Raw genomic sequence first — 72,089 nt, forward strand, 5'->3', positions numbered from 1 at the left:
ACCGGTTAACGCTCTGGGTTAATCGGTTAACGCAAAACAGAATGCGCTTCTTGGCAATTTTTAACAGTGTTAACCGGTTAACGCCCTGGGTTAACCGGTTAACGCAAGACATAATGCAATTTTTCATAAATCGCAACAGTGTTAACCGGTTAACGCCCTGGGTTAACCGGTTAACGCAAAATAGAAAGTTGTTCCTGCGCTAACAACGAAACAGAATGCAGATTTCTCCGAATTTTTCATCGTTGGAGGACTTCCGGACCTCCGATTTCGATTCTGTAAAAAGCTACACGTTTAGAAAATTATGACTCATCCAAATATATATTCATTCATAGTTTTAGCATAATTTAATCATCACAATTCAAGAGTATTTATCAAGACCTAATAATTCCAAAACCATGCCAATTAAGGATTTCAACCTAAAACATGTTCCTACCCATTGACCCAATCACACTAACCCATAATAATAAGGATTCCCCCCTTACCTTGTTAATTTGATGGAAACCCTGACTCCTCCTTACTTTTCCTCTCCTCTTTCTCTATTGCCTTCAATGCTCAAGTGAATTCTAATTCTCACTCCCTTCACCTCTTACTATTTATAATAGTATTCTAGTTGGGCTTAATCATGATATCCATCTAATTTAATCACTAGGTCTAATAATACCTAATATTTAAATACCTCTATTTAAATTCAAATAATTAACCACTCACTATGCACACTAGGTAATTAATAATTATTTAATTATATCTCATATCACTAAATAATTAATTATCACACTAATTAAGTTAATTAATTCATTATTATACTACCTCACAACCGCTTAATTACTTAACACTCCTAAAAATTGGGTTGTTACATTGAGGACAATGCTTAGTCCCCGCGTGGGGAGGAACTTATTTCACCGCTGTCATAAAGTCTACTTTAAATTTACTTTACTTTTATTCTGCAACTATTTTACTCATGCACTTTTGGGATTTTGCTCATTTTTCTAATCTTTAATGCATATCTTAATTATTATATTTCCCCTGTTTTCTAGATAAATTTATTATTTTAGTCATTGCATGTGTTCTGCTGTCAAGTCTTTATGCATGTTTTTTTTGCTAGTTATTAATTCTTCCATTTCATGAGTCATACAATTTTATTTTATTTAAGAAAACAAGTGTTATTTGAAATTTCAGGGCTATTAGACTAGTTACAAATAGGTTATAAAGACTTGGGAAGACCCCTAAAAGATCAGTATCGTCTTAACATTGTAAGTCTCCTAATTATGGAGATCAATTTGGATACTTGTTGTGTCACGACCTTGAAATCTCGCCCCTAAATAAATCTTTGAGTAGTTTATCCTAGCAGTCAACACCATCTAGATCACCATCGAGTAGGCGAACTGATGCAAACAGATGAATAATCCCACGGTAAAAAGAAATAAAAGAGAAGTAAAAATCTGGAAAAGTAAGAAAAAGAAAGAAAGGAATATGTCTTCTAAGTTAGGCGACCCTCACCCGATCATTTAGCCTAATGACTATGAAACCTTTAAGAATATTGCATATTCATCTGAATTTTTAACATAATATGGATCATGGTCACTAATAGGTTCGGCTGCCGCATGTGAACAGATAACAGGCTTAATGTGATTGCACCTGAATGAAAAAGGATGAACCATGGGACGAGTAAGTTAGGCCTGAGCATAATAATGTAATGCGAATTGGTTTGTATATAAAGGAAATTTACGACCACAAAACACGGAATTTGTCACTATGATACCCTTGGTTTGTGAGTTAGTACCTATCAATATGACCTTGAGTAATTAGAGTCTTTATCCTTGAACAACTACAAAGGCGCCAATGTTTTCTTCTTCATAAGTGTTTACTTGAGGGCAAACAAAGGTTCAAGTATGAGGGAGTTTGATAACACCAAATTACACCGTTATTTCGACTCGTTTTGTACATCTTTTGCTATCATTTTATCCCTATTTCCAGTGTTATGTGAGTATTTTGTCTATATTTCAGGTATTTAACCATATTGGGACCATATGCGAAGAAAGGAAACAATTCAGATGCAAAACAATTAAAAAAAGGAAATTGCACACAAGGCGACCTAAATGGCGTTCACCATAGGGAAATCCACATTAGAAATGACGTGTCCCACTCACCAACGGGTGGATTGACCCACTCTTCTACACATTAGGAAGATGGCGTTCGCCACCTTGACATGGCGTTTTCCATCCTTTGTGAAAGGCAGACAGTTAGAAAATGGACTCACTTGGTCTTCCACTCTTCCCATGTTCCCCTATTTTTCCTCCCATGAAATGAGAAAGCTTCACATGCCATTTTAGGTTTTTGGAACATTATAAATAGGCTTTAAACTTCATTTTCCAAACCATCCAAGCTTAGCATAATCTTAAGCATGAAAATCACCAATCAAAGTTATAGCTCGTCACATCAATGGGTTATAACACCAGAGAGTATTGAGTTTGTACAAAGTTTATAGCATTTTACTTTACCGCATTTTCATCTTGCCATTATTTACATTCCTTTATAAGTCTTCAACACATTTACTTTATATCAGATTCAAGCCTCCGTTTGGAGCAGGTTTTTATCGCATTTCGCATTTTATTACCGCTTTATTTATTTACTCGCTCTTTATTTATCCTGCCTCACACTACTTTTATTTACAAGTCTTATTTACCGCATTGTATTACTTTAAACTATTTTTCCATAATGTCTACTTCTAAGCTTCAAACTTATACTATCATGTTTGTCATAAGCATGTCCAGCTAATTCATTAATGTTGGGATGTGAGGACCGTCACTTGACGGTACTCTAACTGTTTCTTCGTTAGGATTTCGATTGTGGGTTGTTTTGAGTTTAATACAATCTTTCTGAACTTAATTTAATCGATCACTGCGAAAGTAAAGCCGTGAAAACATCGGGTAAGATCGAAAGTCGTCTGATATTAGAGAATAAGATTGGTTTGTTTTTTATTAATGAATACCGCGAAAGCACTTTGTTAATTAACTAGGAAAGTCTAATATTTCTAGAATGAGGTTTTAAAACTATTTGCAAACGCGTTTGTAAGTTTAGAATCCGGTTATCAGAGCGAAAGCTTGGAACCCTTTTAAGTTAAATTTTCCAATCAAAATTACTTTTCAACCGAGTAAAGAGTCTGGTTTCTTAAAATAGGATTTACTACTTTAATGCATTAAGCGTCAGTCACATCTGATAGTGGACGGTATAGATTAGAGAGTCAAATCTGGTTCTGAATACATGGAAGCAACAGTTCCTGTTCAATCACAATCTTTTCAAAGTATAAAATATTTCCCCGTACAGTGACCCTACTTAGAAGCAATCAAAAGTATTGTTGTTTGATGAGAACCACATCCCGGTATTATTTGCCTAAATTTATTAAAGTTATTTAATTTCATCTCACCTTTGTTTAATTAATTTGCCTTAGATAAACATTGTAACAATTAGAAACGATATATTGATAGTTATGTCTTTGTGGGATCAATATCTTTTAAAACTACGCGATAGACTGTACACTTGCAGTTAGTTATTTCGATAGACTTAAAATCTCGCGAACAATGACATCTTTACAACAGGTGAGAAAATATCATTAAAATCAACACCCTTTCTTTGACGAAAACCTTTCACTACTAATATGGCTTTATATCTTGGAGACTTAAAGTTGCTATCATTTTAACTCTATAAATCCATTTGTTTTCCAAATCACTTTTTCCTTTAAGAAGCTTCACTAAATCATAAGTGTGATTATCATGCAATGACTTCATCTCATCATGCATTGCATCCATCCACTTTTGATTTTCATCACTTTCCATGGCCTCTTGAAAACACTCGGGTTCACCCTCATCAGTCAAGGTCACATACTCATCATAATTATACCTTGTAGAAGGTTGTCTCTGCCTACTAGACCTCCTAAGTTAAACTTGAAATGATTATGTAGCTTCAACAAGATTCTCATCCCGTGACATATCTCTCTCCCCTTTACCATCATTATTTGGAATATTTACCTTATCTCCAAGTTGTTGATCATCAACGTTATCATATGGCTCACCATTGTGATCATCACCATCAATAGCATCCAGATTATGACTAGGTAACCAAACTGGAACAACAATAGATAAACTGATGTCTTTCTTGGGTGTAGACTTATCTACCTTATCAATGTCTTCAATAGTTTGGTCTTCTATAAACATCACATTACGACTTCGAATAAGCTTATTCCCTACAAGATCATACAACCTGTAACCAAACTCATCTTGCCCATAATCGATGAAAATACATTGTTTTGACTTTGCATCCAATTTGGATCTTTCATCATCTGGAATATACACAAAAGCCTTACTGAAAAAGACTCTCAAATGATCATACTTGACATTCTTTCTAAACCAAATTTTGTCTGGAACTTCACTGTTCAAAACAAGAGTAAAAGTGAGATTAAGAACATGCACTGTCGTGTAAAACTCCTCGCCCCAATAAAGATTAGGTAACTTAGCTTTAGAGAGCATACACCTTACTCTCTCAATTAGTGTTCAATTCATCCTCTCTGCCAAACCATTCAATTAAGGAGTTTTAGGATGGGTCTTTTCATGTGCAATACCAGGCTGCTTGCAATAGGAATCAAATGGTCCACAATGCTCTCCACCATTGTCTAAACGAACACATTTCAACTTCTCGCTTGTCTGCCTCTCAAACAAAGCATGGAATTCTTTAAACTTTCCCAACACTTGATCTTTTGTCTTCAAGGCATAAACCCATAATTTCCTAGATCAATCATCAATAAAGGTAACACAATAAAGTGCACCACTAAGGGATTTTACCTTTAATGGACCACAAACATCAGAATGCACCAATTTAAGCAACTTTGACTTTCTTGAGAGAGTATGTCTCTTGAAAGATAGCCTAGTATGTTTATCAGCCATGCAATGAGAACACTTCTCCAAATCTACATTCTTTAATCCAGGAAGAACATCCTTTTCGACCAAAACATCAAGCCCCTTTTCACTAATATGACTAAATCTTTGGTGCAACAAAGATGCTTCCATGTTGATAGCATTCACATTGTCCCTAACAACCAAAGCTTTTGTCCAATACATTTTAGAAATCTTTCCCCCTCTAGCCACAACCAAGTTACCTTTGTTAAGTTTCCACTTTCCAGAACCAAAGTGATTATCATAACTATAATCATCTAACATATGCACAGAGATCAAATTGAAGTGGACATCTGAAGCATGTTTGACACCTCTAAGCAACAACTGCATTCCCATGTTAGTTTGCAAGCAAACATCACCAACACCAATTACCTTAAATACACAATAATTACCCATCTTCAACACTCCAAAATCACTAAAAGTATAAGATATGAAGAAATCTTTTCTTGGTGTAACATGCAATGTAATACCACTGTCAACTATCCACATGCTCTTGTCTGATACAAGATTAACAAACTCAAGATTACAGAGAATAACAAGATCATCACTAGTAGTAGTAGTAACATGATCATCATTGTGATCTTTATGATCTCTTTGTTTAGACTTACCTTTCTTGCCTTTGTTATCTCTTTTCCACTGATAATAATACTTCTGTGCGTGTTCTGTTTTGTGACAATAATGACACTCCATATTCTTGTATTGCGGCTTGAACTTGGTTCTTCTATTCCCTCTACCACCCTTCGGTTTCCTTTTATGGCTTCTCCTTATTTTCAATGACAAGTACCTCGGGTTAAGATGAAGAACCATGTGACTTCCTTCTCATATTCTCATTAAGAATATCACTCTTAGCCATTTCCAAAGAAACAACACCTCTGGAAGCAAAACTTGTGATAAAAACCTGAAACGTCTCCCAAGACTCTAGTAAAGATAACAATAAAAATAGTCCCAATAGTTCATCATCAAATTCGATACTCATTCCTGACATCTGATCAAGGAGCCCTTGAAACTCACTTAAGTGATCTGAAATAGAAGTCCTTTCCTTATACTTCACACTTATGAAGCTATTCAACAATAACAATTTACTATTCCCTGATTTAGAGGCATACAAGGACTCTATCTTCTCCCACGAAATTTTTGCATGTGTCTCATTAGCAATAAGATTATAAACATTATATTCTATATATTGTCGAATAAAATCACATACCTGTTGGTGTTCAAACTCCCATTCTTCATCAGACACAAAATTCGACTTTGCGGAACTAAAAACTGGTAAATGCAATTTCTTCACAGATAATAAGTCTTTCATCTTACCCTTCCATATACGATAATTAGAAACAGTTAACAATACCATATTCATCTTTGTATTTGACTCTATCATTCAAACAAGTAAAATAGTCCTTAACAAAGAGATCTAATGCCACTCTCATAGGAAATTAATACATAATGACATACTAATATGCAACAGATATAAAATTTTCCAGACTTGTAGGAACCTTTAGGATAAAAAACAAAGATAAGACGATAAATCGAACAAATAAAGACACAAAAAGAACACCAATATTTTTAACGTGGAAAATCCCTTAATATGAGAGTAAAAACCACGACTCATCCATACCAAATAAATAAATTCACTATAATCAATTAAGGGTACAATAGAGTCTTAAATTGATTCACAAACTAGTGCTAACAACCGCAAATCACAAAGCAAACTAGTTTACAAATAAGAATAAAAAAAGCTGAAAAATTCCCCAAATCTACAACTTCAGTGCAAAGCATATAACTCTCACCTTAGACATTTTTTTTGAAATTATGAATAGTAAAAAGTTAGATACATATGTTACAAACCTACTCTCTAAATTTGAGCATGATCCGGCGGTTAACGAACTGGGGATCGTAGATTCAGTTAGTCTGGTTACAGAAAAACAGGAATGAGTTTCTCTCATCTTTTCTCTCTTTTGAATCCTTATTTTATCTCTATCTCTCTCAACTCCCTAAATTTATCCTCTCCACTTAAATAAGTGATACAAATGGGCTAATCATATTTGAGTCTTTCTCCACATAGTAATGGAGCCCGAGCCCAACAGAAGTGTGCATGCATGATTATGAAAACACGTTGATTTGCAAAGAAATAACATAAATATATCATGATAAGAAATTAGTGGGGAGAAATTTTCAGAAAGACAACAAGTTCTTCTAATTAATTCCATGCTGAGGCTTTTTCCTATAAAGTTGAAATAAAAGTGGCCAGGACCTTTTGTTGTTACTCAATTATGTCCGAGTGGTGCTATAAAAATTCAAGACCTAGGAGACTTACACAAGTTTAAGGTAAATTGGCAGTGTTTAAAACAATATTATGAAGCTAAGATGCCCAATACAAAGGTATCCATGGTGCTTCCAAAGCCTTAGGATGCATCAGTCAAGCTAATGACGATAAAAAACGCTTAATGGAAGACAACCCATTAGTAAATTTCAATTTTCAGCAATTTCTTATTTCAATAAATTTCCCGCTTTCTTATTTTATAATACAACAAAGAATGCAAGTTATAAATGAATACTCTTTCCACCATTTTATTTTGTTTTCCTTATTGAATGTGTTGGGTACTATTTGTTTCTTTCTTGTTTATAATTTGCTACTATACTAATGAATACACGAACAAAAAGAATCACCAAACAAAAGATTATCAACATGGAAGTTCCCTTGTGGATTGAAAGTTAAGGAAGAAAAATGAAACTAATTAACTTGTACTCAACTTCCAGATAGCTCGGCTAGTAAGGTTTGAGTCAAATTATTTTATTATTGACTTTTTCTTCTATTGAGTGTATCCATGCAATTGTGTTTTTATAGAATTTACGACTTTTCATAATTAGTTTATTGGTTGAATAAATATACAATGAGACAATTTTTTGTTATAAACTTTGAGTCTTTTTAAGCCAAACCAAATTTAGTGTTATATCCTTTGTAAACCACCGAGCCTTAGCCGTTCTTTTGGTGACATAGCCAAATTAATTAGCCCATAACTTAAAAGATTAAATCTTTCCACACACTCTTTGAAGTTAGGTAGAATTTTTAGTTCCTTTTTGCAGGCAAAAGAATAGTTTGGAATTGCCCTTGGAAGTGAGTAAAGTTTAAATTTGGGGTTGGAGTACTAGAAAAACTGGTCAAAAATAAAAAAATTGTGAAAAAGAAAGCGAAGAAGTTAAATAACTTCTTAAAAAAAGGAGAAAAAGAGAAAAAAAAATGATTGGAAAAGACCATCTATAGTACCAATAGACAAAGCAAAGAATTGTTTGAAGAGAAATTTGATAAAATAAGGAAAGTTAGGTACCTAACTCCAAATGTTTAAGCCTACTCTTTCAAATTATCCTACCTTGACATAAGCCATGTTACAACCTGAAAAGCCCTGTTTAAACGAATTTGATATTCTTTAGAAACTTTTAAAATTTAATGTAAAATGCTCTTGTATGTTGACTGAGAGATTACCTCGTCATTACGAGAGAAATCATAGTGAGATGAGAGACAAGTTAAGTACTGCTATATTGTATGTACTTTTTTTAATTTTCTTGATTGAAGCTAGGAGCAGAAGTGATGACCAGGTAATAAAAATTTAAAAAAGTGATGTTCATTGATAATAGTTAGTATGTTGTTTTTCTGTTGAAATATTCAGTTGCAGACAAGTTACTTGAGGACAAGTAACATATTAAGTTTGAGGTTGTGATGACACTCCGTTGTTACATGTTTTCGACAAGAATTTGGAGTAACTTCAGTCAAATATGGAGCTAATATGAAGCAAAAGTGCTAAAGAAGTACTTAGAGTGACCAAGTGTGGAGAAAATATGGACTTAGTTAAAATTGGTGAAAAAAGGCATAAAAGGATGAAAAAAGCTATTGGATTTCTCGCGCCCCATCGCACATCATCATGGGCATGATAGAAGCCATCGTGGATGCGATACTTCTCATCATGGGTGCGATGTGCCTTTATTTTTTACTTTTTCCCTGACGCGTTTTAGTGGCTATAAAAGGAAAACTTTGACACTTTTACAAGGGTTCTGCATTTTTTACGCTAAAGTGACGACAAGGAGTCCTATGAAGGTAATTCTTAAGATCATTGGAAGCCATTGAAGGCCAAAATATTCAAGGCTTTCACATGCAAACATATTCCCAACTCTTGGTATTTTATTGTATTATGATGAGTAACTAAAGTACTATAGATTAGGTTTTTCCTAATGAAGTTGTTTTGAACCTGTTAGATTATATGTTTAGTTTGATGTTTTATGAATAATTGAAGTTATATTTTCTATTTAATCATATTTGTTCCTAATGCCTATTATTTGTGGACGCGCTGATAATATGAACTCAGACGAGTAGGGATTAGTGACCCAAAGCCTATGGGTCTGAACAAGGACAATTAATCTACTTTCGTCTATTGAATATGGAAAGAGAGCAATAGTAGTGGTTTTTGAATTAATGCACATCAATAACGCCTAATTTCATGTTCGTCGGCCTAATATGGATAAGAGGTCAGTAATAGAAATTAATGAGCTATACACTAAGGGATTCAGTATAGTATAATGACTTTGTTAATTTGCTGTAAAAATATAACGACTTTACCATTCATCTAATGCACTAAACATCAATAAGGGATAAATAAGAGATTCACAATATACAAAATTATGCAAAAGTACATAAGGATTAAACTTATAAGTCATACCATGAAGTTATGAGAAAAAATGATTAATTGGAGACCAAGAAAAGAGACTCAAGTTACTGATAATCATTTTAATTTTATGCATGAGATATTGACTATAAAAGTGATCTATTTACTATGACATGTGATGGAGCAATATTGAATTAATCAACAATACTCGCACTTAATTTTATTGACATGGAGACGACGTATGATAAAGTTTATAAGGAGATTTTTTGGAAATACCTATAGAATAAATGGGTTATGATTGCCTATATTCGACAAATTCAAGATATGTATGAGGGACTATCTATTAGTGTGCAGAAACATGGTGAAGACAATTTTTTTCTCCTTAATATGATTGCACCAAGGTGTAGAATCATACTTTGCAGGTTTAATGATCAATGAAGCTCTCTTGAAGATGAACATGCTTTTGATGATGACACCTAATATTTGATGATAACAACTAAAGTCAAGTATAAAACACTTTTAGATGCAAGCAGGTCAATATGGTTTGATAAGCGTTGATCCTCAGATGATGGAATTTAAATGGAATATAACTCAAGTCTCATCTCAAAGTAAAGCTCAAGCAAGTGTCTACAAGATTAAAGTATCTGACAAGTCTTGAAGTGTGTGAAATCTCGCCCATGACGTGTCAGAGCGAATAATATTGTAAAAGCATAAAGACTTTCTCGTAAAGTTATACGGATAATCACACACACAAAAAAAAAAATATTTTTAAAAATACTTTTGAGAGATGTCGGGAAAATTGAGATTTTAATACATCGGATGATGGAAGTTAAATTTATTTTTCTCACGAAAAATATTTCTAAAAATATCTTGAAGTCGTGCCAGATGATTTGTGAGTTGTCGTAAAAGTTATGGGCAACTTTTCTATTTTTGCCAATCGATTGGAACTTTACCCAATCAATTGGATTAATGCAAAAAGGTGTCCTAAACGTTTAGAACAAGTTCTTAATGAATGGAAGCAACTATATATCTTTGATTTCCTTTTAAAAATTTCTAATCAATTAATTTTAGGCCAATCAATCGATTGATGCATGGCAATCGATTGGCTAATCAATTCTGCCCCAAAATTTTCTCCTTTATTAGTGTCAACCTCTTGATTATAAATAGAGGACCATTCCCACATATTTTTACATCCATAAACGTGATATCTCATACCTCACTCCTCACACTCTATCTGTAAGTATATTTTTCTTTACTTTCTCTCACTCAATTTTAGCCGTTGCGCTTTTGAGAAAGTTGTTTTGCAAGTGAGGTAGTTGTAATTCTGGAAAGATCGTATTGTAAATTCACTAATGAACATTTGTTTATACTTTGGCGGAATAATTTATCAATTTAGGGATTATTTATTTGGATTTGAAGCTAAACCCATTAAAAACTTTGATTCGGGGATTTAGTTACTAAGTCACCGATTCGGTTTGAAGGCTCGACCTTTTCAAAAGTCTTCATCGGTTCAAGATCATCCCGATATTAAAATCTCAATTTTGTAGGTGGTTATCCTGTGTAAAACCTCTTTTTGATTCGTAAGCTCTTCCCGATGTTAAAAGCTTAATAAGTTTGAAGATAAGCTCGATATAAAATCTTATAGGTTCATGAGTTAAGCTCGAATTAAAAGGACTCAGGTTCGAGATTAGCCCGTGCAAAATCTTGGTTTTGCTTGAAGACTAATCACTCCATGTTGGTGTTTGGAAATAAGACTAACCACTTGAGTCCATCGTTTGGAAGGATGACCTACTTCTTCTCTCCTTGTCTGCTGTTTGGTTGAAAGTTAGCAACAAACTTTATTTTTCTTGTATAAGGGGGTTCAAGAGTTCAACCTACTAAATGCTCTTAAGCTTATTGAATACTCTTGAAAACAGAAAAGATAAATTTAAGAAGAAACAAAGTCGAGAGAGAGAAGAGTGAATTCAAAATACAAAATTCTGGAGTGAGTTGCACGTGATGAGAATGTCACTATTTATAGTCGAGGATCTAACTTGAATTCTGGAGTGAGTTGCAAGTGATGGAAATGTCACTATTTATAGTCGAGGATTTGACTTGAATGTAGAAAAAACCGTGGGAGAGAATGGAACCAATTCGGTTAAGACTAACTATTTTTCACTTGGTCAGCAAGGTAACTGCTCCGTTTTGTCTTGGTCAGCAAGGTAACCGCGGTCAAAATTAGGTTTAGGGTTTTTGATCGTAATTAATTAATTAATTTCCACCAAATTAATTAAATTTTTATTATTTATTTTTCCACCAATTCGAGTTCCAAAAAATATTAATCAAAATTTTAAATTCACATCCTCCAATTTGTCTGTCTAACCCCTCTCCATTTTCTTTGGGGGTTTTGCAAACTCGAATATTAACATAATTTTCTTTTTTTTTTTGTATTTTTATATTTAAAAGGTGCAGTATTCGCGAGCCTATCCTCATTTTTTTAGGATAAAACAATCTTTTAAATTTGCACCTTCACCTTCAAAGATACTCACAAACTCCATTTTTTTTTTGAGTTTTTGAATTGCAGGTATAAATAGGAAGAATATACGAGTTTGTCCCCATAAATATAACTGTTTTAAATATTAGTTTAATATTTAAATTTATAATACATCGTAAATATATCTTTAAAATATCTATTTTTTATTAATTGTATAGATAAAATAAATAAAAAATATTTAATAACAAAATTGATTAGAATATCAATCAAACCGTCCATTCGTTAGACTTAGAATCCTTATATAATTGGAGCAAAGCAGGAAAGCCTATTTAACATCAGAGCAAAGCAGGAAAGCCTATTTAACATCAGAGCAAAGCAGGAAAGCCTATTTAACATCAGAGCAAAGCTGACCTAACACGTTATTTTTCACATGCGATATTTCTGTCTTCATACTAGCATATTCACCAAATTGGCAACACCACCCCTGGTTTACTAAATTGACTAGACTATTAAACGTATATTAAAGGAATTTATCAATAAAAGACAAGAAATATATATGCGCTTCTTTTAGACATTGAAGACAAAACCCCGCAATTCCATTCCCTTCCCAGAATTTGAGTTCATCACTAACAAGTACAGAAAAGAGTAAGCGCGTTACAACTTGCATGAACTACGCTACGAGTCTTCAAATTGAAGTTTCTTTTCAATCTTTTTCTTCTTCTTCTGTATATTGCAGGTGAAATTCTATAGAAAGATGGTTGTATCACAAGTGTGTTCTTCTGTGGATGCAATTAGGGCATTTCTTCAACATCTAGTTGATCCAATGCTGCCACAAGAACCTTCTATTCACGACGATCCTCCACTATCTCAACAACAGAAAATTGCAAACCAGGTTTTCTTTTCTTTTTTTTCCATTAATTTTATAACTTTTGTTAAGACAATTCAAAGATTATTTGAAACTGATAAAATTGAAGTTCCTGTTTCATTACATGATTATGGTGTAGGTTCATTCTGTTGTGTTACTGTACAACTATTACCATAGAAAACAGAATCCAGAGGCAGCATTTGTGGCATTTAGGGAGTTTTGTAAGTTGATTGTTGATATGAGGCCGGCTTTGTTGCCATATATGAAATTCACGGCAAAACCTAATGAAACTGACCTCGTTGATGTGGAGGAGCAGTTGTCGTTAACTGAAAAAGCGATCACGAGTTCTTATGATATATGTACGATTTTAGACCCGTCGAAAAGTGTTCCTAACGTAGAGGGATGGCCAATTTCAAAAGTTGCTGTACTTTTAGTTGATGGTAAGAAGGAGAATTGTTACTTGCGTTTTTGTTCTGCCACTGGTGGAGTATGGTCGTTGATTGAAAAAGATGTGGATACCTCCGGTCAAATTTCTGAGGTTACAAGAGATGTCAAATGTACATACCAAAAGAGAAGAGTCATTAAGAAGCCCTCAAAAGATGGATTAAATGAAGGTAGGATTTTGGAAGTTGGATATTCTGCTGTTAAGGAAGCTGCGGGTAATTCTCATTCTTCTACAGAAAGATTGCAATAGCTATTGTATTTGTTAGCAACTATAATACTTTAGTTTTGATTTATTTGTAATTAGAATCATGTCTCTGGGACATTCTTCCATGTAAGTTTTTATTTCATTTGTCCAATTTATTTAACCTAGTGAAGATGTCAACACGACTAGATGAAATATCATGATGTATACTTTTCTTTTGTTTTCTATACATTTTGAGGTTAATATCAGAACATACTTTGTTCTTACATATTTTCTGTAGGGTAAATAGTTTTTTCTCTATCAAATTGTCTCTATAGCATATTGCATTTTCAGTTAATGTGTCATTATTTCTTAATTTATGTTTTAACAGGCATTTTTTGATTCATAAAAGTCGAATATTTCTTATTTCCCTTACGAACAGGTGTCAATAGTATTGATATAACGCTTTTGAAAAGTTACACTGTGTATTCCCAGAGCAAAGAGAAGACAGCTTCACGCTTTTATATAATGAAGTGCTCAAAGTTGATAAGCGAGGGGTTTGTTCAAGTTCCTATCAAAGATTTAGTTAAAAGGTTCGTTATGATTAGTATGGTTTTGCTATGGGCTGATGAGTCAGGTCTCAAGGGTGAATTGCATAGCTGCGCCTAGTTTTTCCATTGATAGGAGAAAAGTTTCTTTTTTGTTTCATCCGTTCAGTTGGATTACTTCTCCCTTGTTCACCGAAAAGTCAAATATACTTTGTTTACATACCAAGATTTGTCTTCACGTCTAAATATAGCTATGAACTTTTTCATGAATATGTACATGTTGACTTATAAATTCCATTTTGATAGTCATTTTATATCTGATTGTTAATAACATTTATGTGTGATTCTCTATAACATTTTATATCTCATCTTTGGACAGCTTCCGGGGTCCTTTGGTCAAAAGAAGTTCTAGCAGTTGGAAGGTCACCCCAGTCGTCAAGCACTTCCACGTGCTCCCTTATTCCAAAATAATCTCAGAATGGATTTCTAGGTTGGTATAACTTACCTTTTCCCTTTTTCTGATGCCCAATTTAAATTGCTGTACAGTAATGAATTCTGACCTCATAACTATAAGTCTCAAAACATTACATAGATTTTCCTCAAATTATTTCGAATAGAACCCGTAAAATCAAAGTACAGAAATTGTATATTATTAAATGGAAAAGATGAACTCAAGAGCTCTAAAATGGGGGAAATGGAAAATGAAATGATAAACAACAGTTCTAAGCTCCTAACAAGAGATAGCTCTCCTAACCAACTCTAACAATATTTCTGAATGCCTCCTCTTATTCCCTTCCCTACCTTTATAACAGAAGTTCCGTAAAATTAGGGAGTATCCTAACTAACTCTTATTTCACTTCTTCTACACCCTACTAGAATATGCCTAGGTGTTCTATCTATTTCTCATTTCCACAAGATAATGATGGCTTTTTGTGTAATATGTTCTTTGTAGCGAAACTTTCTCAAATGGTTTGCAAGATTCAAAGCCAGCAGAGAAACAACTCCTAACGTGTGGAGTGACAGAATCATGTGTAAGTAGTGAGGGCATGTCTTTTGGTCTTGATAATAAGCCATGCAGTGATACTATTGAAGCTCTTAATCAGAAAGAAACCAATGGTTTCTGCTCAAATACAAGGTGTGGTACTGTCAAGAAAGACCAGGATATGGACATGAACAACTCTTTACGTTTTCACTCTAAAATTGAAGAAGAATGCCAGCAGCATATTGGAAACACTTTACAAGTTAGTGAAGATAAAAAAATAGAAAATCCATCGACGCAACATCATTCAAATGAATGTACCCACCCTAGCGAGGTTTGAAGTTTATCTTTTCTCCAACTACTATGGTAGATGTGTTTTAAACATTTTTTTTTTGTATTAAGTAAACTCTTACTAGTTGAGTCTATTGAGATTTCACGAGTCTGCATAAACTGTAGAGTTTTGACTATCTTCTTCGTTGTTGAGATAGCTTTTTCTTAAAAAACAGTTTCAATTCCCAATATATATTATCTCTCATCCAGCTACATGACATTGGATGGGCAGGTTGAGAAGTTTGTTTCAACAAGGTTGCGCATTACTCAGACTGGAATCAAAGATAATATTTCTGAATCCATAGAAAAATGTACTCTGATTGCAAATAATTCTGACGCAGATCTTGAGAAGGTCCAAATTTGCATAGATTCGAAGGGGAAGATGGCAGTAACAGATGCGTGTCCTACTGTGGATGCAGTTAGGGCATTCCTTGAACATTTGGTTGATCCAATGCTGCAGGCAAAACCTTCTACTCGTGATGATCCTCCACTATCTCAACAGCAGAGAGTTGCAAAACAGGTTTTTTCATTCATCTTCACACTTTTGTTATTGTAATCTAGAGATTAACACCTAGGTCATTATATGGAACTGGTTTGAGTTAGGCTTTTTTTTGTTCAATACTGTTTCTATTCTTTCTTTGAAGTGTAGTGAATTAAAAACAATACTCTTAACCAATGAGAGCAACCAAAACCATAGAGGCAATGACATCAGGGCACAATTAACTAGAAAATATACCAGTAGTAACAAATGAGAGACAAGAAAATAATACCGAGAATTTACGTTGTTCAACCTTAGAGACCTACTCCACAGGAGAGAGAACACATAATATTTTCACTATGATGAGGAATAAATAATACATGATCAAGTCCACACCATAGAGTTTTCCATTGGCCCCTTACAATATCCACTGTTGAGAACAGCCACAAGAATCCCCCAAGCCTTTTACCACTCTATATTTCACACAATCCCTTGATCTCTCAATCTCTCTAATTTTCTTTTCACAATGAATTACATGAAATGCCTCACATTTTGATTACCCAAAGATTACCTTCGGAGACCCCTATGTTATTTATAGTCTGTGAAACAAGCTGCGACTGAAACATAATTCAGTTAGATCAGTTATGTATGGTCAATAACATGTTTAATAAACTGTAACAGAATTTATAACAGACTCAGATGCTGTGGGGTCTGAGTGCTACACGTTCCACTTGTATCAAATTTTTAGACACATCAAAATAAACTTGTATCAGATTTTTAGACACATCAAAATGGATGATTTGTTGAACATGTTGGTTTAATGAAATATATCAGATTAAGGTTTTTTCTCTTTTATTGCTTCCTTATAGTTACACTTCTGATGTATTTTGATATATTATAATGACATTCCCCAGCAATATAAAAATCTCAACTCTTTAAAGAATCTGTTATTTGTCCTTGCCTCATTAGATTTGACCTGCTTTACCAAAGGAGGTAGGTTTAAGATAAAAAAAGATCTAAGGTATAATCCTATAAATTAAAACCTTGTCTCGAGAAAATGTTTTTCCATATATGGCAACGTAAATGGAAGGTCTTATGATATTTATAATTTCTCTTTGCCAAGTCTTGTTTTGCGCTTTTATAGGCATTTTTATGATATGATATCTCACTGTTAATTACTCGACGATGGTTTCCTTCATACCAGGTGCATTCGGTTGTGTTACTGTACAACTATTACCATAGAAAACAGCATCCAGAGCTAGCATTTGTGGCATTTAAGGAATTTTGCAAGTTGGCTGTGGATCTAAGCCCAGCTTTGTTGACATATATGAAGTTCACTCAGAAGCCTAATGAAACTGACCTTGTTGATGTGGAACAGCAGCTGTCATTAACGGAAAGAGTGATCATGAGTTCGTGTGATATATGCACATGTCTAGATGCGTCAAAAAGTATTCCAAATATAGAGGGATGGCCTGTTTCAAAAGTTGCCGTCCTTTTAGTTGACAGTAAGAAAGAGATTTGCTTCTTACTTTTTAGTTCCATCACTGATGGGGTATGGTCAGTGATTGAAAAAGACACGGATTCTTCCGATCAAAATTCAACAGTTACAAATGGAATCAAACATGCATACAAAAAGAGAAGAGTCATTAAGAAGCCTACAAAACATGCATTAAATGTTAATGAAGATGGATTTTTGCAAATTGGATATTCATCTGTAAAGGAAGTCACAGGTAATTCTTCTTCTTCTACAGCAAGATTGATATAGCTATTCTTAGTAAGTATAGTACTATCGTTTTTTTTTTCTTCGTTATCAGAATCACATATCAGGGGATATCCTGCGTTTTTCTATATTTTGAGGTTACTATTGGGACATACCTTTTGTTTCTTCCTTTTTTTATGTATAATTAATAGTTTTTCTCTATTAAAATGTAGTTGTAGCATATTGCATTTTTAGTCATTCTATCGTTATCTCTTAAGTTATATTTTAATATGTGTTTTATGATTCATAAATTTGAATTTGATTCTCGTATGCAATACAGGTGTCAATAGTATTGATATTATGCTTTTGGGAAGTTACACTGTGTATTCCCAGAGCAAAGAGAAGACAGCTTCACGTTTTTATATAATGAAGTGCTCCCAGTCGACTGATGAGGGGTTTATTCAAGTTCCTATAAAACATTTAATTCAAAGGTTCGTTATAATTTGTATGCTTTTGCTATTGGCTGATAACTCAAGTCTCAAGGGTGAATTGCATAGCTGTGACCTGTTTTCCCCTGAAAAGTCAAACATACTTTGTTTGCAACCCAAGAATTGTTTCCGTTTCTAAATCAAGCTATAATTTTTATAAGGAATCTCTGCATGTTAATTTACAAATTTTCATTTTAATAGTCATTTTCATGAATTTCTTTAGATGGTACTTATTACCAGAATGTAAGAGTTTGATCGTAATCTGTAGTTCTAGTTTTATTAGAGTAGACAGTAGGAGATCATGGGATGATGTGCGCTGCAAGCTGACCTACACGATCTTATCGATCTTTACCCGATTGTTGTAAAACAGTAAATCTGATTGTTAAAAAACTTCTTATGTGCTTCTCCATAACATTCTATATCTCCTATTTGTATAGCTTCCGGGGTCCTTTAGTCAAAAGGAGTTCTAGCAGTTGGACGGTCACCCCAGCTGTCGAATATTTCCACGTGCTTCCTTATTCTGAAATAATCTCAGAATGGTTTTCTAGGTTGGTGTGATTCTCCTTTCTCTTTTTCCGATGCTCGATTTAGATTGATATGGCTGTATTTTAGCATTTTCTAAATCCCAAATTTCACTAGTGTTTCTATTTTAAATCGCTTTTTCACATAAGCTCATAAATATAAGAAACTAAGAATTCAATGCTCCTAAGTATAAGAAACTAGGAATTAAAAAAATATGTAACTAGACCACAGTTATGAGCCTAATCTGTAATACACTTGATGTGTGAATTTACAGTAATGAATTCTGACCTCATGATTTGAAGTCTCAGAAACATAACATAGATTTCTTTAAATTATTTCTCATTTCCATTTTTTTGTTTTCTTTGGCACCTCTTTCTATAAGATAAGGATGACTATTTTTCATAATATGTTCTTTATAGAGAAACATTCTCAAATAGTTTGCAAGATTCAATGCTGATAGACAAACAATTTCCGAAGCTTGAAGTGACAAAATTGTACGGGAGTAGTGAGGGCATATCTATTGGTCTTGATAACAAACCGTGCACTGATACTATTGAAGCTATTAATCAGAAAGATAACAATGGTTGTGGTACAATTAAACAGTGTGGTTCTGTCAAGGAAGCCAAGGATATGGAGCTGGACAACTCTATAGTTTTTCCATCTAAAAATAAAGAAAGCAAGCATATTGTTAAAACTTTACATGCTGGGGGAAATCAAAAGATTTTAAATCCATCTGTGCAACATCACTCAAATGGCACTATTGAAGCTATTAATCAGCAAGAGAACAATGGTTGTGGTAAAATTAAACGGCGTGGTTCTGTCAAGGAAGCCGAGGATATGGAGGTGGACAACTCTATAGTTTTTCCATCTAAAAGTAAAGAAGAAAGCAAACATATTGTCAAAACTGTACATGCTACTGAAGATCAAAAGATTTTAAATCCATCTGTGCAACATCACTCAAATGGCACTATTGAAGCTATTAATCAGAAAGAAAACAATGGTTGTGGTACAATTACACGGTGTGGTTCTGTCAAGGAAGCCAAGGATATGGATGTGGACAACTCTATAGTTTTTCCATCTAAATTTAAAGAAAGCAAGCATATTGTCAAAACTTTACATGCTATTGAAGATCAAAAGATTTTAAACCCATCTGTGCAACATCACCCAAATGATACTATTAAAGCTCTTAATCAGAAAGAGAACAATTGTTACGGTACAATTAAACGGTGTGGTTCTTTCAAGGAAGCCAAGGACATGGATGTCGACAACTCTATAGTTTTTCCATCTAAATTTAAAGAAGAAAGCAAGCATATTGTCAAAACTTTACATGCTAGTGAATATCAAAAGATTTTAAACCCATCTGTGCAACATCACTCAAATGAATGTACAAGCCCTCACGAGGTTTGAAGTTTATCTTTTGTCATATGATTTTGATTATTACTCCATGTGTCTCATTATAAATGTCATGTTTGAAATATTTGTGTCTCAAATTATTTGTTACGTATTTTAGAATATTTAGACAGCATTTAATAACTTTTTCTGATAGTATTAAATTATGTTTAGATACTGCGGTAGATGTTTTAAACCATTTTTTTTTGTATTAAGTAAACTCTTACATCTATTGAGACTTCAAGGGCTTACTTAGACTATAGAATTGACTATTTCTTTTGTTGTTGAGATAGCTCTTATTTAGAGCTATAGTTTTTCTCCTATCTCTCTTAACAAAGTTTCTCCTACCTGAACTTTTTTCCGTTTTAGGTAATAAATATTTTTCTTCAAGAGTATAACAGTTTCAAAGCTTTTCCAATATATTTATTGTTGGAAACATAAAACTCATTAATGTTTCACTTTCCTAGACCTCTTTAATTCTCCACTTCCCAATTAGTTGAAATTCATTGTATAGAATGTACAAGAAGGTCAATGTATCTTAGAAATTAATGCTAGCTTAAATGTTCTCTTGTAAATTGTATCTTTCATTGGTTACTATGTATTATAAATTATGCAAGTATGTTGTTCGGTGCTTAGTAATTCAAGCACATTCAGAAAAATTGTTTCTATTTTTCACACATGGCATTGGATTGGCAGGCTAAAAAGGTTGTTTCAACCAGGACACACATCACTGAGGGTGGAATCAAAGGTACATCTGCTTTTGATAAGATTTGTGCCAACACCACTTCTGAAAATGAATCCGTAGAAAAATGTACCCCGATTGAAAATAATTCCAACACAGATCTTGAGAAGTTCCGAAATTTCATAGCTTCAAAGGGGAAGATATTGTCAGAAACTGCCATCAAAGTTCTTATTCGAAAGAGGAATGCACTGGTAAAAACCTCTTATTCTTATATTAAACAATAATGTTGGATTACAGTTCAAGTTTATATGTTTCTTTGTGTTATATTTTTGTACTATTATTGTCATCATTTTTTATTTAGCCCTTCAAAATCGGATTCAGGCGAATTTCTATTATGGACTCTTGCATTTATCTAAGATTAAGTTTCTTTGAGCAGACTCTTCAGAAGCGAATGATAGAGGATTCAATTGCTGTGTGTAATATGAAAATTCAAAGGTGGTTAATTGGTATGTTTTTCTTAACTGTCGGTTTATCCTTGCTTCTAATTTTGCTTCTCCTGCTTTCCTCTATCAGTAATGTTTTTTCCCCTTATAATGGATTGGTGGTCAAACATATACAATACTAGCTCATTACAGCAATATATTAGCTTCTTATTCGCATTTTCTCATGTATCACTGTCCCCTTATAATGGATTCTTGACAAACGTAGGCGAGGAAGATGACATGGAATTAAAGATAGAATCCATTATAGATGGCTGTAATGGTACATGTTTAAGAAATCAAGGAAGGACGAGTCAATATCTTGAGGGTCATCAATGCTTACTCCCATCTGTTAACAGGAAAAGATTGGCAGATGCCGTGCTCAGTTTGCAAACTCCTTGCCAGGCAAGACATATTCTAATCAGTACTTGTTATAGTTTTTAATATCCGTCCATGCATAGTTTAAAAATGACTACTTACTAGTTTCACACATTACTAATTTATTTTTTCCTTGTTCAAGTACTTAAAAATCATGTTTGATCATGCAGGAACTAGATGATATATGTCATGTAAACAATTGGATCCTACCAACTTATAAATTATCTCAATCAGATGGTAAGACTCCTTTATTTATTTTTTGAATTTGTTGTCATTTTGATTTATGACATGAATAATGAACTATTGAGGATTGTGTATATGTTATTTCAACTATGGTTTGGATATGTATGTTGATGAATTACCATTCATGTGTATAATATGACTTGCATGTTTACATTTTTGAAGGCAAATTTCAAGCTAATGTAAGAGTTAAGGGATTGGACTTTGAGAATTCATGTGAGGGTAATCCATGTTCTTTTCCTCATGAAGCAAGAGATTCAGCTGCTGCTCAAATGTTGACCAACTTAAGAAGTATGGCAAAATCAGCCATATGATTGATTCCCTTTAGTTATAAAATTGAAACTGGAGTATTCATTTGATTGATTTGTGAATAAATCTACATATATTAATGTAGTGGATCTGATTATTTAATTGCAACTAGGCTTTCATATGGTGGGTTACCTTAGAGCACATTGCTAGATATTTAACAGAGCACATTGCTAGATATTTAACAGAGCACATTGCTAGATGTTTAACAGAGTTATCAACATTTGTTCTAATGAATATATGAAAATTATGATTTTTATCTAAAACCATAGTTATTCACTAAATAGTGATTAAGATCGATAGATACATTTATATAAAACTATGATATTGGTAGAATAATGAATTTAAATATATTTTGAAAATAGTGGAGGGCTGTGAGAATTTTTTTCAAAATATATTTGAAAAAGTATATGTTTGAATACACAAAACATGTAAACATTGCAAAATGGTATCAGTTATTGAGTTAATTTAAAAAGTATATGGTTAAATACACAAAATTGTAAACATTGTGTTAATTGGTTTTAAAACTAGGGAACTATTAGAAAGATAATTAGTCAGTTACTGAGTTAGTCCAACACTTGTAATTTTGTTTTCAAAGATATTTAATAATTTGATCTCCTTGTATTCAATCAGTTTTGACATGATGAAAGAAGATTCTTTGATGAAAGAAGATTCGTTATCATTCTTGTGTTCAACATATTACAAATTATAATATGTAATATGGTATCAGATTAAAATTTACATTGATGTCTCTTTCCCTTTCTTTCCGCCGTTTCTGCTTTTCTTTATTCCCAAAATTAGAGTTCCTCGTCATGTTTTTCTTTTCCCCAAATCGTTCCTTTTCCAAGACTCATCACCAATCTTACATGGATTGTGAAGATGAAAATCAATTCGTCAATAACGACCATTGCTTCCAAGGATTCTGTTCTCAATTCTCGAAGCCTATACTACCTTCACCCCAAAAGAAAAATCCAGGTGCAACTCTTATAGTGCCACCGCTCGATGATTATAAAGGTACACTAGATCTAGATTTATAGTGGTTCCGTTATCATCCTCGCTAAGCCAATTCATTCTTCAATGATTGCCCAGTGAAATTTTTGATTTTCCACTATAGGTTTTGACAAATTACACGAGGTCCTATACAATCACAGTTGAAATTTTTGGTTGTTCCCTATAGGTTTCGACAAATTACATGAGGTCCTATACAATCACAATCTAAATAATAAATAATGTTGAAAATATAAAATCTTTGATCTGAAATCTCGTTGACTTATATATAATATCCAAAACTGAATCCTTGCGAAATCTTTATTCAAAATCGTCTTGAATATTCTATCCCTAAAAATCTGCTCCAGAGTCTCCATCCTGCAGCGATATTTCCTCAATCCTACCTGAAGATTGAGAAGAACTCTCACTTTGTCCATAGGCTTCTGCACAACACTACCAAAGTAATTATAGAGAGAAAAACCTCTTTTTTTTCCGCTGGACTTGCAAAAATCACCACAACCACACACACTTTACAAACCTCTGAAACTTTCAAGAAATATTCAATGAACATTAAACACAATAACAAAATCTCCTCAACAATCACACATCTCAAAAGATGTGATTAGATCCATGCGAAAATAGAATCAAGATGAGGTAGAAGATTAAAAAAATCATTTGCAAAAATAACTCAAAAATGATACAAAATCCTTTTGAAAATGAGAGAGCAAGTGTGTTGTGAAATTTCAAAAGTGTATTTTTTCCAATATGTTGAGAGGTTTTGAAACAAAAATCGTTTATATATGCTAGGTATCTAGTACAAAAATGAGTTAAAAATTGTGCATGATTCAAGTCAAAAGATTAAATGATTTGAATTAAGATGCAAAAAACGTTTCAAAACTCATTTTTGTGATTCGATTCACATAATTTATGATTTGAATTGCATGATTCGATTCATGAAGTTTGGTGATTTGAATCAGAGTACTAGAGGAAAAACCAAGAAACTCCAGTTTAGTGTGATTCGAATCAGACAATCGTGTGATTCAAATCAAAATGTTATGATTAGAATCAAACAGTCATGTGATTCGAATATGCAACTTCAGTCTCCTCCTTTTTGATGCTTGACAAGCTTGCAATTGGAATTGATCCAACTTTAAACAAGAGCACATTGTGATCAATGCTCTCCTCCATTTTCTTGTAACCCCCCCCCCCCCCCCCCCCCCCCCGAACATTGCACAGATGTACGAACAACATAAAATGTATCAATCAAATCAAATATAGACTCACATTAAAGAGATAGGTACTAATGAACCTAAGTGAAAAATAACCAGTAACACAAACAATGATCTAAAGAAACAGATGAGCAAATCATAACTAAGAATGATATACAACAAACGAGAATAAGATTCATATATACAAATATAGACATATCAAATGCAACAAATATGCACAATACAACATGAGATTACACAACAACATAATTACGTGATCAAAACATACATGGGTGGAAGGTTAAATAATGCATGAAAATGTGGAAGAATGCTTAAATGCACATAATTTATATAATGCCCTTAAAAATATTTTAAATGCAAAACGAACAATCACACATTAGCTTAGAAATTATCAAATGACAAATAGCATGAAAAAAATAAACAAATAAATATAGAACAAAATACAAAGATAATATTGCTAAAGATAAAAGTTGTAGAAACATATCAATAGGGTTGGTTTAAAAATGAAATTTTCTACAAGGAAATGTTAGTTTACAATAAAATACAAATAGAAAATGGAATGAAATATGAATATAAATGTATTTAAAGCACGATGATTCCAAGATTCCCAAATTCCTACGTATCATGTGAAAATGTTATGTGGATAACAATTTTGTAAAAATATCAGCTAATTGATTTTTCATATCCATATATTAAAAAATAACATCACCCTTTTCAACATGATTCCTTAGAAAGTTGTGTCGGGTTTCTATATGTTTGGTGCGTGAATGTAGACCAGAATTCTTAGTGAGGCTTATCGCACTAGTGTTATCGCATTTGATTGGAACACAACAAAGTTTTAAATCATAATTCAATATTCAGCCTCAACGGTAGAAAGAGAAATACTATGTTGCTTTTTATTGTTCCAAGAAACTAAACCATTTCCAAATAAATGAAAAGTTCCACTAATGTTTTTCCTATCCAACTTACAACCAGGAAAATAAGAATTAGAAAAACCTACTAAGTTACATTCTCCACCTTAGGGAAACCAAAGATTTTAATGTGAGGTTCCATTAAGATACCTTAAAAAAAATTTACGATCTTAAAGTGAGATTCACTAGGTGATGCATGAAATCGACTAAACATAATATCTGGTCAACTCGTGGTTAAATAGAGTAAAGATCCTATTATACCTCTATAATTGGTAATGTCGATCTCTACGCCGTGTTCATCTTTATCTAACAACACATTTGAAGTCATAGGAGTTGAGATGCTTTTCGAATTTTGCATATCAAATTTTTTAGGAGCTCTAAGCAATACTTTGTCTTGATGATGAATGTACCGTCTTCATATTGCTTTATCTGCAATTCTAAGAAGTAGGTGAGTTCTCTGATGATAATTTACTAGCAAGTGTACTAGTGTTGTAATCGAAGTGATAAAATAAATTCTTCACTACAGGGATTGCGAATTTAGAATAAGGAATATTATGCGATGGAAGTCAAAACAATAAACATGTGGGTTTTCATATTTGTTTGGTCGAAAACACAAGAAAGAGTTGTTATAATAGTGATGATAAAGGCGGTCAAATCTTATTATTAGAATCCCCTATTTCTACTTGATTGATGAAGCACGCGTTAATAGACATGTAATGACTACAAAGTTACACGACAGACTAAATCTACCACTACATATCCAATCCTTTGGCGTATAACTCGCTAGTCTATGCGTTAACTCCCTGATCCCTCAAGTCAATTGTCCTGTCAAATTAGGAAACATAGCACGTTAGTCCCTAAGTTATAAATTCTAATCATACTATCCCTAGTAAATTAGAGAATCCAACAGTTAAAGTATGTCAGATAAATAACCCTGTGGTCATTAGTTATAACTTATCAATATTAAATCGAACGTCGTAACAAAAAATAAACAATGAGCACAATCAATAACCGAATAATAACAAAGAGTGAACACACTTACATTAATGTCATTCAGTCATATGTCCCAATAAAATAAAAAAACTTCATCATAAAATTTGACCTAACCTGAGAGGAATCTAACCACTCTTAATGAAGTAATTCAATACCATAAGTGTAGATTCGAAGAACATGAAGAATCACCGAAGAACAATCTCTCCAATGGATCCAATGGTCTTCAAAAGTTTCAAAATTTCCCTTAAACTTTAATTTTATACATTGCTAGTCGAACTCCTTTTTATTCATCTTTTTTCCTTTTAAAGTCAGCAAAAGCATGTCAGGAAGTTGCAGTAATGCGAGCGCGCTAGATATCAATGCAGGTGCGCTGCTTAATAATGGCGAAACACGAGCACTTTCTAGAGTAGCGCATACACATTTTTTCAGTGGCTAGATCTCCTTTTTATATCTATTTTGCAAAAACTACCGTCTCAATCCGAGTTACGAAACTCCATATATGATTAAATTGCTGGACATACATCATGATTTACATTATGCTGAAAAATGCTCATTTCTTCGTAATTTCTTCACGATTTCTTTAATAATTAATTAAATACCCGTGTCTTTCTCTTGATATAATTTTATTCACTTATTCACACTTTGTTATGACTTTTCTCATTATTCCTTCGATTTAATTCGAGATTGCTCGTACAAATCACATAATGACGACTGTCATCACAACCCTAAACTTGAACAATTGCTTATCCTCAAGTAACCTACCTGCACAATGAATATTTGTCAGAAATAAATCACAAACCATACCAATTGAATGTCATTTACTTTTGTTGATCGAGATATCTATTTCTTTCTTTGATCCAGTCATTTTATTTCTGGCAATAACAATACCAACATCAGATACAGGTGGTACATAACTAATTGTAAGTATGTCCCATAGGTGAGTGTCATAACCCAGGAAAAAAAGCTTTCGATTCTATCTTTCCAATAATCAAACTTTTCTCTATCAAACACTGGAGGTTTAACATTGTAGTTGTCACTTTCATTGGCGTTAGCCATAGTGTTTTTCTCATGTTGGATCTCTCTACACTGTTAAGTGTTTGATTTGAAAATCAATAATAGAGTCGAAGCTCTGGTACCAATTGAAGGGAGAGAAAAACAAGAAAGGGGGATTTGAATTATTTTCCCAGGTAATAAAAACTTTTTCAAGTAAAACACACGAAAGATAAAGCAATCAACACAGAAGTTTATCCTAGTTCGCTTTCAACAAGGACTTAATCCAATAATCTAGAAAGATTACAACAAAAGCGTCTTAAAGAGTAAATATATATTAGCCCTCTCAAATTTACAGACTTCACAAGTCACTTGAGGAAATATTCAACAACTATTTTGGAATTACAATGAAGTGTTTAGTGCTTCTAGGTAAGCAGTATTAACACAATGAGAACTTTAGGATTTCACACTTAGAGCAACAACTCGTGTGAACATATTTTGAACAAGAATGAATGGGAATGTGGAATTAAGTTTTCAGTATTCTTGAGTGAGTGTTTCGTCCCTAGTATGATGATGATCCGACCTTTATATGGTGTTTTGAACATGAGACAGTTAGCTGAGGCAATAATGAATATCTTGGCAATGATGGACTTTAATTGACATTAAGTTCATTGTCATTTCCATAGCAATTTTGGAGAGTGTTTATTCTTTTCTAAATAAAGATTCATACCAAAAGTGGAATACTTTGTAGCTAAGTCTTGTGGTTAATCTTGAGTCAGAGTGCGTGGAATTCAGATCTTCTTGTTCAACATGTATTCTTCAGATAGTTGCTGAGAGTAACTTTTCTTCAGAAGTTCTTGATATGTTTTTCTGTAGATCCTTCTTCAGAGTACAAATCATCAGAGTAGCTGTGTAGAAGTCTTTAGATGCAGAGTGTCTGAGTCTTCTACCGTCAGACTCTGTGAGCTTCCTTTTCTTCAGAGTCAGAGCGACTGTTTCAATTGATTCTAAGTTATCTATTCTTGACTTGCGTGATGTCATATATTGTCTATCTAATCCTTTTTCTATTAGAGTCCTGCATACTTAGATAAATTTGTTAGGGTACCAATTTGTTTCATCCTTTGTTATCATCAAAACTTTAGAGATGAATTGTAGACACAAAATCTTGTTCTAACATCACATGGAGGTGTATCATCATGGGTGCCAAGGGAGCAAGTAGTAGACATTGGAGTTCTTATTAGCTTGTCATCAATCATATTTCCTTTTTGCAATATTTCTCAAATATAATGATGTTGAGACGTGAAAGTACCATTAGATGTGGGAATGATTTTGACACAAAGAAAATGAATTGGCCTTCCAAGAAGTTTTAGAGAAAATTTTATAGCAAGATCAGCCTTGAACTTATTTAAGAAGTTGACATTGTTTCCTGTAAGAAGTAGATCATCAACATATACTAGGAAATATGAGTGATAATACCATGATTGTAGATGAAGAGGCCTGAGTTTGATTTTTTAATGAAAATTCCATAAGTAACCAAAAAGGATTTTAATTCATGGTACCAAGCTCGAGGCGTTTCTCTTAGACCATATAACGCTTTATGGAGCTTGCATACATGATCAGGTAGTGTAGGGTGAACAAAATCATGTGGTTGACGCATGTAGACATCTTCAGATATGGTATCATGCAAAAAGGCATTATTAACATCCATTTGGACAAAACTCCAACCTTTTGAGAGTGCAATACACAATACCATTGTGATCGTTTGCAGCTTAATAACGGGAGTAAAAGTGTATTTGTAATCAATACTTGGTCGTTGATGAAAACCTTTAGCAATAAGCCATGCTTTGTAACGAACGATGGATCCATCCAGATATCTTTTTAGAAGAAAAAAAACTCATTTGTCTCTAATGATATTAAAGTGTGGATGTGGAGGAACTACAAACCATGTACCATTAGTCATGAGAGTTGTAAATTCTTTAGGCATTGCATGCTTCCACTCATGGCACTGTAGTGCTTTGGATACACATGTTGGTTATTCAGCTGATGGTAATGGATATATACACACAGAAAAAAAAAAGCTTTTTTGGTTTGAATATTATCATTTTTTTACGAGTGATCTTGGAGTGATTTGGCATTATCGAAGTTGAAGCTTGGGAAGTAGAATCTGCTGCGAGTGACTGAGATGAAGATGAAACATGTACTGGTGGCGATTGAGGTGAGGAGCGTATTATGGATTAAGGGGGAGAAGGAAGATTAATGGGTTAATTGGATAGTGAGGTATCACTTTGAGTTAAGGAATTTGTTAGTAATCTGGATGAGGTGGGATGGGTGAGTAAGAGATTTGAGAAAGGTTAATGGGGTGGATTTTGAGATTGGCATAATAAAGGTTAAAGGTTGAGCATCATAATCTATATTGGTAGAGGGCTGTTGAAAGTATAAATCGAGGCGATATATAAATGGTTTACTTTAGCTTGGTGAATAGGGAAAAATGTCTTCTAAAAACTAAACATGTCCAGTATTCTGCAACGGAACTAGAATTGATAAGAGGTTTGAAGGTGCATGTTGCAGCAGTGGATTTGAGCTTCTAATGCGGTGAGGGAATTGCTTGTCTGAAAGGTTAGTACTTCAACGATCAAGTCAGTATATGAGGGAGATGAGCAAATGAAATTTGAATTTGAAATTGTGCACCTAAAATTGATGTGCACGCAGTAAAATGATTATAACAACCCGTTATTCTCTCGGCATAGGATGCATATAACATTAAAACGTCAAATCAAAATACATATTTTTCACATGAAATATTTCACACATCTAATAAAAACTTGTTTGTACGTCAAAATATTTGTATTATCATCCCCTTTTAAAACACTTTTATTTCACTAAATTATACTTATAACTCCCTCCAAAACTTAATTCTTTAGGTCCGTCCCTACTATATTCTACTATATTATGGACGGAGAGAGTATTAAAACTAAAGTTCTTTAAAAACGGATGCATTATTAATCATATATATATATATATATATATATATATATATATATATATATATATATATATATATATATATATATATATATATATATAAAACGTAAAACTTTAAAATTAAAACGCAACCAAATTAAATTCTTAATATTTAAGGACAAATGAAAATTTTAAGCCATTTATCATACAATAACGTGTTTAACCAACACGCAAACATAATGATTTCTTAAAATTTTGATATAAGTATAGTACAAAAGATTATTCACCCGGAATTTGCTTTATTACTGGTAATTTGGGAGGCAGATCAGCACAGGAATTCACTCATTTATGATGCATGGGAGCTTTAACTATTTGACACTCATGAGGGACCCGGAGGAAAATGATACACTGAAGAAAAAAAAACTATCAACAAAACCCTTAATCCACTAAAAAAGACAACAAGAAAAAACTTGTAAATATTAACAAATATAACTATAGTTTATAGACAATATCATACATTTGCTCGACCGAGACAAAACACCTCCTTCAACAAAAGATTCAACAAAAGAAGCTGCACATTTCACGTATTATGGACATGAATACAGAAACATTTAGTTTATCATCACCACAAAGAATAAAAAATGGCATATATTGCAATCTATTAGCATCCTGCAGCTTTTAAGAATTTATCATAGGGGCTCGAAGGTGGAAGTCTCAAAGAATGTTGCTGCTGAGTTTCGTGTGAAACAAAGAGGACTTGATCCTGTGCTTGAAATTGCGCCTGAGTTACCAATTCCAAATCACCTTTTGAATATTCTAGCGCCTGCATAATGGCACAGTACTCGCGAATGATTATCATTTACCGAAAACTAAACATGATGATGCATCAGTGACAAAATTATCATTTCCAGACAACTGAATTCTAATTTAAGCATACAGCGATAAATGTTCATATTCTTTACAAATACATACACCCTTACAGTCGCTGGTCATTTATAACTGACTGGTAGATAAAGTTCAATAGAAATCAAGAGGCAATGTGATAGGATCCGACATGAGAAGGTGAAATCAGAGACAGTTAGCACATAAGTTGTCTAGACCCATAGTATGGAGAGTATGTCGAGAAATAGAGACGGACGAAATGGAAATATCCATATGACTGAGGGTGAGTGGAGAGAAGCGGGAATCAAATTGAGTAAGGAAATTCTGTTATAAGGAGTGTGGGTGGAGAGAGAAGGGTAGGGAGTAGAATCATGTAGTTTGTTAGCTTGATGGACAATAAGATCTTATTCTATTGTATTTCCTTTTACTTTCAGACATAACATGCGATTTCTCTTATATTTTGCTGTTAATTCCATCTTTTCTGCACTTTTTGATGCAGGGTTCACATCAATATGAGACAAATTTTATAATTGGCTGTGAATCATGATATTGCAGAACATAGGATACTCATAACAACGGTTCAAAAGCGGGAGTGTATGATACATGAGCAGATATTGCCTTCAAATTTAGAGTTTAGTTTTATATTTTTAATAATTTCATTTTGGTCAATAACTAGTTTGACCTAGCATAGCAACCCATCATAGTCAATGACACTTAAAACACGCAAACCATTATAACCAATTGAATTCCAAATAGATCCTGAAGAAAAAATCTAATATGACATACCATTCTCTTATATTGAAAAACTAAAATATTGCAAGAAAAAGCTAACCGTAACAGGTTGACGAGAAACTTCTACTTCATTTTCACTTGAAAGAACTATGGCTTTGGTCTCCTGTTGATGCTTAAAACTCTGAATGGCTGACATCTTCTCTTGTTTCCCTGTTACAAGAGCCTCGCACTGGTTTTTCATTTCGTCATAAGGTAACGGAGTTGAGGAAGTGGATACGCTTGCAACTTGCCGAGCAGTTTCCAAAACCTATCCATATGATAATCCCCATATATCAAAAAGAGAAGACATTCTCCAGCAGAAGTATAAACTTCTATTAAAAAAACCAATCAGCTATATTTAGATTAAAAAGAAAAGCATATCATACTTACCGATTCCAAGAGTTGATTAACACCTAGAACATCTGGAAAGTGGGTTGAAAGTGATGTTCTGCGATCTGATTGGCTTCCACTTAGCTCAGGCCCAGTCTCTTCATCCATCGAATCATCTGGAGCCATTATCTGGAAAACCAATCACAGTACTTGTCACGAGTTTTTCAAGATAAACTAAATGAAGATGTAATTTTAGATAATTTTACCTCATCAAAATCTAGGAACTCAATCTGAGCAAGTGGAGAACCTGGTCTTGGTGTCTCCATAAACAATGGAGGTCCCGAAGGATAAGCATCATCAGGGGAAAAACCAAGTAGAAGTTGATTTTTTATGCTGGACAACTCATCCTGGAAAACATCGAAAAAGTCATGTTATTTCCATATGCACAACAATCATATTCCTCTCCAAGCCACTACTCCACTACTAGTATTATTTTTACATGATAAATGTTAATTTTTAGCTAGTTGCCAGAACACGTAAGTTGGTGCGCACGACACTGGAACATTTACACAGAACAAATGCACAATTAAATGTTTGAACTAAAGGCAACTATTTAACTTCTTATATTCAATCAATATTAAACACTTATCAGACAATCATTTGTTTTGTTATAAACTTCCACATCCTTGCTACTGAGTTACTAGTCACTGGTGTATTATCATTGGATTTGAGCAAACAAAAGTACACTGCTTCCTTGTTGTTACTATCCTCCTACATTTATTTTCTCTTTCTTGCTACTACTATCACTATCCTTTTACTCAATTAAGCATACTCCTTACAACTATCTTTTCTTCTTTTTTATATTGCACGTGGAGGAGTTTTATGTGGGTTGATAATAGAAATAATAACAAAGCCACATTTCTTTAGAAAATCATCTTATCCGCCCAATCAAATTCAAATTACCTCCGGCAATTTTGAAAATTTAGTCATAAAGCATGATATTACAGTCTCTTTCAACTGTCTGTCATCCAATTGTACAGTTGATAGTGATTTCATAGCAGCAACTTCATCTTCCTCAGATCCATAAATTATCTTGTCTGATTTTATACAAACAGCCCGTAGCAGAGTATCATCCACCAGTTCAAGAAACGGATCTACCTGTGGGTTCATGATTTTAATTAGTTATAAGCATAATTAGAACAGGAAAACAACAATGCTTCTCAACTTTAAACCGAAGCTGAAAAAGAGGGACGTGGAATGGGGAATCAAATCAAGAGGTTAAGAGTGGAAGCTCACTGGTGCCTCTATGAGGGATGCTTTGACTTTTGGAACCAGATCAGGGAAATTGCCTGCCCTGGCAGAGAATATAAGCATGTACGAAGCCAAGGTTAAAAGGGACCTCCTGCGAGATGGTGGTAAGCCTCCTTTAAAAGGCATGTAAAGAAACATGTCAGAAACTATTTGCCGTTCTTGGTTAAGTCTTAGCTATTGGACATTTCAAAAATTGCATTCCAGTTTGCCACCACTTAATGAAGAAGAACATTCCTTTTTTGGTATGGAAAAAGTCAGGGAATGATGATTCCGTAGAGATAGGAACTCTATGCCATTCCATACTATGAAGCAAGAAAATCACATGTATACCACGTACCTTCTTGGTCCAAAGATATGCTCCTGAGGGAAAATGCCAGTTGGAAGCATCTTGCCAAAGCCATGTAACTGGATGTCTGAAAAGCAATAATCATCATCATGTGCTTAGACAAATTTATCATGTAATACCACTTGGTTCAAAATGCTATCCAGATTAATTTTTTGGGACAAAAATGTTATATACATTATTGATTCTTAGATTCCAAAAAGATGAAAACTCATGTCTGAATGTTCGCTGCTGCAACTGAATGATGGTAACGGTACCAAGTCAAGTAGAAGCTACTCAGAAAATTCTATATTGATCGTTAATAATATAGATGATTATTTTTTAGCAACAATTAGACAAAATGAGTGAAGTAATTTTGGTACTTTACTGATTATAAATATTTGAAAGCAATCATGGCGCTTGGTATTAACCAGCCTCACCTTAGAACGAGTAAATAATAGAGCAATTCTATAAGTGTGCGCCATTGCCTCATAATTGGCAGGGCCATTTTCAGCAGATAGTGCCTGAACCCAAATTGAAGAAAGCAAGAGACTCACTTGGTGACCGCTCAACCTAAGAGATCTTAGATCCTGAAAATTTCAGAGACAACATTTGGTTAGGAGCTTCTATAGCAAAGACGAATCATACAAGCTAACGGATTGCTGAACGCCCATCCACATAATTGAGTTCAACAAGAATCAGCAAGATTTAAACTATGACGGGTAGGAACAAAATACCCTCAACCCACCCAACCAATAAAAACACAGTTAAATGCAAACTGTAAATGACGATACAAAATTCTCACATCTTCTCCATCAGTTAGAGCATGAGTAAAAAAATTCTTCCTGCTCACACCTGCTATTACCTTTTCTTCTACCAGTTTCCCATTCAAGTGCTCTGCTCCAGAAAAACTTTCATGCTGAATGGAGAGGCTGTCACTCTCTACCTTCTTAGCAATCTTATTTTGGTCTAACCAAGTAGTAAAAACGGATGGCATAAGCACTGTAGAGAAGATACTGTGAGCTCCAATTTGTGTTTCACGGTCGGGATGAGCCATGGTCAGGAGCAATTGATGAAACAGTGCATCAGGGAAAGCCTGGAAAAGTAAGTTACCCAAAAAGTTAGGCAACGAAATAAAGCCATGCAGAAACTTCATCCTCAGTTTAAGCAAGATTTCTTGCCTTCATGTGATATGACACATTAGGGACGGAGGTGATTAACTTTGCAGTTTGATGGACAGCAGAGATTGTTGTTCTTGCTATGATAGTAGAACTAGAAATATTCTCTAGCACCACAGCCATCAAATCAAGAATGGGTCCTGCATCTCCAACCTGATACAGTAAAAGCAGTATGACAAGACTGATGCAACGTACCCAATCCTTATACTACTATAGGAACTTAGTTGTTTTTAAAATCAAGTCAATTTTGATTCAAAAAAAGAGAGGAGAACAGTGTATAAATTTAGTTACTCTTCTATAAAATTCAGAATTAAGAGATGACATTTCAACATTCTTTATGAGAGATGGACAACCAAAGACACAAGTCCCTAAAGCAAACCTCTTCAGTAGAGAAAACAGATAACAAATTGAATCTATAGACATATAGAAATGAAGAAACTTTTCCCAGAGAATACCCATAACGATGGCAAGTGTCTCATAATATAAGAGTTTGAAAGAAATCAAAAAATTGATACATAATGTTAGCATATATATTTATATATATACCTTGTTTGAAAGTTGTAATATGCACATCTCAATGGCAGATTGAAATTTAGTATTAAACTTATATGCATCATTTTCAATGTCTGATGCTTCAGCTGAATTTTGTAGGCATCTCCTTAAATGTTTAATGAGATCAGATATTGCACCAATAATTGCAACTGAGGCTTGCTGCTTCACATTTTGTGCAACCTGTGTGGTGGTGTTAATAATATCAATCTGAAGGATAGGTTGCTTGGCAACATTCTTATGATCCAAATGCTTGACCAAAATGGACAGCAGAAGATGGGAGTTATTTCCTGGTGTTCAAAAGTGATAATCGGCTATTGAGAAAAATTGGGAAAATTTTATATCTATAAAAAATAATAACACGGGATGCAACAAGAATACCTGATTCAGCTAAAAGGGATTGCAAATACATCAAAACACAATAAGCAACCCCCTTTTCTGAAGACCAGTGGTTCTCTTTATCAAACTGATGAAAAAGTGGTTCCAGGACACGCCGCACGGTAGTAGCTTCCTTTGCCAATTTGGCTATATTGTACAAGCAAACCATTGACCAATAAGCAGGATTCTTAGCAATATCCCTGTGAAAGGAGTGAACACAGGCTGTTGGGATCATGGAGGTTGAATTCATACATAATAAAGGGAGTGGAGAGAAGAATAAGAGAAGACATACAACTTGGACTCTGTCTCAAATCCTGTTGTGACATTCAACATGGATGATATACAGTCTTCTTCTTTAAGAGATCCTTGAACCATCTGGTTCTGAGATTGTGAATTCAGTTTCTCTACCCTGGCAAGGTTGAATTTAGATTGGAGATCCATACAATTCTCCAAAATTGCTGATATAATCTATTTCAAAACCCACCCAACAAATAAGAAAAAGAACACAAAAATTAGGTTGACAAGAAAACGTTTTAGCTTCAAGTGTAAACTAACATCAAAATTCAAGGCCCAAAGCGATTCAAATTTTGGAATAAATACATAGAAACAAGCTTTAAGGTTTGATGCAACCCTTTACTTGGTGTCACTGCCGGTATCAGCCAACAGACTCAAGGAATAAATAGGAATACAATACTCACTTTGTCAAAATCCATGGAAAGATGTGATTGCTCACCCATGAACTTTACCTGGTCAAAAAAACAAAGGAGAAAAACAAAAGGCATCAAGGGAAGATACAAGTAATCTCAAAAGGCAACTGTTATAAAGAACTGTGCTAGGAACTAGGGAACTGCTAACGAGTTAAAATGATTTAGTTGTATCACTATCATTGTGAAACTTATGATTTATTAATAAAAAATAACTGTCACTGCTAATGATGATCTTTCTCGTTCATTTATTTTATATTTTGTGCAGATGGAACCTTTTCATTAAAATAATCAAGATGTGTTCATTCCTGTTTGTTTTGATCAATAGAGAAAGAGAAGTCCTTGCATTTATAAATTATGAAAATGCAGCGGCAAATTCAGTAAGAAATAAGTAACAAATTAACAAGGAAAGGAGCATTACCATAGAAGATAGAGCTTCTAATCCAGCTGAGCGTAGAAGCAGAGCTCGGTCATCATCTCCCACTTCTTGAGCCAATTGACATAGTTTCAGGATAAAACCTTCTAAGTTGAACATGTATGTACCATCTGTCTATTTTTTAAATTATGACAAAATTAGAAACTATAGAGATCTATAAATTGCAATATATCAAGTAGCAGGACCTATAATGTAGACTATAACGTTAAACTGAAATCACTAAATCTACTATTAATATGGCGCTAACCATTCATAAATAGTGCTATATATTTTTTTAAACTCAAATCAGAAAGACTGAATGACTACATACCTGGAAATTAATAAAATCTACAAGTGTATTGCAACCTAAGATCCGCACTTCATCTGCTCGAGTTTGCTCAAGAAGAGTCCGAATGATCCCTAATAAACTACTGGCAAATAGTGGTCTGCAGATTAAGAAGCAGTTATTTTGAATATTATTACTCAGTCAATGAAATGTAGCATCTAACAACTGGAAATCGAATTAACAAAAACTGTATTGTATAACACTCAAGTCACTGCGTATAGGGGAACCATTATAAAAAACAAGCATATAAGAGAGCTAATTGATAATGCTTGACCAGGGCTTGGATTACAAAATAAGTTCTACACATCCATACAGAATTGTGTTACACAAAGGGTTTCTCATTGTATTATTGTAAGATTACTCATATTACTCATCAGGAGTAAATCTATCATATCAATTATTTAGACATGGTCAGATACACCCAAGATGAATGTGTTAGACTTCTTTTAATAGCAGCAATGAGAAGTTATTATGGAAGTTATTGTTTAATTTTAAGAATAAATAGGGAAAGGATAGGAGAGACTGATTATGGAATAGTTATTGAGTGGCTTTGGGCAGGAGAGACCAAGCTCACAGATTCATGGAAGAGATAGGCCAAGACTCTCGAATTTCTTGGATATGAATTGCTTTATATATATTCTATCATTGTCTCCCTAAACTTTTTCTGATGTACTGGTGTGTTAATTTTGTATTAATAATATAAAGGCCTAATATAATAAACTGCTGTTCTAGACAAATTATGCAGATTCTATCATTTTTCTCTTCTTTTCTTTAATTCACTCACTATATCTACCAGTTTCTATCAGAACGCATGATGTACTGGTGTGTTAATACTCTTATGATTACAACACTTAAAACTTAATATTTGGAAGATAAATCCGGCCCTCAGAATCCCTTTGTGTTTCGACAAACTCAATTGGGATCAAACAACAATTCAGTTCAAGGAACATATCTGCACTTAACTTATAAGGCAAAAATCTTACATCTGCTCCTTACATGACGACAGCAATTTTCTGTATATGCATAAGATAACTTTCACTGAACCAAAGCTTTCATTACGCAAATCCTTGTAACATCTTTGCTCCAAGTTCTCTGCAATCTGCCGATGTAAAACACCACAAACCCAGCACATGTAAGAGATTGAATTCAATACTAAAAGTAAAAAGAAAAAAAAGAATCGGTTAAATCGATCCAATAGTGCTCGTTTAAATTTAATACATGCCAAAACTGAAATTAGATGAATAAAATACCGAAAAACATTCAGCAAATGAGAATTCACAAAATAAACTCAGTCCTTCAACAAATATATTCAGAAATTGAATGAAAATATTGTAAAAAGGTATAAATAATGCTTCAAATTGTCACTAAAAATCTCAGTGCTTAATATTTCAGTTCTATAAAGCATGTGATTAGATGAAACTTGGAAACCAACTGGATTTTCTACAATGATATATTAATTAAAGCAGCTAGTAGTTTCATGTGAGAATGACTATCAATACTTCCTCCAGCATATCATAATTTTATTAGTTAAGTGAAACAACTAGACTACAAGTGACGAGAAACAAAGAGTAGACTTGTGAGAACAGTTTTACCTTGGGAATTCTCAATGGATTCCGAGAAGCATACTCACATAGCTTTCCGATTTTTCTATCATTGATCTCAGCAACCTGCAAAACACCGTATTCATCAGGTGAATCAAAAAAGTTATTTGCTTATCCTTTGGTTCAGATAGGGGGAGAGGAGAAAGGGGCTGAAAGAGGCCTCAGAGATTCTAAATCATAGTTAAATCCAATCAATATTACTAGTATAATTTAGATCATAAAGCAACCCCTACTATCTTATTATTCATAACAGAAATCAACAGAAATAAACCACAAAATGGCATTACGTCAATAAAATACTAAACCAATATTCCATCCTCAAATTCTCCAATGCATACATTTGCAAATAATTCCAAAGTCCACTTATAATTCTCAGCCCCGAAAGACTAAGAAACTCCCAACGCAAACAACATCATAACGAAATGAACTGAAAATTTCACCTGATTCCGCGGTAAGATTTCAGCAATCAACTTCTTGTAACGTTTCACCGGCTGTCTTGATCTTGCTCGCAAAGAAGGACAAAAAACACAGAGGCTACCACAGGCGGGAATAACCCGCCTGGACATAACCCCCATTTGCTTACAAATTCACAGACCCTCCCCCTCCCCTGAAACAACAAATTCACTTCCCACAGTTAACATCACAGTAACAGTAACAGAAACTTAAATTTCACACAAATTTACAATCAATCTTCACCAATCAAGTCAACTTCAACTCAACAAACAACACAGGGTTTAATGAATTTCACCAAAAAAAAAACTACAGGCTCAAAATTTCAGAAGGAAACAAGAAATACAAACTACATGGATGAATCAAGTTGTCAATAATTGAAACCTACCAATTGGAATTTGAAATAATGAAATTGCACCTCTTCGCATAAACAAGAGTCTTCGATCGCGATCTAAACTATACTCGAAAGCAAAAATTGAAGGGGAAAATAAAAATTATGCAAGATAAAGAAAAAAAAAATGTGGCAAATATGGTAATAAGTAATAAGTGAAGAAGAAATTGATGAAAACGTGGGTAATAGAAAAGTGAATACCGTGGGAAAATGGCGATGGGGTCAGAGAGGGCGCAACTCTCCCCCGGCCATCGACATTAATATGAATATGTTGAAAAAGGTAAGTTTTTGTTTTGATGAAGATATTAAGTTTTTGTTTTCAAGAAGAAATTACTTATCATAATATTAACTGTCATTTTGTCAAATACTATGCAGTATCATTATATCATTATATCATTTCATTATTATGTACATAATTTTTATATATGATATTATTATGTAAAATAGTTTTAATTATCATCATTCAATAAAAATTTATTAATATATATATAGAGAGGTGCGTGTAAATTATTTTTACACTTTCAACCAATGACAACCATGTATTTCGTCAAGTCAGCTATTAAATTTAAAATTATTTATATGATTTGGCACTTTAAAATATTTTGATTGGATGCATTGTAATACTTTTTACACTGATAGTGCACTACCATTAAACTCATATATATATAAAGATATTAATTGTTATGCACGGTCATTCGTTTATATTACTTTTAAATGGTTAAAATAAAAGTCAAACATTTTATCTAAATTAATAGTTATAATGAATTGATAGTGTAAAAAATCTTTATTAATGTATATTTTAGCAACATATATTTAATAATTTTTTAGTTATTAATACATTTACTAACAGACTCGTTCTAAAAATTAAAGGTGTAATAAAAGATGATAACTTACACCTATTTATTTTTTTTAAATGAATATTTTAATAACATCCACCTTTGAATATATATATATAACTTGAATATTCCAAATTTGAATTTGGATTCTGTGAAATATTTTCTATAATATTATTTCTTTTATCTCATAATAAGTGTCTTATTTAAACTTTCAATGATTCTTAAGAAAATGATTAGATATATTAATTTTAATGATAAAGTTAATAAAATACCCTTATTTGTTATAGTTAGTGAAATTATTGAAAAGAGTGAAAGTTAATTAATATGGATATAATAGTAAAAAATAATAATAAATATTGTATTGATATTCTAAAAAAAATATTTATTTTGAGACAAAAAAAATGCAAATGACACATTTTTTATGAAATGGATGGAGTATAATTGTATTCCAGTCAATATTTTAAAAATCGAATCGGAGATCAAGCATGTGAAACTTTGGATTTAAAGTTCAATTGATCCAATCTATTAAATATAAGTTTCAACCCTTTATTAAATAAACTAAAAATATAAAACTAAATCTCATAGATATGTCTCACAGATAATAATATGTTCACAACTTAATAAAATAAATATTTCAAAAATTCATTGCAAACTTAATACAACAATTTTGATAGTAAATATAATAACATAACATAGTTGTACCCTTTATGTCAATCTTCATTTAAGAATAATTTCAACAAATTAAAGAATTATAATAAAATAAGTTAAAATAATTCAAATCAAAATTAAAATAATTAAGAATACTTAAATTAAATAACATAGAATACCAAAAATAAACAATATAATATATTTAATTAAACATTAAAAAGTAAATTGGAATTAACTACGACAAACAAATCATAATTGACAACATCAAATAATATTAATTTGAACGACAAACAATATTGAGCTGGACAACGTGACTATGTTTGAAATAGACGGCGTGATGATAATAGAGTATTGGTGTAAGAAAAATTATAACGAAGTGACAAAACTTAGAAATCTGTACGGTTATAAAAAATACATAATTCTTTTTTGAAATTGGTGAATCTATGTTAAGTTTTGATATTGACATATTAAATTTTTTATTAAAAAAATAAAATGGTCAATTTGTGCATTTTTTTGAACCGATCTGTTTTACAAAATCAGATCATATTCTTTGCTTCGAATGGTTTTCTACGATTCAATATATTTTTTTTCACTTTTACTCTAATTTTAACCCATTAACAATTTTAAAAGATTGATCTATTTAGATCCATCTACGGTTTTTGATCCAACCGATTGAAAAGATTCGGTTCAGTTTTTTTAAAATATTGATTACTATATTACTAATATTTAAAAAAAATGATTGTGATTAGTTCATTTATACTAACGGTGTGTTTTTTTCATGGATTGGAAATATAGTTTAGAGAATTTAATATTAGAAATGTAACAATGATGTTTTTGTTTTAAGTTTATAAAAGAAAATTTATCATGCACTTTTTATTTTTAGGAATATTATTACATGTAAATTTTTTTAAATTTATTCTTATTAGAACATTAATCAATTAACTATAACTTCTCATTAATATTCATATTTATTTTTATATTTTTTAAATTAAATATAATTTATAAAATTCCTTTAAAATATAATTTTTGGCCATATATATATATATATATATATATATATATATATATATATATATATATAGACTTATATTAATTAGAAATTAATATAATGACAGACAGTATCGTGCTCATTTATTTGTTTTTAACGTTTTTATTTATTCATTTCTCTCTCTTGTACTTTTATTGTTTACTGTATTTGACTTATGAGTGTATGAAGATAAAAAATTTAATTGTTTAGCAATGGCTAATATTTGTAGGAGAATCTATAAAGTAGGTTCTTGTCTCCTAGCCAGCTTTTATTCATATGGAGTAGAAGAGAGTGGTCCAACTTCTAATTACTCATATTTAAGAAGACAAATTCATTACTTATATTGTGTATATATCTATTTTAGCAAATAAGATCAAAATAAACTCTTTTTATATTGTATGATATTATTTCTTTTGTGGTGAGATTTTTTCTGCATTTAAATAATATTATAAAAAAAAATGTAAAGGTAATCATTTAAATGAAGTGTATGATTGAAAGAAAAGTAATATCATAATAAGGTAACATCATATAGTGGGGATGTTTGTTGATGATATTTACTAGTAGTATATTTAGTAGTAAAAGATGTACGATTTAAATCGATTTTGAGATAAAATTAATTTAAAATTATCGATAACTTATTTATATTAAAATATAAATATAAAAAATATTATTATAAATTGAATTCTATATTAGTAATTCCTTCTAGTTTTTTCGTCGAACATCTGGTCAGGATATATGTTGCAATAGACACAATTTTTCCCCATAATTCTTTGGGTAGATGTTTGTCTTTAAACATACTTCTAACCATATTCATAATGGTTTTATTCTTCCTTTCTACGACTCCATTATGATGTAGAGTGTATGGTGCCACCACCTCATGCGTAATCCCTTCTTTCATACATAATGCGTCGAAGTCTTTCGACATATATTCTCCACCACCATCACTCCTCAAAATCTTCATCTTTTGACCGCTTTGTCTTTCGACCATAGATTTAAACTTGGCAAAGACCTCGATCATTTCACTTTTCTTCTCGATCAGGTAAGATCATGGTTTTTGACTGAAATCATCTATGAATGTAACAAAGTATTTGTTACCTCCAATCGAATCCACCTGGAGAGGACCACATACATCAGAGTATATGACTTCAAGAATTGCTTTCGACCTGCTTCTTGCATCCTTACTAAAGTTATTCTTATGTTGCTTCGCCTACACACATTCTTCACACACTTCGTTTGGAATGTCAATTTCTGGTAATCTTGAAGCCATATTTCTTCTCTTCAAATCTCTGATGTCTTTGAAATTGAGATGGCCAAGTCTGTAATGCCATATCCATTCATCTTTGATGGTTGTTGTTGTAAGACACTTATGCTCCATTACATTTAGTTTAATCTTGAAGGTTCTATTCTGAGACATTGGAGCCTTCAAGATAAACCTTCCATTTAAGTCGAGAACTCTCATCATCTTGTCTTTGATCGACACCTTGTAGTTCTTTTCGATTAACTGCCCTATGCTGAGCAAATTATCTTTATGCCTGGTATGTACAACACATTTGAAATTACTGACCTCTTGCCATCTTTCCTCATAATCAGAACATCACCAACACCTCAAGTTGCTAGAGTGTTGTCATTTGCAGATTTCACCATGTTCTTCATTAAAGGTTTTATGTTGACAAACCAAACTTTTCTTCCAAACATTTGTGATGAGCATCCTGAGTCCAAGTACCACTGGTCCTTGAATCTCTCTTCTTCTCTTGTTGTGACCATCAGAAACGTATCTTTTTCTTCATGTTTCGCCAGCTTTGCATAAGTTTCTCGATTCTTCTGCTTTTATGGACAATCACTAGAATAGTGACCATACCTTTTACAATTGTAACACTAAATGTGACTCTTGTCTGGCTTTTGACCACCACATCTTCCTCTATCTGCAACACCACCTCTTTGGTTGCCTTGGTTCCAGGTTTTTCTCTGACTCGACCAGTTTCCTTCTTGCTGATTTCGACCAGTCGAATTGTTGTGACCTCATCTGCCTTTGCTTCCATTCAAACTACCTTTGCCTTTTCTTTCTTTTACTGATTGAGCCTGCAAAGCCATATCACTCTTCAACTTTCCTGCAACTCTTTCAGCCATTCTTTGTTCATGAGATTCAAGTGTCCCTTGAAGCTCTTCCTTTGTCAATTTTGACAAATCTTTTGTCTCTTCTATGGCTACTACCACGTGGTCGAACTTTGGAGCCAACGACCTCAAGATCTTTCTAACAACAGATTTTGATGTCAACACTTCTCCACATACATTCATTTGATTCACTAGTTTCGTAACCTTGGTGAAAAAATCAGTTATGCTTTCATTGTCTTCCATCTGAAGTAATTCATACGTTCTTTTGTGAGTTTGTAACCTCACCTCTTTCACCTTCTTCGCGCCTCCAAACGATTTTTCCAGAATTTCCCATGTTTTTTTCGTTGACTCTGCATCACTAACCTTTTCAAATTTATCTGCATCAACACATTGATGGATTATAAAGAGAGCTTTATAATCTTTCTTCTTTAATTATTTATGTGCAGTCTTTTCTTGATTGTTGCGGCTTCTACAAGTGTTGTTACTCTTTCCTTTACAAGATCCCAAAGATCTTGATATCAGAACACAACCTTTATCTGCTTGCACCAATTCTCGTAATTGTTTTTCTTGAGAATCAGAAGATTTGCTGAAAATTTCCCGTTTGGATGATTCGTTACCATGATGATTTTCTTCCCACGAATCGATTAATCGGAGCTCTTGATGCCAGATGTTGGAAATCCCCCAAAACCTATGGAGAATTTCAATCAATCTTAATAAACAAGATTTTTATTACCCATACAATAGAAATGAAAAGAGAAGAACAATGGAGAAAGAAAGAAAGAACGATGAAGGAGAAGAGGAATTAATTTCTGCTGAGTTTCTCTCTGTCCACAAACTGTGGAAAACTTCTTATTCACTTTGCAACTGCAAAATATTGTGAATACAATGTTATGCATGCTCTATTCACTTCATTACAAAAAATAAGGGTTACTACCTCCATTCATAGATTTAGGTTAACTTGGACCTCAAGCCAAAGCCCAAAACTATAAAAGTCCAAAATAGCTAACACTACTAAAATAGGCATAAGTCGAAATCCTGTGTGAAGCAACATGCTTCGACACTTCGACACACTAACACAACTTAACATGCTAGGTGGTTCGACACTTCCTTGTTCCGTCGAGCAACCTGCTTTGACACAGGGAATTACAATTCAACACTCTTGACTAGTATCACTTCTACATTGAACCTTTTGATGTAAAATTGTATTGGCTTATCTTTCCCTTGTTTGGTGAATCTAAGGTTTTCCATTGAATTGGATTGCCTTCTCAACACCGTGAAGTGCACGAAAGATATTTCTTTCTAGTTCCAATACTTTCAGCAAATTTAAATCCCATGAAGTGCTTGTTTTTCGTACATTTGACGTTGTCGAGAAGGCAACACATGTTAGTGAAAAGCCTAAGATCCATCCAACAATGGAAAGGTGAGACGCTACAATCCTGCATCTAAAGGTTTAATGAAGAAGTGATACTAGTCACGGACGTAGACGAGAAGATGAAGAGGTACCTGATAAGTCTAAGACTCCGACAAGGGTCCAAACTTGTTGAAATTATTGGAATTATGGCTTGTAAAACCTTTAACAACCTACTAGTAAAGGCCTAAAATTCATAGAATACGAGATAAAGTTGTTTATCATTAAGGAAATTTATAACATAGGATTTGAGAAGGAAAAAACTGGCATTCACATCATATTTCTAAACATACTATAAAATTTATAATAAAATTATTTGTAAAAGTCAAAATTATATTACGATAGTACTTAGAATTACATAAAATACTCAAAACTTACTAACATTAGCATCAAAGTAATCAAAGTTCAACATCTTAAGTAATACAAAAGTTTGACTCCCAAAATAACACCATAATTATCACTCGTCAAATTAAAAATAAAATAAAAAACATTGTTAAAATATTCTCCACAGCTCAAAAAATAAAAGTTTTAACTTCAACATGAATATCTTCAACCAAACTCCAAAAAAAAGTATAAATATTAGTTCATATATCAATTCATTAAGAGACCTAAAAATAAAAATAGTACAATAACAACAACTAAGTTTTATACCACTAAGTGGGGTCGTCTGCATGGATCAACTTTTTGCCATAATGTTATATCAAAGACCATGCTTCTATCCAAATCGTTAATCTCGGGATCTTTCTTAATAACTTCTCTTATAGTCTTTCTAAGTTTTCCTCTTTCTCTAGTTGTTTAAATTCTTTCCATTTGGTCTACTCTTCTTACCACATAATCTACGAGTATTCTCCCTATATGCTCAAACCACCTAAATTTATTTCCACAATTTCTCTACTATAGGTGCTACCCCAACACTCTCTCTAATATTTTCATTTATAATTGTATCATATCGAGTCTTACCACACATTCACCGTAACATCCTCATTTCTTCTACACTTACTTTATTCTCGTGTTGATTCTTAACTGCTCAGCATTTTATCTTGTACAATATCATAAGTCTTACTGCAGTTCGATAAAAAATTTACTTCAGCTTGAGCGGCACCTTTACATCACATAAAATACATTAAGCTCTTCCCCATTTTATCCACCCTAGCTTGAATTCTAGGGCTTACACCCTCTTATACTTCTCCATCATTTCGTATTACAGACTCAAGATATTTGAATTGTGTGACTTAAGGAATGATATGGTCTCCGACTTTCATATCTAGGTTAGAAAGGCTTCTTCTTTTGTTTAACTTACATTCCATATACTTCGTCTTACTTCTGGTTAGAAAGACTTCTTCTTTTGTTTAACTTACATTCCATATACTTCGTCTCCAAGTCTCCAACCTCTCATTTAAGTCCTCATTTGAATCTTCAAGAGGATTATATCATCTACAAAATGCAGGCATTTGGGTGCTAGCTCTTGGATGTGTTTCGTAAGTACATCCAAAATTAAGGTTTAAATGTATGTGCTTAGGATTAAACCTTGATACGAATCTTTTGTAATGGGAATATCACGTGTCTTTCCGTCCTGTGTTCACACATTAGTCGATACCCCTTCATACATAACTCAGATAGCTCAAATATATACAATCCTAACCCCTTTATTCTATAAGGATTTCCATAAATCTCTTTAGGCATTATATCATGTGTCTTTTCAAATTCAATAAAAATTAACAGAAGAGTTTGTTAGGACATTTGATATTGTTCCATCACATGCCATAATAGATGGGTGAATCATGGGTGAATCACATGCCATAATCTCTTGGGATATCTTATTACACATATCATTTTCATTTTCTTGTGGTTATCCAAACCCTTCCTCCAAGATCTTGTGTTGGAAAATTCCTTATTGTTTATCCTTCAAATGCCATCACTTGATCTACGATACTCCCATGTGACTTCTTCTCTTTTTGTTTCCCTTTGTTTTTACATACATAACCAAAAATCTATTTTGAATAGTCAAGCTTTCTCTTGGAACAACTTTACGGTCCAAGAAAATCCTCATATTTGACTTCCTGATAAGAAAGAAATTTATCTAAGAACATGTCACCCCACGTTTATATGTGATAAAATGTTCATCTTTTTCCTAAACCATGTATTTGTTATAGTAAGATCCAAAGCCGGCGAAAACTCCAAGATGAACTTACCCTCCGCATTCACCCCCTATACCAAGCCCCTAAAGCACGCTTTCAAAACCTCCTGATACGTTACATATATATCCATAAATACCCCATTCTAGAAAAAAACTTTTCTCCTTGGAGTATATCCTGAAATGAGCCTTCTAAATACTCCCAAAATTTTATCTTAAGGTGTTCTCCTAACCCAATTTGAGTTATGTAAGCACTAATAACATTAAAAGTGTCATGTTCCACTATAAATTTCAAGGTTATGATTCAATTTTCTACTCTTTTCACATTCACCATATCCTTTTTTCGCTCCTTGCCCACAATAATCCACACCCTATTTCTCGATCTAACTTTTATGGTATACCAAAGCTTAAATCCCAAATTGTTTAATTCTTTCATTTTTCCATATGTCCACTTAGTTTCTTCTAGCACATAAAACTGATCTTTCTCCTAACCATAATATCCACTATTTCCATACATTTTTCAGTAAGTGTGTTTAAATTTCATGATCCAAAATGAATCATACTTTTATGAACTAACTTCTTTACTCACACCCGCTCACGAAAATGTGAGAACCATTATTTATTTTTCACTACATTCGTGCGGTAATGCATCGACCCTTAATCTTCTGACAATGTACTCAAGCCATGCAACGTATTGCTTACAGACAACGATCTATCATTCACATTATTTCGTAGTTGATCTATGGCATAGAGATTCGACAAAGTTTTACGTTGGTTGTCGACAATGCAACATAACTCTCTCATTTTATTCAGACTTAGGACCGACTGTGCATAACAAAACTAACATAAGTAGAATCCGCTTGATCCGGGTTGAGTGGATTGATTGGGCTTATGGGTTGAATTCAGATTTACTTGAAATACAATTGTTTTAAACAATTTTTTATTTTTGAAAACTATATTGACCCACTAACCTCGTCAAATCTTTTTTTTATCAATTTGGATTAGTTTGACCAGATTTGATGGATTAGTTTGATCGAATTTGATGAATTTATTCATCCCCTGTACACTCATAATTTAAATAATAAAATGAATTATTTATTACTCTTTTATTTGGTTTGCCTCGAGTGCAAACATTCTTATTTGCTAGTGTTAAGAATATGTTATCAATCAATTAGTATTGATTGATATTCAATTAGTCATAACTGTAATTGATATTATTTCCTATTGTATATTCCCTATTTGCATATAAATATACACCATGTGTGATCATATTAGACACACAGAGATACAATTACAATATGGTATCTAGAGCTGGTTGACCTACTGTCTTCCACAAAATAAATAAAAAAAATATATATATATATATATATATATATATATATATATATAAATTTTTTTTCTTTTTTCCCGGTCACCCACAGCGCCGCCGCCGTCTCCGCCGCTCCTGTCGACTTTTCGGCGAGATTCCTATACGCCGGAATCGTCTCCTACAGATCGGCCAGATTCACTGCCTTCCGCCGCCGCACGCGTCCGCACACGTCTCTCCTTCATCGCACGTGAATCTCACGCGCCGGACAATTAGTCGCGCATCCGCTGCCCTCAGCCGTCGCCGTTTTTCCAGATCTGCTCTCGGTTTTTCGTTCCGAGCCATCAAATATCATGGGAGATACCGATTCCATCATGTTCACTAAAATTCCACTTATTCCGTGTGAGAAACTGACCGGAACAGCCAACTACAACATATGGGCTGGTGCTGTCAAGATGTGGTTTCACGGTCAGGGATATGAGGATCACTTAACTACAAAAGTCGATACTATTCTCGCCGCCAAACGCGATAAGTGGAAACAAACCGATGCTTCTCTATGCATTGTGTTATGGTTTTCCATAGCAACTAATCTCCAAGCACAATACCAAGCCTATACCACTTGCTACGAGGTTTGGGAAAAGGCCAAGAAAGTCTTCTCAAATGATGTCCATAACCTTTACAGTGTCATCACCAAACTCCGCTCTTTGAAATTGGAGAATATGGATATGCAAGGCTATCTGACTCAGCTTGACGCGTTAAAGGCAAATTTCACAACCTTAATGCCCTTTACAAAAGATGCAACAACTTATGCTGAACAACAAAGTAAGTATTTCATGGTCATGGCACTTGCTGGACTGCCATCTGAACTTGATTCCGTTCGGAATCAGATTTTATCAGGTACCAACGTTCCTAACTATGAAGCAGTTAGTGAACAATTGTTACGCTTGGCTACACCTCATGCTTTTGGACCGGTCCCTACTTCCTCTCCCACTGAATCATCTGCTCTTGCTTCCCACTATCACGGTCGTGGTGGACGAACCGGTGGACGAGGTGGACGTCAAAGTATTCGTTGTAACTATTGCAATCGTTACGGTCACATTGAAGCCGATTGTCGTACAAAGGCAAGAGAACAACAACGACAACCACGGATCGCTGCTGTTGCTCAACCGGATATCACTAAAGATGTCACTATTCCCGCCGCTGATTACAATGATTTCCTCCAATACAAAGCAGCCCATCAACAATCATCATTTGCCGTTGTTGCTCAGTCGGGTAATCCTGTAGCTTTTGTCTCTACATCTTCACTTGGTCCTTGGGTCCTTGACTCTGGTGCATCTGATCATATGACTGGTAATAAATCTCTTTTATCTCATTTGTCTTATTCTGATTCTTTGCCTTCTATCACTGTGGCGGATGGTTCTAAAGCCAAAGTTCAAGGCCTTGGTCAGGCACATCCACTTCCAAACTTGTCTTTAGAGTCCGTCCTTTACATTCCTGGTTGTCCCTTTAATCTAATATCTGTTCACAAGCTTATTCGTACTCTTGATTGTTCAGTTCTTTTTAATGCTAATTCTGTTCATATCCAGGATCGACGTACAGGACGGACGATTGGAGCAGGGAGTGAAGCTGGAGGATTATATCATCTTTCTCCATCGGTGGCCTGTGCTTCTATTGCTTCTCAAGAACTCACACATCAACGTTTGGGTCACCCTAGTCAAAATAAAATGCGTCTTTTAGTTCCTAGTCTTTCTAAGCTTTCTTCTTTTGAGTGTCAGTCCTGTCAATTAGGCAAACATACTCGTAGTACTTATTGTCAACGAGTAAATAAAAGTGTTGCATCACCTTTTGCTTTAGTTCACTCTGATATTTGGGGTCCTAGTCGTGTGAAGTCTACTTTAGGATACTATTACTTTGTAACGTTCATCGAAGATTACTCACGATGCACTTGGTTATTTCTAATGAAAAACCGTTCCGATGTTTTCCGTATATTCCAAGAGTTTTATGCTGAAATTAAAAACCAATTTAATACTACCATTAAAATTTTACGCACAGATAATGCTCGTGAATATATTTCATCCCAGTTTCAATCTTTTTTAACATTACAGGGAATTATTCACCAATCATCATGTGCTCATACACCACAACAGAACGGTGTTGCTGAACGGAAGAATCGTCATTTAGTTGAAACTGCACGGACTCTTCTTCTTCACCACAATGTACCCTCTCGTTTTTGGGGTGATGCTCTCCTCACCGCATGTCACCTTATCAACCGAATGCCTTCCTCGGTCCTTCAAGATCAGATTCCATACTCTATCTTGAATCCGGAACACGATCTCTACCCCATTCCCCTTCGTGTGTTTGGTTGCACATGCTTTGTTCATGATCTTAATCCAGGTAAAGACAAACTTTCCGCTAAATCTCTCAAATGTATTTTTCTAGGCTACTCACGTATACAAAAGGGATATCGTTGTTTTTGTCCTCAACTTCAACGGTACATTGTCTCTTCCGATGTAACATTTTTTGAAGGTTCTCCTTTTTTCTCTGCCTCTTCGTCCTCCCAGGAGAGTTGTAATTTAGATGATCAAGATATCCCTTCTGTCATCCCTACACCCATTAAACCTCCTTTGCAGGTATATCAGCGACGCACAACGCGTCCATCGGCAGTTAGAGATGATATTGATCCACCAGTACCATCTCCTACTCCAATTGTTCCTCCAGCTACGTCACCTGAACTTGACCTTCCAATAGCATTACGAAAAGGTATTCGATCTCATAATCCAAATCCTAAATATGTTTGTGCTTTAAATTATGACCGTCTATCTACTTCCTATGTTTCTTTTGTGTCTGCTTTGGATTCTATGTCTATTCCTAAGTCTACAGGTGAAGCTATGACTGATCCCAATTGGCGTCAGGCGATGGTGGAAGAAATGACTGCATTGCATTCAAATAACACTTGGGACATTGTTCCTTTACCTCCAGACAAAACTACAGTGGGCTGTCGATGGGTTTATACAGTGAAAATTGGACCAGATGGTCAGATTGATCGTTTTAAAGCTCGTTTGGTAGCCAAGGGATACACACAAATATTTGGCCTTGATTATGGTGACACCTTTTCTCCAGTGGCCAAGATTAGTTCAGTCCGTCTCTTCCTTGCATTGGCTGCTATTAATCATTGGTCGCTTCATCAGTTGGATATTAAAAATACATTCTTACACGGAGAATTGGAGGAGGAAGTGTATATGGATCAACCTCCAGGTTTTACTATTCCTGGTAATTCAAGATTTGTTTGTCGGCTCAATCGATCTCTTTATGGGCTAAAACAATCTCCACGTGCTTGGTTTGGTCGCTTCAGCTCTGCCTTGATACAGTTTGGTATGACTAGATTTGAAGCAGATCATTCTGTTTTCTTCCTTCACTCTTCCAACGGACAACACATCTTTCTTGTGGTTTATGTTGATGACATTGTTATCACTGGAGACGATACAGACGATATTCAGCGACTCAAAACTCATCTTTTCAAAAACTTTCAGACAAAAGATTTGGGTCCACTCAGATACTTCTTAGGTATTGAGGTTGCACAATCCTCATCAGGCATTGCAATTAACCAACGTAAGTATGCATTAGACATCCTAACTGAAACTGGTATGCTTGACTGTCGTCCGATTGATACTCTTATGGATCCCAATGTCAAGCTTCTTCCGGGTCAGGGGGAGTTGTTGAAAGACCCGGGAAGATATCGACGTCTAGTGGGTAGACTCAATTATCTTACCGTCGCCAGACCAGATATTACTTTTGCAGTGAGTATTGTGAGTCAATTCCTTAATGCTCCTTGTGATACTCATTGGAATGCCGTTATTCGGATTCTCAGATATATAAAGAATGCACCAGGAAAAGGCCTATTATATGAAGATAAGGGTGATGCTAAAATCACTTGTTACTCAGATGCAGATTGGGCAGGATCACCGTCGGATAGGAGATCCACTTCTGGATATTGTGTTCTTATTGGAGGAAATATGATCTCATGGAGAAGCAAGAAACAAAACACAGTTGCATTATCTAGTGCTGAAGCTGAATATCGGGCTATGGCAGCAGCCTCAAAAGAACTTGCTTGGCTTAAGAATTTGCTCTCAGAACTTAGGTTCGGTGACCTTCAGAACACAAAACTCATATGCGACAATCAAGCGGCACTCCACATTGCGTCCAATCCGGTTTTCCATGAACGGATCAAGCACATAGAAATAGATTGTCACTATGTAAGAGACAAGGTACTGTCGGGAGAAATAACCACGGAATTTGTCAAATCTGAAGATCAATTGGCTGATATGTTTTGTAACACCCCAAGTAAAGTAAAAGAATTATTTAATTAAGTTGATAATATTATTTTATTAATTTAATTAAATAAAATGGATTATTGGATTATTATTATTATTATTATTATTATTTGGAATAATAATATTTGGAAAATATATATAAGTTGGGATAAGAGAAAAAGTTTCTCATTTTGGAACAGAAGGGTTTTACGTGGAAGTTGAGAAGCTGCAGAGAAGGGAGAAGCTGTAGAGCAAAGGCTGAAGAACGGAAAAGCGGAAGCGTTGAGTTGCCGAATTATCTCAGGTAAGGGGTCTGAACCTTATTAAATGATAATATGCGAGCATTTCATGATTTATGTGGGATTGTTGATGGATTTTGGGGATTTAGGAAGATTGGGGAAGTTGGGGTTTACCGTCGTTTAGTACTATGATGAATAAGTCGAATTAAGCTGAAATTGAATCCGTAGTTGTGTGAGTCGCGTTTCCCGAACGCGTAGCTTTTTACGGGAGTTGAATCGGAGGTCCGGAAGTCCTCCGACGGCGGAAAATGCGGAGAACTCTGCATTCTGCCTTGTGTTAGCGCAGGAACTGCTGTTTTGTCTGCGTTAACCGGTTAACCCAGGGCGTTAACCGGTTAACACCGTTATATTTTGTGAAAATGTTGAGTTTTGCCTGCGTTAACCGGTTAACGTATAGCGTTAACCGGTTAACACTGTTGCGTTTTGCCTGGAGAGGTATTGTTGTCCTGCGTTAACCGGTTAATGCATGGTGTTAACCGGTTAACACTGTTCCAGTATTGAAAAATGACTAATTTTTTTATGTTGAAATTGTGATTTGGCCTATTGTGGTTGATTGTGATGAATCCATGTGTTAAGATGTAATGTTGTTGTTTTGTCGAGTTGTATGTCATGCTATTAATGATGAAGATAACATGATCATATGATGTTGTTGTTGCGATGTTGATTATGATGCATGTTTGGTGTGCATGCATTCATGAAAGGCCGATGCCTAGTGATGAACGGACTGAGTTCCAATGATGTTGTTGACTCCGGGCTTGTTGAGAGGCTTGGTTCCTTGCGGGGGAACTCGGATTCTATGGTGATGAATCTGGGAGTGGTGATCCTGTAGTTGGTCACAAAATGGGTATACCGAGTCGTGTTGAGTCATGCATGGGTGTGTGCATTGCATTTGATGTGTTGTTTTGTTGATGTTCATAAGTATGTTGATTATGATGATTATGATGAGCTGCGTTGGCATGTGTGAAATATATAATTATGTTTATATTCCTGTCGTTATATTATTATTTAATAATGTAATTCTCACCCCTTCTGCATGTGTTTATGTTCATCTATGATGAGCAATGTGCAGATACAGCGGAGTAGCTATTGTTGAGGTTTGAAGAATAAGTGTAGAGTTATTCTACGGAGTCGAGTCAAATGCTTTGGTCATGTGACACCGGGGTTATGGGATTCGATAGATAATTACATTTTATTTATGTTGTTTATGATGAATAATTGTTGAGATGTTTTGTGGAGATCATGTTGACACATTATTATAATAATTAGGTTGTTGTCCGCTGCGAAGTTTTAAATCAAATAAATAATATATGTTATGTTGTGATGCGAGAAGTAACATGTTGTATGAAATGTAAACTCTTCTACATGGTGTACTCTGATAATATATATAAATATGTCGTTTGGGTAGAAGGGTGTTACATTAGTGGTATCAGAGCATTGTCAGTCCAGTCGAGTCATAATGTGAGGTTTTCCCTGTTGGTCGATTAGTGTAGATGACACTGTCGATACTTAACGGTTGTGGTCGTGTTGTGCAGAGTATGGCTGGAGAAAATGACCTTGCGATTGCTGAGGCTTTGGCTGCTATAGCGCAGGCTATGCAGGCGCAGCAGAATCCGCCGGTCGACGAGTTTAAGAATTTGGGAAGGTTTCTGAAGAATAACCCTCCTACATTCAAAGGGCGCTATGATCCAGATGGTGCTCAGATTTGGCTGAAGGAAATTGAGAAGATTTTCCGGGTGATGACGTGTACTGAAGCACAGAAGGTGCAGTTTGGTACGCATATGTTATCTGAAGAGGCTGAAAACTGGTGGGATAACACTCGCCAGAGAATTGAAGTACCAGGTACTGAGATGACTTGGGAAAGGTTCAAGACGGCCTTTCTGGAGAAATATTTTCCTGCTGATGTGCGATGTAAGAAGGAGATGGAATTTCTAGAACTGAAGCAGGGTAACATGTCTGTTGCTGACTACGCTTCGAAGTTTGAAGAGCTGGTGCAGTATTGTCCTCACTATAATAATGCTGATGCTGAGGGATCCAAGTGTGTCAAGTTTGAGAACGGGTTGCGTCCCGAGATCAAACAAGGCATTGGTTACCAGGAGATTCGTAGGTTTCCTACATTGGTTAATAAGTGCAGGATATTTGAGGAAGATAGCAAGGCTAGGACTGCTCATTACAAAAGTCTTAGTGAGAAGAAGAATAAGGATCGTGGTAGTCCTTATGCATCTCCGAATGGTAAAGGTAAGCAGAAAGTGATAGATGAGAAGAAGCCACGTGGGGGAGGATCTTCCATAGCTGGTAAATGTTTCAAGTGTGGCGAGCCAGGCCACCGTGCTGATAGCTGTACCAAGAAAGTGCTGAGATGTTTCCGATGCGGTCAGACTGGTCATAGAGTTACGGAATGTAAGGATGCTGGTCCGACATGTTTTAATTGTGGCGAGAAAGGTCATATCAGTTCGCAGTGCTCGAAACCGAAGAAGGCGGCTACTGCAGCTCATACTACTGGTAGGGTGTTTGCTCTGAGTGGGACTGAAGCTCCTAAAGAAGATAATCTGATTAAAGGTACTTGCTTGATTAATAATGTTGAATTGCTTGCTATTGTTGACACTGGTGCTACTCATTCGTTTATTTCATATGAGTGTGCAACTAGGATTGGTGTGACTATGTCGTCCCTAGGCGGAAGTATGGTGATAGATACTCCTGCTAATGGTTCTGTGAAGACTTCTGTTGTTTGTCGAGGTCGTCATTTGACGATCTTTGAAAGAGAGTTCGTGGTTGATTTGGTGTGCTTACCCTTGTACCAAATTGATATTATTCTGGGAATGAATTGGCTAGAATTCTATGGCGTGTTTATCAACTGCTATAGGAAGACGGTACGGTTTTCTGAAGTTGGTGAGAATGATGAGGCAAGATTTCTATCTGCTAGGCAGGTGGGGGATTTTGTGAAAGAGGAAGCTCAGATATTCGCCTTATTTGCGTCTCTGCAAGCGGATAAGAAAGTGGTGAGTGTAGATTTGCCTGTTGTCTGTGAATTTCAGGATGTGTTTCCGGAGGATGTAAGCGATTTACCTCCAGAACGTGAAGTCGAATTCGCCATTGACTTAGTACCAGGTACGAGTCCAGTGTCGATGTCTCCTTATAGAATGTCGGCAACTGAATTAGTTGAATTGAAGAAACAACTTGAAGAATTGCTTGAGAAGAAGTTTGTGCGTCCAAGTGTTTCTCCTTGGGGTGCACCAGTATTGTTAGTGAAGAAGAAAGAAGGTACGATGAGGTTGTGTGTCGATTATCGGCAGTTGAATAAGGTGACTATCAAGAATCGGTATCCATTACCGAGGATTGATGATTTGATGGACCAGTTGGTTGGAGCTCATGTTTTCAGTAAGATTGATTTGCGGTCGGGTTATCATCAGATCCGAGTGAAGTCAGATGATATTGCGAAGACTGCTTTCCGTACGAGGTATGGTCATTATGAATACACTGTGATGCCGTTCGGTGTATCTAATGCTCCAGGTGTGTTTATGGAATATATGAATCGTATATTTCATCCGTACCTTGATAATTTTGTTGTGGTATTCATAGATGATATATTGATATATTCTAAGACGGAAGACGAGCACGCAGGACATCTGAGGATTGTTTTGCAGGTGTTAAGAGAAAAGAAATTATATGCAAAGTTATCTAAATGTGAGTTCTGGTTGAAGGAAGTGAGTTTCCTTGGCCATGTGATTTCGAGGGGTGGAATTTCTGTTGATCCTGCTAAAGTTGATGCCGTATTACAGTGGGAGACTCCGAAGTCTGCTACTGAGATACGCAGTTTTCTGGGGTTAGCTGGTTATTATCGCAGATTTATTGAGGGCTTCTCTAAGCTGGCATTGCCATTGACGCAGTTGACTAAGAAGGGCCAAGTGTATGTGTGGGATGCAGCTTGTGAAGCGAGTTTTGTTGAGTTGAAGAGGCGGTTGACCAGTGCTCCAGTGTTGATCTTGCCTAATCCTGGTGAGCCCTTCGTTGTTTATTGTGATGCTTCTTTGATGGGTCTTGGTGGTGTTTTGATGCAGAATGGTAAAGTTGTGGCTTATGCTTCTAGACAATTGAAAGTTCACGAGAGGAATTATCCTACGCATGATCTAGAACTTGCAGCTGTTGTATTTGTGTTGAAAATGTGGAGGCATTATCTGTATGGTTCCAGATTCGAAGTGTTCAGTGATCACAAGAGTCTGAAGTATCTGTTTGATCAGAAAGAGTTAAATATGAGGCAGAGAAGATGGTTAGAATTACTGAAGGATTTTGACTTTGAATTGAGTTATCATCCCGGTAAGGCTAATGTAGTCGCAGATGCGCTGAGTAGAAAGTCTCTACATATGTCTATGATGATGGTTCGGGAGCTTGAGTTGATTGAACAGTTCCGTGATATGAGTTTGGGTTGTGAAGTTTCCGCTGATAGTGTAAAGTTGGGTATGCTGAAGTTGACTAGTGGAATTCTGGAAGATATTCGGAATGGTCAGCGAGTTGATGTCGCTCTAGTTGATCATATTACTATGGTTAACCAGGGTAATGGTGGTAATTTTGAGACTGATGAGAATGGCATCCTGCGATTTAAAGGTAGAGTTTGCGTTCCTGAGGTGTCTGAATTGAAAAAGAGTATTCTTGAAGAGGGCCATAGGAGTGGGTTGAGTATCCATCCAGGTGCAACTAAAATGTATCAAGATTTGAAGAAGTTGTTTTGGTGGGCTGGTATGAAAAGAGATGTTGCTAAGTTTGTGTATGCCTGTTTGACTTGTCAGAAGTCAAAGATTGAACATCAGAAACCGGCAGGTATGATGCAACCTTTGAAGATTCCTGAATGGAAGTGGGATAGCATTTCCATGGATTTTGTGACGGGATTGCCGAAGACGGTGAAAGGTAATGATTCTATTTGGGTGATTGTGGATCGATTGACTAAGTCGGCGCATTTCTTGCCGATGAAGATTAATCACTCTTTGGAGAAGTTGGCAGAGTTGTATATTGAGGAGATAGTGAGGCTGCATGGTATTCCATCCAGTATTGTGTCGGACAGAGATCCCAGATTTACTTCTAGATTTTGGGAAAGTTTGCAGAAAGCGTTGGGGACTAAGTTGAGGTTGAGTTCAGCTTATCATCCTCAGACTGATGGTCAGACTGAAAGAACTATCCAATCCTTGGAGGATTTGTTGAGAGCTTGTGTGTTGGAGCAGAGTGGTTCTTGGGATAGTTATTTGCCGTTGGTGGAGTTTACTTATAATAATAGTTTTCATGCTAGTATCGGTATGGCTCCATATGAAGCATTGTATGGTAGGAGGTGTAGAACTCCATTGTGTTGGTATGAATCAGGTGAGAGTGCTGTACTCGGACCTGAGATTGTGCAGCAGACGACTGAAAGGGTTAAGATGATTCAGGAGAAAATGAAGATTTCTCAGAGTCGTCAGAAGAGTTATCATGATAATAGGAGAAAGGCACTTGAGTTCCAAGAGGGAGATCATGTGTTCCTGAGAGTTACTCCGACGACAGGTGTGGGTAGAGCTTTAAAGTCTAAGAAGCTTACTCCGAGGTTTGTGGGTCCGTATCAGATTTTGAAGAGGGTTGGGGAAGTGGCGTATCGGATAGCTTTACCGCCGTCGCTTTCTAATCTGCATGATGTGTTCCATGTATCTCAGTTGAGGAAATATATTGCGGATCCTTCGCATGTTGTTCAGTTGGATGATATCCAGGTGAGGGATAATCTGACCGTTGAGGTGTTGCCAATTCGGATAGATGACCGAGAAGAGAAGACCCTGAGAGGTAAGAAGATTGCGCTAGTGAAAGTTGTTTGGGGAGGTCCAGCTGGTGAGAGCTTGACTTGGGAGCGTGAAGATCAGATGAAGGAGTCGTATCCGACTCTATTTGCTTGAGGTATGTTTTCGAGGACGAAAACTTCTAAAGTGGGGGAGAGTTGTAACACCCCAAGTAAAGTAAAAGAATTATTTAATTAAGTTGATAATATTATTTTATTAATTTAATTAAATAAAATGGATTATTGGATTATTATTATTATTATTATTATTATTTGGAATAATAATATTTGGAAAATATATATAAGTTGGGATAAGAGAAAAAGTTTCTCATTTTGGAACAGAAGGGTTTTACGTGGAAGTTGAGAAGCTGCAGAGAAGGGAGAAGCTGTAGAGCAAAGGCTGAAGAACGGAAAAGCGGAAGCGTTGAGTTGCCGAATTATCTCAGGTAAGGGGTCTGAACCTTATTAAATGATAATATGCGAGCATTTCATGATTTATGTGGGATTGTTGATGGATTTTGGGGATTTAGGAAGATTGGGGAAGTTGGGGTTTACCGTCGTTTAGTACTATGATGAATAAGTCGAATTAAGCTGAAATTGAATCCGTAGTTGTGTGAGTCGCGTTTCCCGAACGCGTAGCTTTTTACGGGAGTTGAATCGGAGGTCCGGAAGTCCTCCGACGGCGGAAAATGCGGAGAACTCTGCATTCTGCCTTGTGTTAGCGCAGGAACTGCTGTTTTGTCTGCGTTAACCGGTTAACCCAGGGCGTTAACCGGTTAACACCGTTATATTTTGTGAAAATGTTGAGTTTTGCCTGCGTTAACCGGTTAACGTATAGCGTTAACCGGTTAACACTGTTGCGTTTTGCCTGGAGAGGTATTGTTGTCCTGCGTTAACCGGTTAATGCATGGTGTTAACCGGTTAACACTGTTCCAGTATTGAAAAATGACTAATTTTTTTATGTTGAAATTGTGATTTGGCCTATTGTGGTTGATTGTGATGAATCCATGTGTTAAGATGTAATGTTGTTGTTTTGTCGAGTTGTATGTCATGCTATTAATGATGAAGATAACATGATCATATGATGTTGTTGTTGCGATGTTGATTATGATGCATGTTTGGTGTGCATGCATTCATGAAAGGCCGATGCCTAGTGATGAACGGACTGAGTTCCAATGATGTTGTTGACTCCGGGCTTGTTGAGAGGCTTGGTTCCTTGCGGGGGAACTCGGATTCTATGGTGATGAATCTGGGAGTGGTGATCCTGTAGTTGGTCACAAAATGGGTATACCGAGTCGTGTTGAGTCATGCATGGGTGTGTGCATTGCATTTGATGTGTTGTTTTGTTGATGTTCATAAGTATGTTGATTATGATGATTATGATGAGCTGCGTTGGCATGTGTGAAATATATAATTATGTTTATATTCCTGTCGTTATATTATTATTTAATAATGTAATTCTCACCCCTTCTGCATGTGTTTATGTTCATCTATGATGAGCAATGTGCAGATACAGCGGAGTAGCTATTGTTGAGGTTTGAAGAATAAGTGTAGAGTTATTCTACGGAGTCGAGTCAAATGCTCTGGTCATGTGACACCGGGGTTATGGGATTCGATAGATAATTACATTTTATTTATGTTGTTTATGATGAATAATTGTTGAGATGTTTTGTGGAGATCATGTTGACACATTATTATAATAATTAGGTTGTTGTCCGCTGCGAAGTTTTAAATCAAATAAATAATATATGTTATGTTGTGATGCGAGAAGTAACATGTTGTATGAAATGTAAACTCTTCTACATGGTGTACTCTGATAATATATATAAATATGTCGTTTGGGTAGAAGGGTGTTACATGTTTACCAAGTCTCTCAAGGATTCTCGAGTGAATTATATTTGTAACAAGCTCGGATCATACAATATATACGATCCGGCTTGAGGGGGAGTGTTAAGAATATGTTATCAATCAATTAGTATTGATTGATATTCAATTAGTCATAACTGTAATTGATATTATTTCCTATTGTATATTCCCTATTTGCATATAAATATACACCATGTGTGATCATATTAGACACACACAGATACAATTATACCAGCTAGTATCACTTGGATTGCTTCAAATGGAGACATTCTTATTGGCTATCAGTTGGGAATTACAAATGTGAGCCAAAAATTGAACATTGGCGATTAAGTTATTTTTAATGAATTTAACTACAAACTTCACACATTTAAATAATTGATACACCATGTGAGTAAATTTTGCCAATACCAGAGCCGTTTAGAATTGAATTAAATGTTTCTTATTATTTGGTAATAATGATACTATCATGGCACTAATATACAGCGCTGTAAAAAAACTGAAACACATAAAATTATTTTTATTTTATTTTTTATAATTAAATAGGATAGGATTATCCAGCTGTTTGGGATAATATCAACGGCGTAATGGTGTGAGAAACAACGCTGCAAATCCAAACAGAACCGAGAATCATGGGTTGATTGGAATCATTTGGCTTAGTTAATTGCAAAGGATGGAAAGTTGTTTCTTACTACTGTACTTCACTTTTTAAAGAATAAAAAATTTAAGCGATTTATTTAATCCATGTTTGGGTTGGCAATCAGGGTCAGAGAGTGAGTTATTGCAATTTCAACACTTTAAAAACTCATTATGATTTCCTCAAATTCCCCATCAACCTAATCAAACATAGCAACGAGCTCAACATCAAAATTATGAACTTAAGCTCAAATTTAATCTATACCAAATTATGGTTGGCACTTTCTTTCTTCTATGTAGATAACATGTCAGCAGTTACAAATAGAGCTATCAAAAAAGCTTAAATGATGGTCTTGAAATATAATTTGTTTAAAATAAAATATATATTTTTTAAATATATATTTTAAAAATAATAAACATTTTTGAAAAATAACTTTTTTTCTCCCTCTCTCTATATATATAACATTTTTTTTTTAAAAATGTTATTTGTTAACGTAATATTTTTTCAAAAACAAAAATCATTTTTTTTAAAATAAAAAATCAATTTAAAAATATTTATATATATAATCAATTTTTTGGAAAATATTAAAAAAAATTTTTTTTTATATTTTTGAAAAATAAAATAAAATAGAAAAGTCAATTTTTTTCCAAAAAAAAACGATTTTTTCCGTAACATAAAAAGTCATTTTCTTCAAAACAAAATTTCAATTTTATTTTAAAATAAAAGAAGTTGATTTTTCAGAAAATAACAAAAAAAATAAGATTTTTTTCGAAACAAAAAGAAAACAACTTTTTTTGAAACAAAATCGATTTTTTTCAAAAATTAAAAAGTCAATGATTTTCAAAAAAAGTATATAAATTTTTTAAAAATAAAATCAATTATTTTCTCTGAAAAATGTTTTAAAACCTTACTTGAATTTTATAAATCTTTAATTTAGGGAACTTACATATTTTGTGCTCATTTATTTTAAAATTTTAAATTCCTATATTTTTGAAATCTTAAAAATTAAGTCCTAATCCCCTAAATTAAAAGCTCTAGTTAAAAACAATCAATAAAATTCTCATATCTCATTTTAAAAAAATATAATGTTAATTTGTGTCCTTATGACATAAGTTAAGAACCAAATGAAGAAATGTCACTTTGGAAATTGTGTATTGATTTTAATAAAAATATAAAATTAAGTTTTTAATTGTTTTTTTCAATATAAATTTTCTATAAGGAAATTTTTTAACTTATATAATTAGGACACAAGTTAGCATTACCCTTAAAAAAAACAAGTAAGGAAAAAGTGAAGCAACGGTCTTCATTCTTCTGCCACGGCGGGTTTAACCATGCATGTATAGAAACAATTTTTGCATAGAAAATCAGGGTCAGTGTTAACATTTAAGAAAATCTAATAACAGCAGCCAAAATTAGGATTTGAATCATTAGAGAAAGCATTCCCTCCAAAGTCTGCAAACACGTGTCCGAATTTTCCTTGCCTTTTATCACACATAAATTATCAACTCAATGTCACCAATTTTAAAAACCTATATTATTTCCCATATCCATTATAATATATATATATATATATATATATATATATATATATATATATATCCATTTTAAAAATCAATTCTAGATCTGATACCGAATTTAAAAACAGACTTGTAAACCTAATACCCATTGGTATTGGTCAAAGATAGTAGCTAGCTACCATGACTTCTCAGAATTTTCATTTTCTCTGTTCTCTTTATCTTGATTTCATCATTATTTGTTCTCCTTTCAAAACTATAATCAAATTATGTTTTTCGGAAGAACTGTGGTTAGTATTAAAAATGAAAATGAATTGTGATAAAAAATTAAAAGGAAAAGTATTGTTCATTCATAACCAGTTATAAACTTATTCAGTTTTTTTTCCAATTTTAACTTTTTTCTATAAGATCTTTCAATATTGTTTTTCTACCGTGTATATATATTGCAATTTTTTTTAATAATATATTTTACTATTTTTCTAACTATCTTTATTTTCGTTTAAAATATAACAAAGTCAAATAAATTAGAAGAAAAGAAACCGGAAAATCAATATATAAATAACCTTTTAAAAACTAACAGACTTGAAAACTGGTTTGAGTAGAAAACTAATTTTGAACCGGTTCAAACAAAAAACCGATTTTGAATCAAACCTGTCCTAATATAAATCGGTTTTTTGAAACTAAATCAATTTTATTAAAACGATTATGAGAACTAAACCAAATTATATATTTGGATCAATTTGGATGTGTTTAATAACTATGCACACCCCTAACCAAATTTGCAAGAACATCTGCATACATATTTTTTTTAGGATAGAAATGACACGCCTTAATCATTCAATCTAACTCGAGAAAAAGATGAATGTTTGTGGACCAGTCTCCATCGAATCGCAGTTAACACTCGTATAATATGCTTCAAAATCCAGACATTACTCCACAACCTTGAAATCTCTACTGTTAGAAACGCATGAATAACTCCCATCTTATCCAGGAATAACTCCACCACACCCTCCACTTAATGAACACTTGTTTACTTGTTCATACTCCTTAGCATTATTTCCTTAGCATTATTTCCAATAGCATACTCCTTAGCATCAATTTGTTCATACTCCTTAGCATTATTTCCAATAGCATACCAAGTTGCAGGAGGCCATGAAACTGACTCGCTGTGCACCTCCCTATACCTTCGGATCCAAGTCCATGACTAGTAACACGCCATTGCCCAACTTCTCATTCAAATCACAACCATCAGTTTAGTACTATTGAGATTAACCCATGCTATCAAACCACCTCAGAAAAACATATTAAGCAATATGCCGAAACAAATTGGTTTCCACTTCCTCCGCACAAAATCTGCAATACAGATCACCCGGGTGCAATTTGTTCTTATAAAGGTATGTTTGAATTGGTGGTATGTTTGAATTGGTGGTATGCGATGGAATGAAATGATATAAAATTAGATTTCATTGTTTAGATTTGTAAATAATAGATGGAGCGGAATGAAACACGATGATGGATCCATCATCGTGATTTCATCCCATTCTTTGATTTTCATCCTCCAATTCGAGGTGTATGCAATGTAATGAATTAATTTGTTGTATTTTGTTCCTTCAAAACAATAGATTATAATCTCTCTTCCATGTTCCATTCTTCAGTCTAGTCTACTGCATTCTATCATGTTCTAAACACTTCACTCTCTTTCACAATTCATGATTACTCAGCCAGTGCCAAATATGTTCATCTCTATTTCTTTCTTAAATTTCATCTTCAACAATTCAACACATTTTACAAGTACATACCAAAATCAAAACACACTCTATTTAACATCAAAATTTTGATTTAAATGTATCAATTTCTCAAAAACCAAATAACAACTAGGTCAGAGTCATGATTACTTACGATTGAATCAAAAGGAAGGCAAATCGTCAGCACCGGAAACGCGAACGCCTGCGCGTTGAACGGAACCAAACAACGGTGAAACCATCGTGCGATAATGTAGAGGCCGTGATAGCTCTTCATTAACGTCGATTTGAACTCCGGTGATGCCGATTTCTCTGAGACGGGAACCTAATTTCTCGCCAACACGAGAAGCAACTTTAGCGTTCCAGAATCGGTGTGATCTTGGGAAGCGATTGAGGACGGATCGGTAGTGAGCGAGAAATTCTCGCTCCGAAGAAGAAGCCATTGCTATGATCGATGAGTTTGTGGTGTTTGTTACCTGCGCTGTTATTTTACGGCAGGATAGCACTAGTTGCAGTACGTGGTAGTGGTGGTTGTGGATGCTCGCCATCGTTGACAAATACGCGAGTTTCTGTCGTCGTTTAGGACAGCGTGCAACTTGTTAATCGTTGCGTTTTGAGGCAATTGGGCTGGCATGATTTTAGCCCATACTTTATGGGAATTTCAATTTTATATAATTATTTTTTTAAAATTTATACTATTTAAAATTTTATATATATTCATACATTTTATATTAAAATATTTTATAATTTAAGTTATATTTAAACTTAAACATTTGAATAAAAATATTGTTTTTGATAAAATTTGAATTAGATGATTATTATTATATAGCAATGTTAAACTTTATAGAGAGAAATGTATTTTATTTAGTATCATGGTGTATCTTAAAGTTGATATTTAATTTAGCTGAGTGTTTTTAATAAAGCCCTAAATATATTGAATATGGTTAGCGGTAATAGCAAGGTTAGTGGTAATGATGGAATAATTATTATTAATAAATAATTAGTTAAAGACAAAGTAATAGAATATGCAAATAAGAAAAGAGAAAAAAAATAGTAGCATATCAGTAGAATAAATAATAATATCTATGAACTGATCATCAATCACGTAACATTTTTTTTTGAAGGTGGGTATTTTTGTTAGTGGGATGATGATGAAACATTTCTTTGAAGGTGGTTATTTTTGTTAGTGGGAAAAAAAATAGAAGTATCGAGAGACTCGACATTATCTTTGGTTGGGTGCGAATGAAGACTGTATAAGGATGATAGCGAAATGATGTTCGGTCGAGATGACATCAATTTGATTGTTGTAATCAGTTAGAAATATTTATGTTTTCAGATAACGTATTTTGTACTGATATTTGTTGTGAACCTCGTTGTAACAAAAACTTAATGATATATAATGATTGAAGGTTACAGAAATACAATGTTACAAAAAGCTTAAGACCTAGATGATGCTCCTCGATTGGGACAGTTGTTCTTGTTATGTCCTGGTTGACGATAGATACTACATAATCTTATCATTTTATATGTGGAATCCATTTTTGTCCTAATACGTGTGTTGTTTGGCCTTCCTTTTTTCTTTCTACGCATCTCGTCGTTGTGCCAAACTATATCACCTTCATATGGATGCCATTATTCCTCCATTGGTAGTACCGAGAAGCTTTGATTATATATATTCATGACGATGACGACCTTGTACACATCAGATAAATGGTTGTAAGCGTCTTGATGAGTATAAGTGCATGCTGCAATGACATGGGAGCAAGGAATGCAAAGGCCTGAAATTTTCCACAATCGCACCAACTTCTATTTAGTCTAACAGCATAGGCTAAATTTGGTCTCCCCTCGTTGTGGTCCATTGTTTCCTGAACGCTAATTTTTTTGCCTATGACGGTTAAAGACTGTTACAGCGTGTGTGTGCTAGCTTTGATGCTCTCCTCTTTCATGACTTTCATGCAACACTCACTGAATACTTGCCCGGACATTAACACCACACTCCATCTTTCACCTTTGGCTGCGAACGTAGAAGCCAACCTATAATAGGTCGATCTTACCAAGGCGGTTATTGGCAGATTTCTAATTCCTTTGAAAACCCCTTTCATGCATTCCACAAGGTTTGTTGTCATGTGACCCCATTGATAACCTATGTCAAATGCCCTTGTCCACTGCTCTATTGGTATGTTATTTAGCCATCTCCATGCGTCTTTATTAGACAGTCGAATTTCATCACGATAATATTGAAATGACGGATGAGTTAGAGCATACTCAACATTCACCACCTTCTTGTGAAGATTCTTATCTTTTATTGCACGCATGAAGTTTTGTGCAATATGTCTGATGTAATAGACATGGTAGAAGGAGGATCATATCATCCGTTGTCATGGTTATTGTAGGCACTCTCAATGGCAACATGTCTATCAGAAATCAAACAGAGATTGACTTGTGGAGCCACATGCGTTCTGAGATGTCGAATAAAGAAACCCCATCCACCAGCCGTTTCACCTTCAACTAGAGCAAAGGCAATGGGAAAGACATTGTTGTTGTCGTCTTGTGCAACCGCCATAAGCAAAGTACCCTTGTATTTGCCGTATAACCAAGTTCCATCAATTTGAATAATAGGTTTGCAGAATGCGAAACCTTTGATGCATGGGTCAAGTGCCCAAAAGAGACGGTGAAATATTCTATTACCTGTAACACAGGTTCTGTCTGGCATCATTGTTGGCAATGTCTCCATAATTTCCACGGTTCCTGGGACATATGTTTTAAGGGCCCATAAAAACCATGACAATTCTTTGTATGAATCCTCCCAGTTGCCGAATACCTGTTCAACAACCTTTGTCCTTGCAATCCAGGATTTCTTGTAAGATGAAGTATAATTATATGTTGTTCTGATATGAGATATAATTATACTGACTTTCACTGATGGGTCTTTATTAACCAACGACATAATGTCTTGACATATCAATGCAACGCTTAGTTTATGGTGATCTTGTTTAACGTTAGTTGCAATGCAACTGTGAGGTGGGTCTATTGAAGCGATCTCGCAAGGGTCGTTTTTCTTTTTGTAAGACACAGCCAACCGAAACTTACAAAGGATGTTACACCATTCAATAACATACCTTCTTGAATCAGTGCGTTTCACTATAAAATCAGCAGAGTTTTTCATGTGGAATTTTTTGATAGCTCACACACATTCTTCTTTGGTACGAAACATGTCTCCCACCTTTAATTCGCCTTCTGATCGTGGATACGGGTTATAGAAAACACTGTTGGATGTATCATCGTCGTGCAGATCCAAATTTGTCATATGTTGAGGCAGATTATATACATGACTATGAGGTATTGGTGGTGGTTGATCATCATCTTCAATGTCGTTGTTCAGCATATGATCAACGTGTATCTCGGTCTCCTCTTCTTCTTCATCAATGACGTCAACTTCAGCTTCTGCTTTTGGGTTTACGTCATCTCACCATTGTGGATCAAATTCACCAGATTCATCCTGACTGGTTATTTGAGACTGCTGAGACGATATACATGGTTGAAGAGTAATGTACAACTCAATACAGTTGCAGCCTGAATGTTCATGACTAACAAACATGTATTCAACATCTTCATCGTCTCGTACCTTAAGCGAAAAAAACTTGCATTGACTATTCTAAAAAAATATTGGATTTTGATACGTGATCTTTGACACAATACCCGATCCTATACAGAATTGTATTCTTTTTTTCAAATGCAAGAATGTTGCATTTCTCTTGATCGTAAGTCTAATGGTATCAGTGTTTCGAAAACAAAAACCATATAACTCAGACTCGTATGTTTCACCGTTGTAGTGAACGTTGACATTGTATTTTAGTGAAGATGACATTGTGCAAATGAAAACTATTTTCTTGCTGCAAATGAATGTGAGTGATGTGTCTTGGATGTTGATAGTAAGACACTTAAATAGGGAAATGATGTGTCTCACATGCTAGCTAGTTCGAAGTGATATGTCGCACATGCAAGCTAGTCCGAAATGATGTGTCAACCATGCAAGCTACTAAGAAGTGACATGTTCAACATGCAAGAGAGAGGACAACCACGTGTCAGACATGGAGACACACACTCCAATTGAATTGATGCCCCCATTCATTCCTTGCACATGGGCGCCAATCCATTTGGCAACACCTTGTCAAAGCATGCATGCAGACCTTGAAACCAAGCAATCAGACTTAGGTCTTGCATGCATGTCCCTATGGAGGCGCCAATTTGAATGGCGACACCATGTACAAGTTGTACATGAGTGCCAATTCAATTGGAGACACCATACAAGCACAACTTTTCATGCTCCTATTCATTTACCTATAAATACATCCACACCATCAACACTTCTTTCACACCATCACTCTCACTACTTCTTCTATAATACTTCTTCTATAATTTCATCTGTAACAACTTCTTGTAGTTTCATCTACACCAACCGCTTTCTTCCCCGACAAAATATCTATCCTCACATTGAGCGAAACGCATAGAGGAACGGTTGCGAACATAGCAACTTATGTAAGTTTTTTTATTTTGTTATTTGTTTTAATAGAGGTCCCTTTTATTTTAACATACCAACTTAGTCAAGTTTTTTGTTCTTTCTTTTATAGGATGTTTCAAGGTTCTGGACTCGGATCCACGAACATCATGTCCATATGGATCGGATGATTCAACCTTATGTTCAACTCGCCGGTTTTGGTCACATAAGTAAGATTTTGTCTTGGTCCGTAGATAACAAATTCATTCTTGCTTTATGCGAAAGATGGCGTCCAGAGACACACACATTTTAGTTCCTAACCGGTGAGTGTACTGTGATGTTAGAAGACGTCTATATGCTTTTGGGACTGCCAATTGAAGGTAAGGCTGTTAATGGTAAAACCAACTATGCAAATTCAATTTGCATGGACCTCTTGGAGACTGATTTGTTAGATGATAACGCAAGAGGTCAAGGTATACTACTTTCACGCCTTAAGTCATACTATAATAGTTTATACTTAGATGAGCATTCTACCGAAGATGCTAGAATAATAAAAACTAGGTGTTACATTATGCTGTTAATTGGTTCGTTTTTTATTTCCCGAAGGTAGTGGTTCTAGCATGCATATTATGTATTTACCTTTACTTAGACACGTAGATAGAATAGGAAGTTACAGTTATGGATATGCTTGTCTAGTCTATCTCTATAGCTCATTGTGCAAAAACTCACACAAAGACACATCTACATTTTCTGGATGTGTTGTTTTGCTACAAGCATGAGGTTGGTCAAGACTACCGTCCCTAGCACCCGTCAACAACAATCCTTTCACATTCCCTTATGCACAAAAGTAAGTTGTTTAAATTGCTATATCTTTACTTACTTCTTTAAAGATTATTATATATAACTAATATTCCTATCTTTTTGGTGTAGATGGTTTGCACGTGGAATGAGTTATAATAGATGTCCTAGACACTGTATTACTCAGTATCACAATCTGTTGGATCACCTTTGACCGACAAACGCAAGGATAATAACTTAATTTATTTCGTTATAATTTGTTAACTTCTTCTACCTAGATTATAATCCTATATTCTTTCACATTTCAGTTCATTTGGCGTCCATACCTTAATTTGAATCATGACCATGAGGTCAACGCTGAAGACGCGGCCGTATGGACTGCATGCACACCGATAATACGGTTCACAACTGTGGAGATGCATAACAGTGATCGTGTGAAGTTGCAGTTCGGTATGCCCCAAAACATCCCAGATCCCCCAGCAAGCCTAGGAGAGTGGCATCTACACAAAGTTAACGACCAATGGAACTTCAATCCATGGCAAAGCTTCGCAAGATCGGAGTGTCGCAAATGGAAGCACCACCATGACCATGTCTTAACTGACGCAATCATGCCATATGAAGAAAAACCAAGTCGTAGTTATATGGCTTGGTACATATCGGTTGGTTTCAATTCATCGCCGATGATATGTACCTCTACGACCCACGTCAGATGTCTTACACACCTGACACCTCAACATCAAACCCCCAACAACAGTGTCAGACCGGATACACACAACCCCCCGTCCGTCAAACGTTCCGTTCAACCAACACAAAAACATACAACCAAAACATGTCATACACCCAACCCCAATACCAAGAGCATACCCCATACCACCACCAATAAATTGACCATCAACCTGAGACCCAACATCGCTTCGCACCCACCCCATCACCCTATCAAAGTCGCCTTAGCCAGAACACAACGATCATTCAACACCAACCGCCCCTCCTCCTACCATAGCCAAGAAGCCTAAACCTCACAAAATCAAAACATCCAACAACCCTATCTCTACCAAACACCCAACAACCTTTCCAACCTTTCCTCGACGCATCATTCACACCCATGTCTCCCTTCAACCGTCCCGATCGCCCACCAATGAGTCAACCACAACCCAACTACTCTGACATGGGTCATGAACTCAGCTACGACGATACACCCTCAATGCATACTGAAGACTATGCCGACTTGTCTGACTACCTCAACAGACCATCTCCTGTAGTTGGTAGTGACGCTCCTGGGCCCTCAGATGCTCAAACACCAGTGGTGAATCATCAACGTGGGTTAGGGCCACAGGTTAAGGTAGCTAGGGGATGTGGGACCAGAGGTCGGTTAGGTGATCCCGGTCACCACC

At 34.7% G+C, this 72,089-nt stretch overlaps 3 protein-coding genes across 10 annotated transcripts; 1 reads left to right on the top strand and 2 right to left on the bottom strand.

The window, feature by feature from the left end:
* The first annotated feature begins 12,422 nt into the window (after positions 1-12,422).
* On the top strand, positions 12,423-22,348 carry LOC127087266 (uncharacterized). Of its 4 annotated transcripts, XM_051028137.1 has the most exons (17): positions 12,423-12,719; positions 12,811-12,966; positions 13,079-13,598; positions 14,007-14,157; positions 14,492-14,602; positions 15,065-15,425; positions 15,654-15,941; positions 17,104-17,629; positions 17,939-18,089; positions 18,524-18,634; positions 19,028-20,009; positions 20,694-20,745; positions 20,839-20,930; positions 21,116-21,185; positions 21,388-21,563; positions 21,707-21,773; positions 21,942-22,348. In XM_051028137.1, exons 2-17 carry the CDS (start codon positions 12,829-12,831, stop codon positions 22,088-22,090), a joined length of 3,945 nt encoding a protein of 1,314 aa, XP_050884094.1. In that variant the 5' UTR covers positions 12,423-12,719; positions 12,811-12,828; the 3' UTR covers positions 22,091-22,348. The 4 variants fall into 4 exon arrangements, with proteins under 4 accessions (XP_050884094.1, XP_050884093.1, XP_050884095.1 ...); XM_051028136.1 differs by having other exon boundaries at positions 12,424-12,719; positions 20,694-20,930; XM_051028138.1 differs by lacking the exon at positions 18,524-18,634 and having other exon boundaries at positions 12,424-12,719; positions 20,694-20,930.
* A 7,953-nt stretch (positions 22,349-30,301) lies between these two features.
* Positions 30,302-40,118, bottom strand: LOC127087267 (protein SEMI-ROLLED LEAF 2). Of its 5 annotated transcripts, none has more exons than XR_007789818.1 (22): positions 39,983-40,099; positions 39,779-39,846; positions 39,381-39,547; positions 38,932-39,006; positions 38,323-38,438; positions 37,325-37,439; positions 37,000-37,128; positions 36,573-36,620; positions 36,167-36,342; positions 35,878-36,074; positions 35,494-35,786; positions 34,951-35,100; positions 34,635-34,865; positions 34,210-34,359; positions 33,785-33,860; positions 33,433-33,560; positions 33,100-33,294; positions 32,403-32,543; positions 32,197-32,325; positions 31,868-32,074; positions 30,671-30,976; positions 30,302-30,561 (listed from the first exon to the last, which is right to left on the bottom strand). XR_007789818.1 is itself a non-coding variant. In XM_051028140.1 (21 exons), the coding sequence occupies exons 3-21, from the start codon at positions 39,513-39,515 to the stop codon at positions 30,815-30,817; spliced, it is 2,853 nt and encodes a 950-aa protein (XP_050884097.1). In that variant the 5' UTR covers positions 39,516-39,547; positions 39,779-39,846; positions 39,983-40,099; the 3' UTR covers positions 30,615-30,814. The 5 variants fall into 5 exon arrangements, 1 of the variants encoding a protein (XP_050884097.1); XR_007789819.1 differs by having other exon boundaries at positions 39,779-39,841; positions 39,983-40,065; XR_007789820.1 differs by lacking the exon at positions 39,779-39,846 and having other exon boundaries at positions 39,983-40,118.
* A 24,245-nt stretch (positions 40,119-64,363) lies between these two features.
* On the bottom strand, positions 64,364-66,037 carry LOC127087268 (uncharacterized). The gene is made up of 2 exons (XM_051028141.1): positions 65,560-66,037; positions 64,364-65,013 (listed from the first exon to the last, which is right to left on the bottom strand). The coding sequence occupies exon 1, from the start codon at positions 65,948-65,950 to the stop codon at positions 65,567-65,569; it is 384 nt and encodes a 127-aa protein (XP_050884098.1). The 5' UTR covers positions 65,951-66,037; the 3' UTR covers positions 64,364-65,013; positions 65,560-65,566.
* Between the last annotated feature and the right edge of the window lie 6,052 nt (positions 66,038-72,089).

Source organism: Lathyrus oleraceus, chromosome 5 (assembly GCF_024323335.1).
Source record: "Lathyrus oleraceus cultivar Zhongwan6 chromosome 5, CAAS_Psat_ZW6_1.0, whole genome shotgun sequence".
In the NCBI taxonomy this organism is placed as follows: domain Eukaryota; kingdom Viridiplantae; phylum Streptophyta; class Magnoliopsida; order Fabales; family Fabaceae; genus Lathyrus; species Lathyrus oleraceus.

What these genes read in the sequence shown, in the direction of transcription:
- LOC127087266 (XM_051028136.1), top strand. Translation starts at nt 12,829, where the DNA reads ATGGTTGTATCACAAGTGTGTTCTTCTGTGGATGCAATTAGGGCATTT. An exon ending in AATTCAAAGGTGGTTAATTG is followed by an intron (nt 21,186 to 21,387) that starts GTATGTTTTTCT and finishes TGACAAACGTAG; the next exon opens with GCGAGGAAGATGACATGGAA. An exon ending in TAAATTATCTCAATCAGATG is followed by an intron (nt 21,774 to 21,941) that starts GTAAGACTCCTT and finishes ACATTTTTGAAG; the next exon opens with GCAAATTTCAAGCTAATGTA.
- LOC127087267 (XM_051028140.1), bottom strand. Translation starts at nt 39,515, where the DNA reads ATGGGGGTTATGTCCAGGCGGGTTATTCCCGCCTGTGGTAGCCTCTGT. An exon ending in ATGTGTCATATCACATGAAG is followed by an intron (nt 34,866 to 34,950) that starts GCAAGAAATCTT and finishes TTACTTTTCCAG; the next exon opens with GCTTTCCCTGATGCACTGTT. An exon ending in AGTTCCTAGATTTTGATGAG is followed by an intron (nt 32,326 to 32,402) that starts GTAAAATTATCT and finishes TTGGTTTTCCAG; the next exon opens with ATAATGGCTCCAGATGATTC.
- LOC127087268 (XM_051028141.1), bottom strand. Translation starts at nt 65,950, where the DNA reads ATGGCGAGCATCCACAACCACCACTACCACGTACTGCAACTAGTGCTA.